Here is a 60948-nt window from a genome sequence, read left to right on the forward strand (position 1 = left end):
TAAGTTTTTACCTTTTCATACCTGAACTATCAACTAGCTGTATTTTAATATATAAATTGTGATAGTTCAAGTAGGAAAAAAAAGCAATTGATAATTGGGTATGAAAATCGTCAAAAAAAGTGATAGTTCAGACGTTTTTATGACCATTGTGTCTACTTTTATTCTCAATAAACAAAGACCATGCCAATAGATTATGAAAAAATTCTAGCTTTTGCTGAAAAAGACATGTAAAGTCTACTACTAGTTTCAGAGCCTGTTTAGATGGGCTTAAAATTTTTTTTTTTACTTATAAGTTATTTTTAACTTATAAGCTGCTTTAGATAAACTAAGTTAAACGGGCCCAATTATTTGTTTGAGCTTATTTTAAGCACAAAATGATTTTAAGTTGGCCAGTCAAATACTCAAAAAAGCTGAAAACAGCTTATAACCAACTTATAAATCATCCAAACGGGCTCTCAGTAGGAGTCATTTTAAAAAATAAAATTTTCTACACATGATTGCACTAATTATCTTCTTTTGAGAAAAATTTACCCATTTTAATCATTAGGACACAAAATAGTACTCCCCCCCCCCCCCCTAAAGAAAAAAAATTAGAGATAATGGTCAAAGTATCACTTTTTTCCGAGTTATCTACCTAAACTATCACTAACTATTTTTCAAAAAACCCACCTCGAAACTGATTAAACCAAGTGTTTGAATACAATCGCTAAAAGGCGCGTGACAGCTTAATTTGCCCATAAAATTTCGTCCACCTGGCAATGAACTCATTAATTTCGAGGTGTGTTTCGATAAATAGTTAGTGATAGTTCGGGTGGAAAACACAAAGACCCGAATTTAGAAAACTCACAAAAAAGTGATACTTCATGTTTATTTTTTTACCGTTGTCTCTTTTCGTAATGAGAATGTTTTATAGTTTTGCAAAAGTTATGGCCTCGTTTCTATCTTAGCAATTCCCTTTTCAGAGAATCAGTTCACTACCACGAATCCATTACAAAAAGAGTATATTATGTAAAAGGCCGAATACATATGTGGGCCCTTAAACTTGTCTATTTTTTACATTTAGACACTCGAATTAAAAAGTTTACCTATTGAACTCCTAAACTCAAACTATAATGTGCCTATTAGGCACACTATGCTGACATGGCACAGCATGTGTAGTACACTCTCCTTTCAGAGAGTGGAACACCCCAATCTTCACCACTGTGGGGACCCCTGGTGGGACCATGGCCCTGGTGGCCCATGAACATGCTGACATGACATGACATACTCAGGTATTGTACGTGAGAGGGTGCTTAGCCAGTTCGATATACGCTGCAGCGGCTGGTATCGAACCCGCGACCTTGCAGTCACCTTTACATTCCCCTGAGGGAATTGACTCTTACCAATTGAGCTGCAGCTCAACTGGTAAGAGGCGTCCCTCAAGGGAACAAAAGTGACTGCAAGGTCGCGGGTTCGAAGCTCTGCAGAGTGTGCGAACTGTCTAAGCACCCTTTCACATACAATGACCTAGTAGTCCATGCTCAGATGCATGTCAGCAGAGGGGGCAACCTACAGTGCAGATCATTGTGGATCCTCTGGTAAGAGTCGATTCCCTCAGGGGAATGTAAAGGTGACTGCAAGGTCGCGGGTTCGATCCCAACCGCTGCAGCGTATATCGAACTGGCTAAGCACCCTCTCACGTACAATACCTGAGTATGTCATGTCATGTTCAGCATGTTCATGGGGCCCATGTGCCCATAGGTTCGCAGACTCGCCAAGGGGGTCGGTTCCTTACAACCACCACCTCCAAAAAGAAAATAAATTTCCCTCAAAGTGTTTTTGCTTTTTCTTCTTTTTTTTTTCCACATTTATTCTCCTGTCGCAATATAAAAGTTGTCTCACTCCCATTTATCAAAATTGCAATGAATAATTAGAAAGCAGCACCATCAAAATTATCTCTTCATAATTTAATTAAGAAGCAGTCACCAAGGAAGAATGGATCTAATTAGCTTAATCATAGCCAACGAATTGGATCTAATTAGCTTAATCATAGCCAACGAATTCTCCTTTTGTATACGGTAAAAATCGCATACGCGTTAAACCGGTGAGACCAGGAACCAAAGGAAGAAGGGGACAAGAACATGCACGCGGACTTTCATTCTGAACCGGAGGAACGCTTGGACCGAGGCCAAAGAAGTACATCATTTGATCCGGTTTCTTTATGGCCGAGTTGCTCGTTGCCGTTGGTCCGTTTGATCGTGGCCGTTAGTCCATTTATTCGTGGCCGTTGGTCCGGGAGATCTGTTGCGCGATTGCCACGCGTCGATAACGTCCTGCCATGCTCAACTGCCAATCGTACGGGTGTCAGACCGTACGGTCAACCTAACCCAACCTAATCCAAGTCAGAGTTTTTCTTTATTTTTAGTTTTCTCTTATTGTATGGAGCCCATGAGGCAACACTATAAATAAGGGTCATTGCCCACTTTTAAGGGGTTGGCTTCCTCACAGAACTCTTGTAATAGCAAAAATTATATAAACTCTCTCTCAAATATCTGATTTCGGTTCACTCTTGTGTTCATCTCTTAAATTTATTTAATCAAGTAACACTCACATATTAGCAAATACATAAATCTATAGCAAACCACCGATTATCAATTGCTTCTTCATAGTATATTCATATATTTCTTTTCTCTATCAACTAGATTCAAGGCGCAACCACATATCCTATACCTCACTCACAAATTTAATTGATTATCCAAATTCGGGGTAAACAGTTTGGCGCCCACCGTGGGGCTAGGATAATAGTGGTCTTTTATCTTGATCTCTACCTTACCCATCAAAATCGAAAACATCTTCCGTTCGTCACTGAAAAAACGGACTAAATGGCTGACAGTGGGCAATCTGGTCACGTCAACAACAACGAGATCGTGGCTGAAAACGAAGGCAGCGCTCCACGAGGATTACCAAACCCCGCTGATCCTGACCCCATTAATTCGAGGGAGGGCCTCAACCATCAAAACACCGTGGACCAGGAGAATGCCGCCCAGCCGACCACTGACCCTTTAAATACACACAATTCGATTACTTTGTCCCGAACTCAGGGCCAGAAAGAACCGAATACCCCGAATGATAATGTTGACTTACGTTTAATCTTTGAAATGTTGCAGGAACAGAGAGCGGCGATTGCCGAACAGGGAATCACAATAGCCTGGTTGCAAAACGGAGGGGATAAAACGACCTCGGAGGAGGCAAAGGGTGTTGCTGAACCCAGAAGAGATGAGGCACAGATGGTTGAGAGCGATGGGTCCGGAGCTGGGTCCTCCACCGAGGTTCTGAGAATGCTCGAAACTTTGGCAAAACGAGTAGACTCGACCGAGAAGAGGGTGGAAACATACAACTCTCGGGTAGACCAAATCCCGGGGGCTCCGCCTTTACTGAAAGGGCCGGATTCGAAGAGGTACGTCCAAAGGCCTTTTCCTCCGAGTGCAGCTCTAAAACTAATCCCGAAGAGGTTCAAAATGTCGGATATCCAGAAATGTGACGGCACAACAGACCCACACGAACACGTGACCTCATACACATGCACTATAAAAGGCAATGATATAGAGGAGGATGAGATTGAATCGGTACTGCTGAAAAAGTTTTGGGAAACATTGTCAAAATGAGCATTGACATGGTACGACCATCTGCCCGAGCATTCAATCACTTCTTTCGAAATGCTCGCCGATGCCTTCATCAAAGCTCACGCCGGTGCCAAAAAGGTGCAGGCCCGTAAGGCCGACATTTTCCGTATAGCCCAAAGAGACGACTGTCACACCCCATTTTAACCGGGTCGATTTAGGAGTATGACGTATTGGTGATTCCTGTTTATTTATTTAAGGAGTCGCCACCTAATTAATTAAACGGTGAATTAGGACACCTAGAGATTAACTAAGGCGAAGTTAAAACTAAACCCCAATTAATAGTCTGCGTAACCAATATGATTCTAGGTAAGGGCTCTATATTATCCTAAAGGGAAGGGGTTAGGCATCCTTTAGAATCCGTTAACTTACGATTATCCGACCAAACTTAGGTTAATTAATTAAGATTAGATGTAATGCTTAAATCTTAAGAAAATAGGTTGTAAATGTTATTAAGGTTTTTAAAGGAAAACATAATAATGTTATTTAAACTAACTTGATGAAATACATAGTAGTCCACTTAAAAATAAAACTTATGAAGGTTGTTAAGCTTTAAATAATAATTTTATTTAAAAAACGAAAACTTGCAAAGTATAATGATTTGCATATAAATAGAAACTTTTAAATAAGACTTAACCGATTTAATCTTAGAACAAAATTATATTGTATAAATATAGTGGTGTAGAAAACCTAGACTTATTTTGAATAGGATGTAAAAAATAGATGAGTTTGCTTTCTCTTATACTAATTCTATTTGACTACATTTGGTTTAAAACATGTATGATTAAAAGAATCTTGGAACAAAGTTTATAAGATATACTTAAGTTGCTATTTAGTGACGTTTTGAAATTTTAAGATAGTAAGAATAAAATATGATTCCTTTTAACTTAACATGTATAGTCATGACATTTTGCGGATCAATTATTCCAAATAAATATTAGACCTTATAAATAGTTTTAACATGAAAGGAAGAGAATAACTTATGAAATTAATTATTAGTCCTCCTAACTACCCAACACTAAAACTAAACCTACTAATTCATCTGAGGTTCATCTAAATTAAGAAAATAAAAACAAAATAAAGAGTTAGTCATGCAATACAAATTAAATGCACAAAAATAAAATAGACGAGGCAAATAAGTTAAATGGGCTCAGCCCATTTAGGACTGCTGGACCCAGCTGCTGTTGGGAAGAATAGACTCGGCCCATTTGTAAACTATTGCGGTTTGCCTGGGCCAACAGCCCAATATTTTGTTTCCTTTGCTGCGGACACAACTGGATAGAAAAAGGGGGAAATGATGTTCTGTAGGACCTTGGCCCAACATCGAATGCGGAAGATGAATCCCTCGGATTCATATGCGAAAGCCATGCATAAGCGAAAGGAAAAGGATTAGCATCTGATCGACGAAGATATGAAAATACAAATTCAACATGTCGGAAAAAATATATATATATATTCAAACTGATCAGTAGGTTGTGTACAGTTTGTGTATATTTAATGCATTTCAATGAAGGTATACCAGTAATATACACGTGTATATATGATTCAAGCACGACAAGTCACAGTACAAGCGAGGCGATACTCGGACGTATACAAAATTTCAGACAGCCATGTATCGTGTGTGTCTTAATCTATATGAACATCTTCAATGTATCTAAATAACTGCCAGTTTTATAGCCTACGATAATACCTAAATCAACATTTCAGTTTCATTACTTATAGAGGTAAACAAGCAGAACACAACACATTTTTTATGCCATAGATAAGGAGACAGCAGTTACGGACAGACTGTTTTTTTTTCTTTCAAACTAGATCTTAACTAGTCTGCACCAGATAAAAAAAAGATATACCCAGAACTAAGAGTATGAGGATTATTTATCCTGAATCCTGGGACTGGCAGCTAAACAAACTATATTGAAACAATAATGAGTAAAGGGAAGAAGTCTCATAACAGGCATGTAATGGATAAGTATTCGACTTGGATCATGCTCAAAAGATGTGCTGGACTGATTTATTTTTTAAGATTTGGCTAAACTGATACTTTGTCAGTGGAGCTTCCTCTTTCACCTAATGCAGATTATAACAAAAGCAAATTCCCTTATCTTTAGCGTACTCCTCACTTTTACTGATTCAAATATAAGAAGATGGGGCATCTATTCATATCTTGAATATTTTAAAGGAAAAGGACAGAACCAAAGGGGTTTGAAGACACCAGTATTTGTCTAAATTCAAAGGTGAGTTGCTATTAGGTTGGTACTAAGCTGTTCCTCCAAGCACATCATATCCATGATTAGTTAAACAGTAAACTGATCCCTTATGGATGAATCTTAATCCTTATAGACACTATGTGAATGCAATTAATAGGTCTCGACATACACAAAGACTGAGTTCATCAAACTAAACTAGATTACTATATGGAGACTAAACCAATTAACCATACGCAGCCAACCAATCAACAGCCGAAAATAAGCTAACAATGGTGATTCTAACAGCAAGACCATTATTGATAATAACAACACTAGTTATTGCTAGCTAGGCTAATTCAGAACCAAGGCAGAAAACAATACTTCAAAGCTGGAGAGGACCTGGAAATTAACATGAAGGCGCACGACACAATAAATCTTTAATAAATTTGAACAGAATTGGAGCTAAATACCAAAACAAGTCAGCAATACCACAGGGCTAAAAATGACAACAGGTAAGGGAAGACTGCACCATGTTACTAACTGCAGAATCCTAACAGACTCACAATGTTCCCCTTTAAACACATAAAACTTGTGATCATATGAGAGGGAAAACAGGGGAGCCAAGTTCTTCAATTCCATAACTAGAAGTTGATCATTTAAATAGATATGTCATATTACATTAAAAGAGTGTATAGATAACACCAAGTTTTCTACTGATTAAAGTTCAAAACAAACAAACAAGATTCTTAACACTAATCATAAGTCTTGCTATATTTTAATCAAGCAGAAACAAAAACACAACTTAGTGTAACAGAACCAAAGGAAGAATACAGGCTAAGATGAAGAAAATGATATTACCTTCTTTGGGTGCAGCGAAGTGGGTGCGAGTCTTCGATTTACCCTCGAACACTACCAAATTAGAGATTGCGATGCTCGAATTTGCAACAACACCGAACAGAACGAAAAATCGTCTGAGTATTTTGATTCGATATTTTGCGAAATTGGGACAACTAAACAAAAATTTCACAGGGAATTTCTTGAATTGAAAGAGAATCGGCCCTCTCCCCCTTTTCTCAATCTAAAAAAAATCCCCCTTTTAATCACTCAAAATCCTCCTCTTTATGATGCTCAAAAAATGAGAAAAAAAAATCAAATAAAATAAAAGACGCGTGGGGAACAAGATGTGAAGGTGTGGTGCGGGTGTCAGTGATGTTGTGGAAGTCACAAGGGGATATGGGTGTGGTGGAGATGGTGGTCACGTGGTGCGACAGGGGTGTCGGTGATGTTGGGTGTCAGTCATGAAGTGGAAGTCACGTGGGGTATGGGATAGTGGAGCGTGGGGATAGTGGGGGTATGGGGTAGTGGAGGCGACGATGGTGGTTGGCGGAGGTGGCGACGGTGGGTGACGAAGATGACGACGGGGAAAGGGGAGGGGAGCGATGGAGGTGCGGCGGAGGTATGGAGGAAAGTGATGGGGAAACCCTAAAAGGGTTTCCTTATTCAGCTGAAAAATGAATTGGACCCGGTCCATTTGTGGACCGGGTCAAATTTTAGATTGGGTATTAAAAGAACGGACTAGTAAATTAAACATGGATTATTCTAAAAATTGAGATCAGAGATATGGGCTAGTCCAAAAATATTTAGGAGTTAATCGGACTTTGATTTGGGGTCCGGTAAGTCAAAATACGGACTAAGTACAAAAAATAGTTTGGCTTCTAAATTTAAATAAAAGACCAGTTTAAACAATTTGTGTTAAATATTGCTCAATATAAAATATGCGATCATTAATGCTCAGATAAAAATGGCGTCGTAATAGCCGTGTAATAATATTTCGAAAATCTACAGTAAAATAAATACCATTATTTAATTATGCAAAGATAAAATGCGATGTGTGTGCGTAAGCTGGCAAAAATGTCGAAAATGATAAAATTACGAATTATAATAATAATAATGATAATAAATGATGATGATGAAGGCTAGTAACTGTAACAGAATAATGAAACGCTGGTATTGATATGAGGCTAATAATTATAAAAAAATATAAATATTTTATTTTTATTTTCCAAAAATATTAGAAGCGCAAATAGGTATTTTGGCAGAGAGACGGGACAAAATTGGGTGTCAACAACTTGTCCCTCTTTGCCCGGTAATGATGAAAAGAGTTGTCGGGCAAAGACGTTGACTTAGTAGCCTATTTTGTCCCGGCTAAAGGAAACTTGAGAGGATTATGACCGGACCCCGGTCTCTGAGTTGCCTATATATCTCGGGCTTTACGAGAATCAGGTCGAGTGTAGTTCTGGGATACTTACGACACTTGAATGACTAATGAACCCCGATTGGCGCGAATCTTGCAAAACATTGCCCCAGTGTCGAATTATGATGACACTGGGTATTATGATAGAACTTGAAAATTGAATTACTGGAATGCAAAAGAATACTTGTGATTAGAGACGAGTGTTCGAGGTAGATCTTTGACCCGTGTCGAGAAGTCTGATTATCCTTCCCGACAAATTGCCCCAGTTCGCTGCCGAAGAAATAGTTCCACGATTTGATGTGTGATGCCAACTTTGATATTGTCAAAAGCCATCAGCTAAAAACAAATGTTAGCAATAAAGAAATATATGTAAATAAGGCAGGGTTGGAGAAGTTACACTTGCAACCCCTGCTTCGAAAGTTGAATCCATATTCGGAGGTGATGCCCGAACTGAAATATAAGATTCCCGCATTCGGAGGTGGGTGCCTGAACTTGAATATAAAATACCCGCATTCGGAGGTGGGTGCCTGAACTGAAATATAAGATACCCGCATTCGGAGGTGGGTGCCTGAACTTGAAATATAAGATACCCGCATTCGGAGGTGGGTGCCTGAACTTGAAATATAAGATACCCGCATTCGGAGGTGGGTGCCTGAATTGAAATTGACATACCCGCATTCTAAGGTGGGTGCCTAGATTGAAATTGACATACCCGCATTCTAAGGTGGGTGCCTAAATTGAATTTTGAAATACCCGCATTCTAAGGTGGGTGCCTAAATTGAAAATTGACATACCCGCATTCTAAGGTGGGTGCCTAATTTGAACATTGCAATACCCGCATTCTAAGGTGGGTGCCTGAATTGAACATTGAAATACCCGCATTCTAAGGTGGGTGCCTGAATTGAACATTGAAATACCCGCATTCTAAGGTGGGTGCCTGAATTGAACATTGAAATACCCGCATTCTAAGGTGGGTGCCTAAATTGAACATTGAAATACCCGCATTCTAAGGTGGGCGCCTAATTCGAACATTGAAATACCCGCATTCTAAGGTGGGTGCCTGAATTGAAAATTGACATACCCGCATTCTAAGGTGGGTGCCTAAATTAAATTTTGAAATACCCGCATTCTAAGGTGGGTGCCTAAATTAAAAATCGAAATACCCGCATTCTAAGGTGGGCGCCTAAATTAAAAATCGAAATACCCGCATTCTAAGGTGGGCGCCTATATTGAAAATTGACATACCCGCATTCTAAGGTGGGCGCCTAATCATGTCCACTTCCTATGGTGCAAAAATGTAAATCCATGCCCACTTTTCACGGTACAAAATATAAATCCACGTCGACTTTCACGCCTGTATTATACGGTACAAAATAAACCTATATCTACTTTCACATCCGTATTATACGGCGCAAAATAAATCCACTTTACTTTCGAAAACGTAAATCTGTATCCACTTTATACAATTGTAGGTATATTTTCCGTAATATAATTCTATTTTCACTTCCACAATGTAAATGTAAATCTACGTCCACTTTAGAGATAATATTGTAAAAAGATATCCACATCTTACTCGATGTCCCATTGTGACGGAGGTTAAATCTATAATTAACCCCACAATTTGATATACGATGCAATATTTCGATCTTGTTATCTTATTAACATACTTCATTCTAAAAGAATTTGATAATGATTTGAACATGTATGAAGTGATGACGAAATTGAGGAATTCTAACCAATAACAGGTGATCAAGGTCAGTGTCCATGATTATATGTATTCGATCCATCGATGAATGTCACGAGCTAAAACAACTGTTAGTGATAAGAATCAATAGCTGGGTCTAAAAGAATTATACTTACAGCCCTTGGTTGAGAAGATGAACTTGTGTCCACTGTTGCAATTGAAATTTCGTGATGAGTGGAACGACGCCCACCGTTCGGCATAAGCTACCTTTGCATCCACGCTGAAGAGTATTTGCATTTTGAAGAAAGTTAACTTTTTTATCACGCCCATAATTTAATACATGCACCGTGTTCATGTTAATTGGACCTGTCTCAACAAAGAAAAATTGTGAGTTTAAAAGAAAATTGGTTGACTTGTGCATGTCGGGGAACTTGGCCCTTGAATTGACTTTTGTCTCGGTCGCGTCCACGTTCTTCGATGTCTCACCACATATCTTGCTTCGCCGGGGAGTTTCAGTTATAAAAAAATGTATTTTGAAAATAAAAGTAATGAGATTTAGATGACTTTGAAAGGAAATACTTAGTGGCTCTAATATGTAACATGATTAAGAAGACTCGATTTTTGAATTTACTCACATTTTTAGAAATATGAATGGACTTTTATTTAAGACCACTTTTATGCTACTTCTAAAAATTTGTCCCAGTTTCAGTCCTAGAGATGCTTGATTCTAGACAATTTGAAAAGTAAAAACTTATAATGAAAGTTTTTGAAAGTGATTTGACCGACTTCAAAATTTGTCCCAGTTTCAAGTCCTGGAAACACTTGGTTCTAAACAATCGAAAAGTGAGAAAGTTGTAATGAAAAATTTTGAAAGTGATTTGACCGATTTCAAAAATTTGTCCTAGTTTCAAGATACTAAGACACATGAATTTAAGCGGTGGGGAAGACCAAGTTTTGTATAAAAATCCTTATGTATTTTATAGGAACCAAAATGTTTGGACAAACTGAAGATAAAAATTTTAAGATAGAAGGGCCGAACCCGCCTCGGGTTGCCTACGTATCCCAAAGGAATCAGGCCAGACGTAGTTCGTGATAAAAATAAAGACTTTTGAATTTTTGTTTTTTTTTTTTAATAAAGGGGGGGCCGAACCCGATATGGGTTGCCTACGTATCCAAAAGGAAATCAGGCCACACGTAGTTCCACCCATACAACAAAACACTGAAATATTTTGAAAAAGTGGCCGAACCCGATGTGGGCTGCCTACGTATCCAACAGGAAGTCAGGCCAAACGTAGTTCCAACCACAAAACAAAGACGTTGAAATAATTTGAAAAGAGTGGCCGAACCCGATGTGGGCTGCCTACGTATCCAACAGGAAGTCAGGCCAAACGTAGTTCGTTACAAACAAAATGACAGAATCTTAATTTAAAAAGGCCGTAACAAAACATAGAGACAACATGACAAAAGGAACTAAATGTTCTAGTTGATGCCTCCGGCCTACTACCAAAGGAAATTTAAACTTAAAATACTGAAACTCCCGGCGAACCGGGGCTAAGATAGAAGTCCAATTTTGCAATTCCGGTCCTGGCTCAGCAGCCTATAAAGTCAATATTTCAGCAAAGTCTTTGATTATCACCGCATGATCATCTTCATTTTCCACGAACAGGTTCTTGACTCCCTCCACGATATCATCATAGGCAACTTCAACAATCAGATCTGAAGGTTTTGAGAAAGTTTGATCAATGGTAGGAATGGGTTTTGGCAATGCAATCTCTTTCCCTTTATTCTTTCGTGCTTTCTTCACTTCTTCCTCAGTTGGCTCATATCCCAAACCGAATGTAAACTGTTGCGTAGGGAGAACGACTGGCTCAACCCGCCCATTTAGTGTTTTCCCTAGCCCAAAGCCAGGTTGGTACCCATTTCTCAGCATTTCTTTTGCAACCATAATTGCGGCACATGATCTTTTGAACTCTTGAGTTTGACACACTTCACTCTCCTTAGTGACATTCACAACCTCCCAAGCGTGATAAGCAGCTCCGTCGAACCCTCCTTCTGCCTCGATGAATGGGGTGGATTGCTCTAGATAGAAAGACGTGTCCCCTTCTCCATGTATACATATTTGTTGCTGATCCCACTCGAATTTGACAGTTTGGTGCAAAGTAGATGGTACGGCCCCAGCCAAATGGATCCACGGTCTACCTAACAGCATGTTGTATGTTGTGGAAATATCAAGTACTTGAAAATCCATAATGAATTCAACAGGGCCAATCAACACTTTCAACTCTATTTCCCCAATAGGGCGCCTTTGAGCCCCATCAAATGCTCGAATATTCATATCACTGGTCTTGAGCTCACTAACATTATATCCGATCTTCTTCAGACTTGCTAATGGACAGATGTTAAGTCCAGAACCCCCATCAATCAATACTTTAGCCACAAACATGTTACGACACTTGACAGTTATATAGAGTGCTTTGTTATGCATACATCCTTCTGGCGGCAGTTCTTCATTATCGAAGCTGATTCGATGGCTGTCAAGTACGCGCTCAATCATCCCAGCTAACGCCTCACTAGTTGTTTCGCTTGGAACATACGCTTCATTCAAGATCTTCAACAATGCATTCCTGTGCATATCTGAACTCAAAAGCAAAGAGAGAATAGGAATTTGAGCATTGGTCTTTTTCAACTGATCCACAACTGAGTACTCACTAGCCTTGATCTTCCTCAAAAATTCTTCTGCTTCGGTTTCAGTCACGACCCTTTTGGGAGGTACATTGGCTTCCTTAACTTGCCCCAATCTAACTAGCTCTTCTGGAGAATAGCATCTTCCAGACCTTGTCATTCCTGATGTCTTAACCTTGTCAGTGATCGTGTCCTTTCCTCGACATTCCATCACAGTTTGTTGATAATTCCATGGTACGGCTTTTGTATCGAGCACTGGTAACTGATTTGGTGCTTGAACTACTTCCACAGGCGTTGATGAAGCTCCTAATATCTCGACAGGCACACAACCCCTTATCACTACAACCGGAGAAGCAACGGCTACAAAATCATGATCCTCCACACGATCCACAGGCACTATAAATTCGGCTGGGTCGTCAACATTTTCATCTATTCCAATCATATTTATCGTGGCCCCATCATGGGTCGGGAGTGGATTGTTAACCACATTTGGTGTTGGTGGTTTGACCGTGATCTGTTTTGCTTCAATAAGATCCTCAACCTTATGCTTCAATGCGTAACAACGATCAGTGGAATGGCCTTTTACCCCTGAATGATATGCACATGTTTTAGTGGGATCAAAGCTTCTGGGTAATGGATCTGGAATTCTACCTTCCACGGGATATACTAAGCCTGAAGCTTGCAGTCTTTCGAAAACAACGCTCAGTGGTTCTCCCAATGGTGTGAAATTGCGGAACGGTTTATTTGGGCGAGGTGCGGATGCATTGTTTGGATGATGAGTTTGTGATGGTGGAGCTGGATATGTTGGTGGTCGTGGAGCTCGATATGCTGGTTGTGTGTTGTAAACAGGGTAGGATATTTGTGGTGATTGAGGTTGGTAATATGACAAAGCTTGGTCGTAGGGATGTGGAGAATATTGGAAATATTGTAAGTGGTGAGCGTTAGGCTGGTGTCGCGGTGGTCGTTGATGGCGGTATGATGTGTTTCCCAAGGCCATCACCGATGCTGCATCTTTCTCTTTTTTCTTTCCATTTCCGAGAGTACCAGTTTGTATAGCCCTACTGGTAGACTGCAAAGCTGCTAGACTTGTTATTCTCCCTGTCTTAATGCCATCTTCGATCATGTCCCCAGCTTTGATCACTTCTGCAAAAGTTTTTCCACTCATTGTCACCAAACGTTCATAGTATTCCGGTTCTAGTGCTTGAATGAAGAAAGTAACCATTTCTGTCTCCTCCATGGGTGGGTGTACCCTAGATGCTTCTTCCCTCCACCGTATAGCATATTCTCGAAATGATTCGGTGAACTTCTTCTTCAACTTTGTAATTGAGATTCTGTCAGGAGCGATCTCAACATGAAACTTGTAGTGATCCACAAAAGCATTTGCCAAATCATCCCAAGTACGCCATTTGGTTGTATCTTGCTTAGAATACCACTCCAAGGCTTTTCCACTCAAACTCTGATTGAATAGTTTGACTCTTATCCCTTCATTCTTCCCCACACCAATCAACTTTTCACAATAGACCTTCAAATGGAAGAAAGGGTTCCCCGACCCATCAAACTTCTCAAATTTTGGAATCTTGTAACCTGGTGGCAATTCTACCTCAGGAAATGCACATAATTCTTCATATCTCACGCTTTGGTTACTACCAAGTCCACGCAAACTTCTCATGGCATCTTCCAAACTTTTGAGCTTTCTATTTATCATTTCATCATTAACTGACCGTGCCTCATTTTCAACTTCGACATAATGATCAACATCTGTGCGACATTGTCCTTGAATCTGTGTCATGGGTGGAGCTGTGGTATAAGTATACACCGGCGGAACTTGATGTGTGTCATGTGCTGGCGGTATGAATTGAGCTTTTGAAGAGGTGGTTGTAAATAAAAAGGGAGCATTTTGAGTGAGGTGTTCGGAACGAACTGGCTGAGAAGTGGTGAAATAATTTGCTTGGTTAAATTCGTCCAAATTTGGGAATGGATGTGGCACAGGCAAAGTTTGACGAACTCCCTGGGGCGGAGTCATATGTGGCGGTGTTTGAGAAAATGACCGGTTATGAAGTACCATATGACTTAGTTCGGCAACTCGTCGCTCCAGACGAGCAATGGTCTCCAAATGTGTTTCTGGTTCATTAGAGGATGTGGGATCACTCGTGATTAGTAAACTAAGAGATGGCTCAGATGAAGTGGTTGCATTGATCAAACTTTGCTCCATTTTAGAACGAGTCCTTTTAGTTAACCAGGTGATTAGTGATGAGTCAGAATCTGATTTCTTGGCTTTAGACCGTGTGAAATATGGATGCTCCGCCAGTTCCCTTTTAGCACAAGTCAACCTTCTTTGTTTTGAAAATAAGTTTAAAAAGAAAAAAGATAAAAACAAGAAAAAGAAAAGGAAAATGAGTCAGTATACGGGAATGACATATTATTGCATATAAACACATTATTGCACATAATACATCGCGTTTTATAATGCAAGGGACCTCTTTATGCCAGAGGTAGGCCTAACGAATATTTGAAGGACAAAACATGTCTTTTATGTATCATTCCACAACTCGTTCTAAAAATAATTTACAAGAATAATAAAAATTATTACATGCCAATCAATAATACATCTCAAAATCAACCTAAGATATCTAATATTTCCACTCCACTAATTTCTTTTGGTTGTCTTCAACCTCCGGCATTAATTCGGATGCTCCACGACAACCTGCAACAAAAGGTCAGTTTTTCTTGAAATATTTATCTATAGAGTACTAGGTCCACATATTCCACGTATTTGTCCTTCAAATAATGCACATAAATAATAAATAGTGTCACTTAGAGTCATAGACTCATTTGGACATTTGGCAAGGTTGACTAATGAACTTAATACACCAAGGGTATTAAGCTTTCTAGGTTTAAAATGATGCATGTCCTTACAAGGTTTTGGTTTCGCTCTACCCTAGGTAGACTAAGAATGGTTTTCCTATGACACAAGGCTCCCCCAAGCGGACAACTTGGGAGTGGAAAGTCCGTGGCCGTCGACTGCACCGCCGATCGACTAAATCCACAAGACCGATCCAACTAAAAGGGTAATTTAGTAGTGCACGGGCGCAAACTGCGAAGCCGCTTTAAGTGTGTGAATATGTGTGAGTTTTCCAGGAGTGGAAGAAGTATGAACGGAATGCCAATTTAAGGAAAGCAATAACATACATATTACATAGAAATGCATATAAAGAATAAAACAATAATAAAACATTTAAAAACATATAAAGCAAAAATACAAGAAGAATAAAGCAAAACAAAACATCCATCAAATTATTTATTAACCTAAGTTGTTATGGTTAGAGCCTAAAGTTCCCCAGTGGAGTCGCCAAGCTGTCACACCCCATTTTAACCGGGTCGATTTAGGAGTATGACGTATTGGTGATTCCTGTTTATTTATTTAAGGAGTCGCCACCTAATTAATTAAACGGTGAATTAGGACACCTAGAGATTAACTAAGGCGAAGTTAAAACTAAACCCCAATTAATAGTCTGCGTAACCAATATGATTCTAGGTAAGGGCTCTATATTATCCTAAAGGGAAGGGGTTAGGCATCCTTTAGAATCCGTTAACTTACGATTATCCGACCAAACTTAGGTTAATTAATTAAGATTAGATGTAATGCTTAAATCTTAAGAAAATAGGTTGTAAATGTTATTAAGGTTTTTAAAGGAAAACATAATAATGTTATTTAAACTAACTTGATGAAATACATAGTAGTCCACTTAAAAATAAAACTTATGAAGGTTGTTAAGCTTTAAATAATAATTTTATTTAAAAAACGAAAACTTGCAAAGTATAATGATTTGCATATAAATAGAAACTTTTAAATAAGACTTAACCGATTTAATCTTAGAACAAAATTATATTGTATAAATATAGTGGTGTAGAAAACCTAGACTTATTTTGAATAGGATGTAAAAAATAGATGAGTTTGCTTTCTCTTATACTAATTCTATTTGACTACATTTGGTTTAAAACATGTATGATTAAAAGAATCTTGGAACAAAGTTTATAAGATATACTTAAGTTGCTATTTAGTGACGTTTTGAAATTTTAAGATAGTAAGAATAAAATATGATTCCTTTTAACTTAACATGTATAGTCATGACATTTTGCGGATCAATTATTCCAAATAAATATTAGACCTTATAAATAGTTTTAACATGAAAGGAAGAGAATAACTTATGAAATTAATTATTAGTCCTCCTAACTACCCAACACTAAAACTAAACCTACTAATTCATCTGAGGTTCATCTAAATTAAGAAAATAAAAACAAAATAAAGAGTTAGTCATGCAATACAAATTAAATGCACAAAAATAAAATAGACGAGGCAAATAAGTTAAATGGGCTCAGCCCATTTAGGACTGCTGGACCCAGCTGCTGTTGGGAAGAATAGACTCGGCCCATTTGTAAACTATTGCGGTTTGCCTGGGCCAACAGCCCAATATTTTGTTTCCTTTGCTGCGGACACAACTGGATAGAAAAAGGGGGAAATGATGTTCTGTAGGACCTTGGCCCAACATCGAATGCGGAAGATGAATCCCTCGGATTCATATGCGAAAGCCATGCATAAGCGAAAGGAAAAGGATTAGCATCTGATCGACGAAGATATGAAAATACAAATTCAACATGTCGGAAAAAATATATATATATATTCAAACTGATCAGTAGGTTGTGTACAGTTTGTGTATATTTAATGCATTTCAATGAAGGTATACCAGTAATATACACGTGTATATATGATTCAAGCACGACAAGTCACAGTACAAGCGAGGCGATACTCGGACGTATACAAAATTTCAGACAGCCATGTATCGTGTGTGTCTTAATCTATATGAACATCTTCAATGTATCTAAATAACTGCCAGTTTTATAGCCTACGATAATACCTAAATCAACATTTCAGTTTCATTACTTATAGAGGTAAACAAGCAGAACACAACACATTTTTTATGCCATAGATAAGGAGACAGCAGTTACGGACAGACTGTTTTTTTTTCTTTCAAACTAGATCTTAACTAGTCTGCACCAGATAAAAAAAAGATATACCCAGAACTAAGAGTATGAGGATTATTTATCCTGAATCCTGGGACTGGCAGCTAAACAAACTATATTGAAACAATAATGAGTAAAGGGAAGAAGTCTCATAACAGGCATGTAATGGATAAGTATTCGACTTGGATCATGCTCAAAAGATGTGCTGGACTGATTTATTTTTTAAGATTTGGCTAAACTGATACTTTGTCAGTGGAGCTTCCTCTTTCACCTAATGCAGATTATAACAAAAGCAAATTCCCTTATCTTTAGCGTACTCCTCACTTTTACTGATTCAAATATAAGAAGATGGGGCATCTATTCATATCTTGAATATTTTAAAGGAAAAGGACAGAACCAAAGGGGTTTGAAGACACCAGTATTTGTCTAAATTCAAAGGTGAGTTGCTATTAGGTTGGTACTAAGCTGTTCCTCCAAGCACATCATATCCATGATTAGTTAAACAGTAAACTGATCCCTTATGGATGAATCTTAATCCTTATAGACACTATGTGAATGCAATTAATAGGTCTCGACATACACAAAGACTGAGTTCATCAAACTAAACTAGATTACTATATGGAGACTAAACCAATTAACCATACGCAGCCAACCAATCAACAGCCGAAAATAAGCTAACAATGGTGATTCTAACAGCAAGACCATTATTGATAATAACAACACTAGTTATTGCTAGCTAGGCTAATTCAGAACCAAGGCAGAAAACAATACTTCAAAGCTGGAGAGGACCTGGAAATTAACATGAAGGCGCACGACACAATAAATCTTTAATAAATTTGAACAGAATTGGAGCTAAATACCAAAACAAGTCAGCAATACCACAGGGCTAAAAATGACAACAGGTAAGGGAAGACTGCACCATGTTACTAACTGCAGAATCCTAACAGACTCACAATGTTCCCCTTTAAACACATAAAACTTGTGATCATATGAGAGGGAAAACAGGGGAGCCAAGTTCTTCAATTCCATAACTAGAAGTTGATCATTTAAATAGATATGTCATATTACATTAAAAGAGTGTATAGATAACACCAAGTTTTCTACTGATTAAAGTTCAAAACAAACAAACAAGATTCTTAACACTAATCATAAGTCTTGCTATATTTTAATCAAGCAGAAACAAAAACACAACTTAGTGTAACAGAACCAAAGGAAGAATACAGGCTAAGATGAAGAAAATGATATTACCTTCTTTGGGTGCAGCGAAGTGGGTGCGAGTCTTCGATTTACCCTCGAACACTACCAAATTAGAGATTGCGATGCTCGAATTTGCAACAACACCGAACAGAACGAAAAATCGTCTGAGTATTTTGATTCGATATTTTGCGAAATTGGGACAACTAAACAAAAATTTCACAGGGAATTTCTTGAATTGAAAGAGAATCGGCCCTCTCCCCCTTTTCTCAATCTAAAAAAAATCCCCCTTTTAATCACTCAAAATCCTCCTCTTTATGATGCTCAAAAAATGAGAAAAAAAAATCAAATAAAATAAAAGACGCGTGGGGAACAAGATGTGAAGGTGTGGTGCGGGTGTCAGTGATGTTGTGGAAGTCACAAGGGGATATGGGTGTGGTGGAGATGGTGGTCACGTGGTGCGACAGGGGTGTCGGTGATGTTGGGTGTCAGTCATGAAGTGGAAGTCACGTGGGGTATGGGATAGTGGAGCGTGGGGATAGTGGGGGTATGGGGTAGTGGAGGCGACGATGGTGGTTGGCGGAGGTGGCGACGGTGGGTGACGAAGATGACGACGGGGAAAGGGGAGGGGAGCGATGGAGGTGCGGCGGAGGTATGGAGGAAAGTGATGGGGAAACCCTAAAAGGGTTTCCTTATTCAGCTGAAAAATGAATTGGACCCGGTCCATTTGTGGACCGGGTCAAATTTTAGATTGGGTATTAAAAGAACGGACTAGTAAATTAAACATGGATTATTCTAAAAATTGAGATCAGAGATATGGGCTAGTCCAAAAATATTTAGGAGTTAATCGGACTTTGATTTGGGGTCCGGTAAGTCAAAATACGGACTAAGTACAAAAAATAGTTTGGCTTCTAAATTTAAATAAAAGACCAGTTTAAACAATTTGTGTTAAATATTGCTCAATATAAAATATGCGATCATTAATGCTCAGATAAAAATGGCGTCGTAATAGCCGTGTAATAATATTTCGAAAATCTACAGTAAAATAAATACCATTATTTAATTATGCAAAGATAAAATGCGATGTGTGTGCGTAAGCTGGCAAAAATGTCGAAAATGATAAAATTACGAATTATAATAATAATAATGATAATAAATGATGATGATGAAGGCTAGTAACTGTAACAGAATAATGAAACGCTGGTATTGATATGAGGCTAATAATTATAAAAAAATATAAATATTTTATTTTTATTTTCCAAAAATATTAGAAGCGCAAATAGGTATTTTGGCAGAGAGACGGGACAAAATTGGGTGTCAACAACGACGAGTTACTGCGTGAATTTGTCAACCGATTCCAAAGGGAATGGATGGAACTCCCCCCGGTTCCAGAAGAATGGGCTGCACAAGCTTTCACAAAGGGGCTCAATGTTCAGAGCTCGACGGCTTCGTTCAAATTAAAGGAAAGCTTGCTGGAGTACAAGGTTGTGACATGGGATGATGTCCATAACCGATACGAGTCGAAGATACGGGTGGAGCATGATCAATTCGAGCTTCCCCCAGGGCCAATAAATATGAACAAAAGTTTTGAGAGACCAAGGAAAGGTTACGAAACGAAGGCCGAATCGTCGAGGGAAAGGTATCGGCCATACTCCCATTTGGAGAAGCCAAGCTTTAGGTCAGAGAAGTCAAGGGTTAGCCCAAGCCATTTCTCCGGTCGGGGTAATAAACGGGTCGAGCGCCCGTCGAACAGTCGGGGTCTCTCATTCAGGAGCGATGCCGGAAGCTCTGCCGGCAACAAGGATTTACCAAAGATATCGGAGTACAACTTCAACGACAGTACCTTGGGCCTCGTCTCGGCTATTTACCGTGTCCTGGATGTAAGATGGCCAAGACCTCTAAGGTTGGATTCGGGCCAGCGGGACCCGAGCATGGTGTGTGAGTACCATGGAACCCATGGTCACAGAACCGAGGATTTTTGCCAGCTAAGAGAGGAGGTAGCCTGGTTACTAAAGAATGGTCATCTCCGAGAATTGCTGAGTGAACGAGCCAAAAGTCACTACAAGGAAAGGGAGACTCATAAAAGGGCCGAGCCAGTAGAACCCCAGCATATAATCAACATGATAGTTGGAGGTACCGATGCCCCTCGAGGGCCGGTGATGAAACGGGCTAAGGTTTCTGTTGTTCGTAAAAAACGCGGCCGGGAGTATTTACCCGCGAGTTCTATCTCTTTTAGCAACGAGGATGCAGAAGGCATCATTCAACCCCACAATGATGCATTGGTAATTTCTGTACTTATCTTTAAAACTCAGGTCAAGCGTATTTTGATTGACCCAGGTAGCTCGGCCAACATCATCCGGTGGAGAGTGGTCGAACAACTAGGGCTGCTCGATCAGATCGTACCGATAGCCCGGGTACTCAGCGGGTTCAGCATGGCGAGCGAAACCACAAAGGGGGAGATCTCATTGCCGGTCAACATCGATGGCACTATTCAGCAAACAGAGTTCTATGTAATCGAAGGGGACATGAAGTACAATGTATTGCTGGGTAGACCTTGGACACATAAATGAGGGTTGTGCCCTCAACATTACATTGGCTGCTGAAATTTCCGACCTCGGAGGGAATAAAAACCATCCGAGGAGAACAACCCACTGCAAGGGAGATGTTCGCGGTCGAGGAGGAGACGCCTCAGCCCGAAAAATCGGATCACAAGGAAGGAGATCCAACCGGGGAACCGAACACCAAATAGCAATCAACGCACTTGGGATTGGATCCGGAGTACGAATAGGATGATTTCGACGTACCCAGATCATTCGTCATGCCGGATGAATCAGATGCAACCAAGTCGACAGTAGAGGAGCTGGAGCAGATCATCTTGTTCAAGTATCTACCAGACAGAAAGGTATACCTGGGCACGGGGTTAACCCCGGAGCTCAGGAATAAGTTAATTGAATTTCTCCGAGCTAACGCAGATTGCTTCGCATGGTCCCATATAGATATGACAGGTATATCGCCGGAGGTAGCAACTCACAAGCTCAACTTAGACGGGAAGTTTCCCCTGGTGAAGCAGAAGAGAAGGCCCATGGTGGAAGCAAAACACGCCTTCGTAAAAGACGAGGTAACAAAGCTTTTAAAAATAGGTTCTATCCGGGAGGTGAAGTACCCGGACTGGCTAGCCAACGTGGTAGTGGTGCCCAATAAAGGTAATAAATTTTGAATGTGTGTTGATTACAAGGATTTAAATAAAGCATGCCCGAAGGATTCATTTCTGTTGCCTCACATCGATAGAATGATTGATGCGATGGCCAGGCATGAGATGTTGAGTTTTCTTGATGCCTGCTCCGGGTATAACCAAATTCGGATGCACCCCGAGGATCAAGATAAAACATCCTTCATCACCCGATATGGGACTTACTGTTATAATGTCATGCCTTTTGGACTAAAAAATGCTGGTGCAACTTACCAACGCCTAGTTAATAGGATGTTCGAAGAACAAATAGGGAAAACAATATAATTTTACATTGACGACATGGTGGTGAAGTCCCTGGAAATAGAGGACCATTTAAAACATTTACAGGAAACCTTTAATGTGCTCCGCAAGTATAACATGAAGCTCAACCCGGAAAAATGTGCCTTCGGGGTCCGGTCTAGCAAATTCTTGGGTTTCATGGTATCAAACCGGGGGATCGAAATCAACCCGGATAAGATCAAGTCCATCAAGGATATCGAGGTGGTGAATAACGTCAAAGGAGTACAGAGGCTCACCGGAAGGATAGTGGCGTTGAGCCACTTCATATCGAGGTCCTCGGACAAGAGTCATCGTTTCTTCTCCTTACTAAGGAAGAAGAACGACTTCGTTTGGACACCGGAGTGCCAAAGAGCTTTACAAAAATTGAAGAGATATTTGTCTAGCCCCCCGCCGTTGCACACACCAAAGGCCGACGAGCCGCTTTTTCTCTACCTTGCTGTCTCCGAGGTAGCGGTAAGTGGTGTTTTGGTCTGAGAAGAATCAGGTACGTAATTCCCTATCTATTATGTAAGTAGAACTTTGGGGGATGCGGAGACCCGTTATCCCCACTTGGAAAAATTGGCATTGGCACTGGTAAGTGCTTCTAGAAAGCTCAAGCCCTACTTTCAATGCCATCCAATATGTGTAGTAACTACTTACCCCCTGAAAAACATCATGCATAAACCGGAATTATCGGGTAGACTAACTAAATGGGCCGTCGAAATTAGAGGATATGATATCGAGTACAAACCTCGAACGACCATCAAGTCCCAGATCTTGGCCGATTTTGTGGCAGATTTCACCCCGGCTATGGTCCCCGAGGTTGAGAAAGAGCTTCTGCTAACCTCGGGGGAAGCCTTGGGTATTTGGTCGCTACATACGGACGGAGCCTCGAACCTCAAAGGTTCCGGGCTAGGAATCATCCTTAGAACCCCGGCCGGGGATGTCGTTCGACAGTCTATTAGAACTACTAAATTGACTAACAATGAATCCGAGTATGAGGCTATGATTGCAGGTTTAGAATTGGCCCGAAGTATGAGGGCCAAAACAATCGAGGCAAAGTGCGATTCGCTCTTGGTCGTAAACCAGGTGAACGGCATCTTCGAGGTCAAGGACGAACGGATGCAGAGATATCTTGAAAAAATCCAAGTGATACTACATCGGTTTAAAGAATGGACCATGCAGCATATACCGAGTGAGCAGAACAGCGAGCCGATGCATTGGCAAATCTGGGATCCTCGGTCGAAGGGGAAGAAATCAACCCCGGGACTACGGTGCACTTGTTGAACACGACGATAGAAAACGGACATGCCGAGATAAACACAATGGGTTTAACTTGGGATTGGCACAACAAGTACATCGACTACTTGCGTGATGGAAAGCTCCCGAATGACCCAAAATAATCACGGTCATTAAGGACCAAAGCTGCGCGTTTCTGCTTAGTGGACGGCCAATTGTATCGACGATCTTTCTTCGGCCCCCTGGCTAATTGTTTGGGTCCCGGAGAGACGGAGTATGTGATGAGAGAGGTGCGTGAAGGAACCTGTGGCTGTGATGAGAGAGGTGCATGAAAGAACCTGTGGCAACCACTCCGGTGCTGAAGCTCTGGTCCGAAAGATCATCAAGGCCGGTTACTAGTGGAATCGGATGGACGAAGACTCGAAAATTTTTGTACGGAAATGTGACGGGTTTCAGAGACATGCTCCGATGATTCACCAGCTCGGGGAGTTGCTGCATTCAGTGGTTTCACCTTAGCCTTTCATGAAGTGGGGGATGGACATTGTCGGTCCATTACCATGGGCACCAGGTAAAGCGCGTTTCATTCGGTTTATGACTGATTATTTCTCTAAGTGGGTTGAAGCGCAGGCCTTTGAGAAAATAAGAGAGAAGGAAGTCATTGACTTCATATGGGACCACATCGTCTGTCACTTCGGCATCCCTGCTGAGATAACCTGTGATAACGGACCCCAGTTCGTGGGTGGCAAAGTCAACGATTTTCTCGAGGGATTGAAGATCAAGAAAATTGTATTAACCCCGTATCACCCATGTGCAAACGGACAGGCGGAATCCACGAACAAGACAATAATCCAAAATCTGAGGAAAATACTTGAAGCATCAAAGCACCACTGGAGGAAAATATTACCGGAGGTGTTGTGGGCTTAAAAAACCACATCGAAATCAAGCACGGGGGAAACTCCTTTCTCGTTAGTTTACGGGGATGAAGCCTTTATCCCTGTGGAAGTTGGTGAACCGACCCTCCGGTTCAGATATGCGACCGAGGAGTCGAACGAGGAGGCCATGGCCGTAAAACTCAACCTCACGGACGAACTTCGCGAAAACGCGTTAGTCCGCATTGCTGCCCAGAAACAGAGAGTGGAAAGGTACTACAATCGGAGAGCCAATTTTTGTCATTTCCAAATTGGGGACTTGGTGCTTCGAAAGGTTACCTTGAACACCAAAAACCCCAATGAAGGAAAACTGGGTCCGAACTGGGAAGGACCGTACAAGATAACCGAGGTAACGGGTAACGGATCGTACCAGCTGGAGTCCATGGACGGGGAATGGTTGCCCAATAACTGGAATGTGGCTCATCTGAAAAGATACTACTGCTAAGGTATGGACTCCCCGTGTTTTTTTTTTATTTTGACCTCTCTTTTTAGCAGGGAGTCAAGTACCGGGCAAAGAAAAGAATCTAAATCTGAAAACACGTGTTGCACTCTTTTCCTTAGTACGGTTTTGTCCCAAAATGAGTTTTCCGACAAGGTTTTTAATGAGGCAACAAGTACAACATGTTAATCGACGAAGATAAAGGACAAACGTCCGGATACCCGAGGCCGCACCCTACGAGTGGGGACTCAATAGCACTCATCCGATCTTGCAGATCGGATGAGCGTTAGGGGAATCTAATACCCACTTCGAAGTTTACCCCGATTAGTGGAAATCGGAGGAGCTCAACAAGCAAAATCGGACCTAAAATATCAGGTTTCGATGTAAGGACCAAAACGATCAGAATGAATCGTGTCCACGCAATATTTGCTACGGCAAAACCAAGAACCGGACCTTCTGCATTAGGTTCCGAGGTAAGGACCAAATGATCAGAATGAATCGTGTCTATTTAGTATTTGCTACGGCAAAGGCAGGAGGAAAAAGTTCATTCTCATGTATATAAATACTTGCAATGCAAAAATTATTGAAAGTTTGGATAACACTATCTCAAGATGTCTTACTGGTAAAGCACTTTACCCCGATGATTACTGCCGTATTTCGGCACTACTTCATTCATATACCCGATACCGGGCGCTACGGTCGAAATTCGACAAAGGCATCAAGGTCATAGTGATTCGAGCCAAAGTCATTAATCCCGCGAATGGGGACTTTTACATCAAAATCTAGCTAAGGCTGAGATTCAGGTGTCCGAAAAATACCGGCCCTAAAAGATAAAAATAGCCGAAAAATTCAAGCCCTAAAAATGCCCGTCGTGATTCGAAGACGTCCGAATTCACAAAGCATAAAATAAGTCGCACGGGCAAAAAGTCAATAAAACTCTTGGAAAAAATGTACCGGATGAAGTAAGAAGCTGATATTCAGACATAGTCAGAAATAATGATTCGTTAAAGCAGATCGGCAATTCGGTCGGAAGTCACAACAAACATTCAAACAAAGTAGAGAGTCAAGGAAAATACATGTTCTATTTATACAAAGGATTTTACATCGGAGACTCCTACAAAGGCAAAAACATAAAAAGGCTAAGTACAGGCCCTAGTCTATCCGAAATGGCTGGAGCTGGAGTGTTCAGACACCGTCCGCTCAGAGTCGTCGAAGTCATCCCCGAGGGCACCCTTAGCCTCTTCCTCGACTCTTTTAGCCTCGAGAATAAGGGCCGGAAGATCCGTAAAGCCATGCTCGTCTTGCTCAAGGGTGATCCTCCGAGACTTCCATTTTTCGTACTCGGCAGCGATAGTGGCATGAGCCTCGGTGGCCTCCACGCTCTTCAGAGCTTCTTCCAAATCGGCCTTGTCCTGGCCTAACTTTTCCGCCAGAACATCCCTTGCCTTTCCGAGGACATCTTGTATGTGGATGGCCGACTCGAGCTCGGCCTTGAGGGCGTCATTAGCATCGGCCGTCTCCTTAAGCTCGGTTTTCAGATCATCACATATCTGGGCCTTTTTCTACGCCTTCTCCTCGAGCACCCTCATAAGCTCTTTGTACCGGGCACTCTCAGATTCGAGCAGCCGATTCCTCTCGGCCAAGCTCGCAGCATCAGACTTCACCGAATCCAGCTCCCCCCGGAGTTGAGAGAGAGCGGTTTCGAGCTCACCAAGCCTCGAGGAAAATTGAGCGTTGTCTCGGCTAAGGCCGATCTTGTCCGCTTCGAGACTCCGGTTGTATTGAACCATCTCGGCCATCTCACCCTTCAATCGACGGTTTTCAGCCTTTGTTGCATCGAGCTCGGGTTGGAGGTTGGAAAGAGCAACTGCTTGGTTCAACTCTTCTTCCTTCTCCCGAAGAAGGTGCAGATATTTCTCCGTTTCCCGGCCTTGGGCATCCAGTTGGCCCTTGAGATCATCCACTTCTTGCTGGGCACAGACGAAGGCTTCGTTAACAAGCACCACACTCTGCAAAGAGAAGCAAGTCAAATACTTTTCATAAAACGAGACAAAAATTCTCAAGAAAAGCATGCAGGGACAGTTGACAAAACTCACCCGATTTCCCGCATGCATACCCTCATTGATGAGGCACTGCCAAGGGACCCCGTTCATCTTTCGTTTATCCGAGTCCGAGATAAGGGGCCTCAGGTAGCTCGCCACACCCACCGGGCGAGAGAGAAAGCTGCAATCCACGGGAACGGTGATCATAGCCGACCTCGTCCTCCTCGGTTCCATACTTGAGGCCGGAAAGTTTCGGACCAAGCTATCCCTAGCGTCGGACTCGATGGCCCGACCAACCGCCCTCGTGGCTCGAGGGATCTGGAGTTGTTCGAAACCCGCGGCTTCACCGGTTGCAGGAGGAGTGCTCGAGAACATGTCCTTAAACTCATCCGGCCTCGGAGCCGGAGGTGGAGAACTTGGAGCAGCCTCAGCAGCTTCAGCAAAGACAGGGGGCTCCGTAGTTGCAGTAGTCTCATAGTCGGGCAACAGGCCAGTGACTGTTGGAGCTTCGCTCTCGGGGGCCGGCTCGATTCTTTGATCAGCTTCGGCAGCAGCCGCCCCCCCAGATCTACTTGCCCTTTGCAGGGGGGTTTCTTCGGAAGAAGCTTCACCTGAAATGTCGACGAAATCAATCGACTTTAGAGGAGTCTAGTAAAGAATTCCTTCCGCACCTATGGGTAATATCGGAACCAAAGGTCCTTCCCCGGCTGAAGGAAGGGGTGAAGCGGTGATACCCTCCTCCGGAACAGGAGCCACGAAAGGGGTCGGACTGATACTCCGGAAGAGGAGCTCGGGCTCTGCTTCGTCCCGTAAAGTCCTAACGACGCTCCTCACCCTTTTCTTTGTTTTCTCCCTTTTGTCCGAGGGCCTTTTCCTCTTGGCGGAGGCAGCAAGGATACGAGATGCACCCGCCGAATCAAACTCGGTGCCGACATTGCGGGTTCGGCTGCAGACTCCGGCCTTGGGTCCACCGAGCCCTTAGGTAAACCTGAAAAGCGAAGGTGTTACAGAAGGATAGAAGATGCGACAAATACGGATGGAAGCGAAGTATTACCGTGGTTCTGGGCGACCCACCGGCCTCATGACAGGTGACCCCATGACCGGTCATCGTGGGCATGTTGGCTGAGGAGAGCAGTAACCCAGTCGTGGAGATTCCGGACGACCGGAGGAATCCAACCCACGGCTAATATAGATAAAAAGACAAGTAGTGAGAAAGTGGAACTGAAGTTTGACAAAACATACAGAGGCAATTATTAGAAGAGTTCACACTTACGCTTATTGTTTCACCTTTCCGGAAAAGGCATGTAATTGTCCAGAATGATGTCCGAGGTCCGCACCCGAACATATCGCTCCAACCAACCCCTGTCTCTATCTTCGTTGAGAAAAATGGATTCCGGCTACGCTTGGCAAGTTTTATTACGCCACCCCGGAACAACCTCGGGGAATATAAACGCATCAAGTGGGCCAACGTGAGCTCCTTCCTGGCATTATTGGCCAGTAGCCGGAGGCAAGCCACGACCCTCCAAACGATCGGACCAATCTGTGCCAAGGTTACGTTACAGGTCCGACACATGTCTAAGATGACCGAATCGACCGGGGGATCGAGCTTGAGAGTGAATGGGTAAGTGTAAACATACAAGAAACCTTCCCGGTGATCGGTGACTGATTCGCTTGGCCCGGGGGCAAAAGCTTGAACTGAACGGGTGTCCCACCCGCAGTCAGCTCGGACCAAGTCGTGTTTTTCCTCGGTAATAGACGAGGGATACCGTCTCACATCCAATCCTCTATCGGATACCGGAGAAGATTTTTCTACCTCAAAATCTTTGTTGAAATTGGGTTTGGCTGGTATAATGTCCGAGGCGGTGGGCTCGAAGGTGCTCTTTGCCTTAGGTGGAGAAGTAGGCTCGGTTCCTTAAGACGAAACCGAGGGAATATCATGGGAAGTGGTTTCAGACATTTGGAGATTACGAAGGAAAACTTGGCAAAATTCGAAAGAAAAGTTAAAAGGGTAAAGGAAACAGTCAGAAAATTCCAAAAGAGGGGTGAAGAACGAGAGGAAGAAACAGCAACGCAGAAGAGCAACTATTTGAAGAAGTTGGTAAAATCGTTTCCTTTTTTGCGTAGTACAAACAGCGAATCAACAAATAATGAGAGTTGAAAGATAAGAAGTGGAGAAGTGAAGAACTTCAGAAGAGAGAAAATGAATGGAAGAGTCGAAAATGTTTGAATGGAGAGGTGAAGAGCCTTATATAGGCATGGGAGCGGAACGGTTACCGATGCTAGCCAACCAGGGGGAGCCACGTGTCCCATAATTAATGAGGAATGACCTGAGGCGACGTGCGTTACAGCGGTTGTCAGAGTTGACCATCCGGAATAAGACACGTGGTCGATGAAAAGGGGACGTGACGCAACTGTTCCCGCCAAAATGAGAAGATAACAACGGACAAACGGAGTCGCCGATTTCTTGATTCATCCACTTCCCGTTACTCCGATAAATCTACAGTCCGGGAAGTGTGGGGACTAGCTGTATACGGTAAAAATCGGATACGCGTTAAGCCGGTGAGACCAGGAACCGAAGGAAGAAGGGGACATGAACATGCATGAGGACTTTCATTCTGAACTGGAGGAACGCTTGGACCGAGGCCAAGGAAGGGCATCATTTGATCCCGTTTCTTGAGGTGTGAAACTCGTGAAAAAAGTGATAGTTGAGCTGTGTTTTTTATCAGTAACCTTTTTTTTCTCAATAAACAATGACCATGGCAATGGATTGTGGAACTTCTCGAATCCTAATAAAAATCCTCCTTAACAATTAAATAAATTAAGAATAAAGTATTCCTTCATGCTACTTTGAATAGCATTAATTTATTTAATTGTTAAGGAGGATTTTTATATTTTTAAAAACAATTTTTATTGTATTTACACAAATATTATGGCATGTTTATATTTACAAATTTCAAAATTGTATAGTCATGCAAATATTATGACATATTATGGCTACAAATTTTAAAATCTTCTAATTTTTTTAAACCTCCTGCCAAATAAATTTAAAATAGAGGGAGTTTTACTTTCATTTGAGACAATGTTTTTCTTTTTTGTTGACGGTAATTAATGTTAAGGGATAATAGTATTTTTGGTCCTCCGCTTATTGCTGAATTCTAGTTTTGGTCCTCATGAATTATGATATTCGGTTAAGCACATTTAGTTTTTAATTAATTTAAACGTGTGATTTTGTTCCTTTTGTTGATTATTGAATCATGAACAAGAAATATAAGCAACTAGAGGAAGAAGATGATGAACAGTAGAGAGGGAGTAGTTGTTATTAACGATCACATTAGAGAGAGAAATACAATGCTTAACCTTAGAATGATTAAGTACATTCCTATTTATAGTTAGGACTTTAACTAACAACTAATAAGTGTAAAGACTAAACTACCCTTCTATTTATTTATTTATTTATTTATTTTCTATACTCCTCCTTTCTTCCATACTCCTCCTCAAGCTGGATGCCATGAATATATTCAGCAACCCAAGCTTGGACAATAAGTGCTCATGTTGAGTTTTGGTTAATCCTTTTGTTAGAACATCTGCAGGTTGTTCATTTGTTCTCATGTATTCTGTCTTGATCAAACCTTGTTGAATTTTATCCCTTATGAAATGGCAATCAGTCTCTAGATGTTTGGTTCTCTCGTGAAATACTGGGTTAGCAGCAATTTGTAATGCTGCTTTATTGTCACTGTAAAGAAGTACTGGCAGCTGAAGTTGAACTCTTAGATCCTTGATCACTCCTGTTAACTAGGTTAGCTCAGACACAGTTATGGCAATGCTTCTGTATTTAGCTTCTGCTGAACTCTTAGACACAGTAGATTGCTACTTTGATTTCCAAGAAACTAGAGAATCTCCTAGCTTGATTAAGAAGCTTGTCACATACTTTCTTGAAAATAAACAGGATGCCCAGTCAGCATCACAATAAGCTACCACTTCATTCTTGTTGTTGCTGGACAATATAACACTTAATCCTGGTTGATTCTTAATATATCTTACCACCCTCAATGATGCATCCATATGTGACTGTTTGGGATGTTGTAAAAACTGACTTAAATTCTGAACTGTATAAGCTATGTCTGGTCTTGTTACTGTGAGATATAAGAGATTCCTAATCAGTCTTTGATAGATACTTTGATCCTCTAGTAACCTGTCTTGTGTTCCGTTATGCTTGATCCCTTTTTCTTTATTTAGCTTTTTCACAGTTTCATCATATTCTATTATAGTGAGCTTGCAGTTTGCTTCCATATGAGTAATTGCAGGTTTGGAAGAACTTAAGCCTGATTCTGACACTAATTCTAATGCATACTTTCTTTGATGCATTAGAATCTTCTTTTCTGATCTTGCAAACTCTATCCCAAGGAAATATTTGAGTTCCCCCAAATCCTTCATCTTGAATGCTTTTTGTAAGAAATTCTTAGTTTCTGCTATCAGTTCCAGACTTTCACTTGTGAGTAGCATATCATCAACATAAATCAAAATAGCTATGAATCATTTGTCTGTCTTCTCAGTGTATAGAGAGTGATCATAGTGACTTTGTATAAACTGAAACTTAACCAGAGCTTCTGCAAGTTTTGTATTCCATTGCCTTGGAGCCTGTTTTAAACCATACAAGGATTTTGTGAGTCTACATACTTGTCTAGTGCCCCCTTGACTTTGAAATCCCTGAGGAAGATCCATATATATCTCATCATGTAATTCTCCCTGTAGGAAGGCATTATATACATCTATTTGATTTATATGCCATTTCCTAGATGCAGCAAGTGCAAGCACAGTTCTGACAGTTACCATTTTTACCACTGGACTGAAAGTATCTTGATAATCTATCCCTTCTTATTAACTATATCCCTTTGCAACCAGCCTTGCTTTGTATCTTTCTATTTCCCCATTTGCTTTGTATTTTATCTTGAATATCCATTTGCATCCAATGGGTGTTTTTCCTTCTGGTAAGTCCACTACTTGCCAAGTCTTATTTTGTTCAAGTGCATCTACTTCTGTCTTCATTGCCTCAATCCACTTAGGATCCTTAATTGTTGCTGCATATGTTGTAGGTTCAGTGATAGCAGTCATAGCAGATATGAAATCTTGATAGTTAGAAGACAGTTGCACATAGCTCAAATAATTAGATAGAGTATAAGGAGTGTTATTATAAGCATTAAGGGACACAAACTCCTTCATCCAACATGGTGGATGTTTTTGTCTAGCAGATTGTCTACTTGCTTGACTTCTTGGATGTACCACTTGTTGTGTTTGAGCCTCCACTGATGGATGCTATTGGTATTGTTCCTCAGGATTGTTTCTTTGTTTGTTGGATCCAATGAAATCTCTGCATTGTCATGACTAGCTGTAGCATGAGGGACAATCTCCTGCATATTTACGTTAGTGTGTGCTCTTTGCCCTACACTCTCAAAGTTGTTAGTAGTTACATGTATATCTGATATGCAACCATCATTAAGCTGGTGACCAATCAGGGTGCATGCTTTTGAACAAAACCGCAATGTCGCTTAGGTGGCGGCAAGAAATTTATATGCATGAGATGATGTAACATGTCGAATTTATATACTCCAAGAAGAAAGGCCAAGCATGTAGCGAGAATATTCAATCCAGGGCCGATTATACCAAGCTTTAGTGTGCCTGGACTTACAAAGTTTGAGACCACAGAGGAAAATTATGCTACAGATGGTGCATTTTTAAACCCCATCTCTGTTCCTTTGAAATGGATCCCCGCCTTAGCCGTGGAGGATGAGTTTATGCAGGCTTTTATCTTTTCTTCTTCAGCATAACCCAAATTAGTTGCTGGAAGGACGTTAGCAACTTCAAAAGTGATATCGCGGAGGACTTTTGAAATGACACGAATCACGGCGACTCCACCCCTCATCCTTTACCGCTTGGCCTTGATAAATTGCAGGCCCTTTATCATCATCACAAACCACAATCTTGCCTTTAATAGCAGTGATTTCCAGTGATTGTGGTTCACATTGTGCCGTCTTTTGATTTTACATGATAAAGTATACCAAGGGAAATAAGGTACAAGGGAAGTCTTTAAGTTGGACAGGTGAATCGCCATCATACACTTTGCCATTTTTTAGTAAGGGCGTTGCTATTTTTTCATTTTCTTATAAATAAATTTTATCGACACTGGTTGTGTTGTACTACACAACAAGCTTCTAAAATATGCATAGAGACAATTATTTGTTTATTTAAATAATAAATGGAAAATTTATTTAAATAATAAATGATAAAAATTGTGTCTCTATGCATATTTTAGAAGCTAGTTGTGTAGGACACACACAACCCGTGTCGATAAAATTTATTTACAAGAAAATGAAAAAATAGCAACGCCCGTGCTAAAAAATGGAAAAGTGTATGATGACGATCCACTTGTCCAACTTAAAGGCTTCCCTTGTACCTTATTTCCCTTGGTATACCTTATTTGTTGGGGGAATTAAAGTATCGAGCAAATATGAGAGAAAAATACTTCTATTACTTTCAAGAATAGAAAGAAGAGACATACAAGCTCTAACAAAAAAAACTCTAAAAAGACACCTCACAAATCTCTCAAGGATATTACACAACTCTTCTTGGTTGTGCTGTGATGATCTAATATCTGATGATAGAAAACTTTACAAGCTTCTCTATTTATAGGACCAAAACTAGGTAGGAGGAAGCTAGGAGGAAGGTGTGAGGAAGCTTGGAGGAAGCTTCAATGGTGGGTGAGAGGAAGGTGACTCCTAGGTGTGAGGAAGCATCCCTTGTCATTCATAGATTTGGAGGAAGCTTCATAGAAAGTGCTAGGGCAAAGTGTGGATTTAATATATCGATCTCAGAACAAAACGTCCAGAAATTTCACATGTTCGGTTGCAGGATATCATATATTTGGCTTGTTGGTTCATCTTGGTGAAGGCAATCTTCATAGGCTCAACCACCGTATGAACTCCTAGAATTAATTTGAGTGATGCTAATAGCATAAGTGGAGTTTGCATCACCAACATTTTTAACTATCCTTGTATATTTTTATTCTCTGATCCAAGTATAATGGAGAAAGAAGATAGTGCAGCTCCACCTCATATATGCTCGATAGTAACGCGCAATTGACAATTGACACTTTGATGTACAATGCACGCAATCTCCTTTTTCGTGTAGCCATGGCGACACAAGTATTTGATAAGCCATGCTATCTTGTGTTTTGGTGTTTTGGTGTTTTGATGACGTGAAACCTACTTGAGGAACCAGTTACGCTGGTAAAAGACCAGGTCTCCTGAAGTGTTCTACAGTTAACTTTACAGTTGTAAAGCTGCTGCCACTGTAGCAGTACAACAGAGCAGCGAATAGCAGCAGAGTTGCTGTATGGGTTGTCATCTTCACTCTTTCTCATATTCAAACATCTTGCTAAAGTGAAGATATGATTCTTGCAAAATCCAAAAATTGTTCAGATCTAAAAGTGCAAGTCTTCACACATCAAGGTGTGTTCAAGATCAAAGCTTCAACAAATCCAAGGACCTATTCTTCCACTGTGTTAAGTCCTAGGAAGTGTTAAATTTCTGTTCTTTTGTTCTTAAACTTGTAAACCTACTCTTCTCTAAAGGAAGCTATTTGTAGGTTTCTCAAAGTCTCAAAAGTTGCTTGTAGGAAGTTCATTTCCTCAAGCTTTTGAGTGGTACACTAGGCTAGAGTTAGTCTAAGTGTATTAGTGTGTGAGTGGCTAGAGTTAGTCACGGTATTGAATTCTCAAAGGGTGCCTTTGAGTGGTACACTAGGCTAGAGTTAGTTTAGGTGTATAGTTCGCTTGGCCAGAGATAGTCAAGAGTTGCTTGCAATAGGGTGTATTATAAGAGTTAATTCCTAGATTGCAAGAGTTGTAATTTGAAGTTGCTCGGTGTAGTGGAGTTGAAATCCTACGTGGTAGGTCGTGATTTTTAATCCCTTGAGCAAGGAGTTTTCCATGATAATATCCTGTTATCTACTACCGCACTACGTCAGGGAACGGGTATACAACCAGGTCCCTCATATATTGTTTGGTGGACGCACCGTCTCTATCAGTATTGACTGTAGTTTACATACGTGTTGGATATCATAAATAAGCCCCAAATTTCTTGGTGTTGATGGATTTACAGGCCAAGACCAAATACAACAGGAAGTTTCCTTTCATCAAGGATGGGCTGACCCTTGCGGTTCTTGAAGGGTACCACGAAGTTATGTCTTTGCTACGGAGGAGCTGATCTAGTCTTAGAAGGCTATACAGATGCTGATATGGCCGGAGATATTGATAGTAGAAAATCTACTTCAGGATATATCTACACTTTTGCAGGGGGAGCTGTTTCTTGGCAATCAAGATTGCAGAAGTGTGTCGCTTTATCTACAACAGAAGCAGAATACATTGCTGCCCCTGAAGCTGGTAAAGAAATGTTGTGGCTAAAGCGCTATCTCCAAGAACTTGGAAAAGAGCAGAAAGAGTACAAGATACATTGTGACAGTCAGAGTGCTCTAGACTTGAGCAAGAACTCCATGTACCATTCCCGCACAAAACATATTGATGTTCGGTATCACTGGATACGCGAGACAATTGATCAACAACTGTTGAGACTAGTGAAGATCAACACAAAGGAGAATCCATCAGATATGCTGACAAAGGTGGTGACACGAGATAAGCTAGAGCTATGCAGAGACATAGTCGGGATGCTTGTTCTGAATATGCCTGGAAGGGGAGAATTGAAGATCCATTTGACTGCCTCCCAATGCTCCTTCCCGGGGTTAGAGAGAAAATGACTCACTGTACCCACTGCATGAGCGATATCTGGTCGTGTGCATACCATGGCATACATCAGACTTCCAACTGCTGAATAATAGAGCACCGCTGACATCTCCCCGATCTCTTCCTTGGATGTGAGACACGTTATTTTGCTCAACTTGAAGTGACTCGCAAGTGGAACACTAACTGTTTTGGTATTATTCATGTTGAATCTCTCAAGTACCCGTTCAATGTACTTCTCTTGAGATAGCCATAACTTGCGATTCTTTCTGTCTCGAGTGATCTGCATCCTAAGAATCTGTTGAGCCGGTCCTAAGTCTGTCATATCAAAATACTTAGAGAGTTCTTTCTTCAGTTGTTTTATCTTCATTTGATCTTTCCCAACGATCAACATGTCGTCTACATATAGTAGAAGAGCAATGAAGGTACCGTCTGGAAGTCTCTTGATGTATACACACTCATCCGCAATAGTCTTCTTGTAGCCTTGACTCTTCATGCATGAGTCAAACTTCTTATTCCACTTCCTTGGTGCCTGCTTCAAACCATACAAGCTTTTAGATAGCTTGCACATGAGATTATCACTTGAAACCTCAAAACCTTCTGGTTGCTGCATATAGATTTCTTCTTTCAAATCTCCTTGAAGAAATGCTGTCTTCACATCCATCTGTTCAAGCTCCAAGTTCATACTTGCTGCCAAGCCAAGTATAGCTCGGATTGAGGTCATCTTGACAACTGGCGCAAAGATCTCATCAAATTCAATTCCTTTCTTCTGCTGGAACCCTTTGACAACCAACCGAGCTTTGTGTTTCACCACTTGTCCACTTGCATCTTTCTTTAACTTGAACACCCATTTGTTTCTCAGTGCCTTCTTCTCTTTAGGAAGTTCTACGATCTCATAAGTTTGAGTTTTCTGTAGAGATTCTAACTCATCCTGTATTGCTATCAGCCATTTTGCTTTATCCTTATAAGACATAGCTTCTTGAAAACTCTCCGGTTCTCCATCTTCAGTAAGCAAAAGGTATTCAGATGATGAGTACCTTTTTGATGGTATATGGCCTAGTTCAGATCTACGAGCAGTTGGAACCATCTGAGAAGAACTACCATCATCTGTGTCGTGTGATGGTTCTGGTGAGGTGGGTTGTGGCTCCCCTTGCTCAGCACTCTCTTCTGTCTCCTCATCTTCTTCTGCTTCTGAATTTTCTTCTGGCACTTTGTCATTATTTCTCAAGAACAATTCTGGTGCTTCATTTGAAACTTGAGCACCCTCATTTGACTTCTGAGACATTGTGGATTTTTCAATGTCTTCTATTGTCAAATTTTCGTGAAACACAACGTCCCTGCTTCTGATCACTTTTTTCTCCTTAGGATCCCATAACCTGTATCCAAACTCTTCATTTTCGTAGCCAATGAAAATGCATGGTATAGTTCTCGCATCAAGCTTCTGCCTGAGCTCTTTGGATACATGTGCATATGATGAACAACCAAATACTCTAAGATGTGAGTATGTAGGATCCTTACCTGTCCATAGCCTCTCTAGAACTTCAAAGTTGAGTGGTACTGAAGGTGATCGGTTGATGAGATAACATGTGGTATTGACTGCTTCTCCCAAAAATGGCTTTGGAAGTTTAGCCATGTTCAGCATGCTCCATGATAGTCCGGTTCATTCTTTCAGCAACACTATTGTGCTGAGGGGTGCGTGGTACTGACTTCTCATGTTGAATGCCATATGCTTTGCAATATGCATCGAACGCCTTGGAAGTATACTCGCCTCCATTATCAGAACGGAGACATTTTAGCTTCTTTCTCGTTTCACGTTCTACCAAGACGTGAAATGACTTGAAGCACTCGAACACCTGGTCCTTCGTCTTCAGGAAATACACCCACATTTTCCGAGAAGCATCATCGATAAAAGTCAGAAAATATCTGCTTCCACCGAGTGATTCAACCTCCATAGGACCGCAGACATCAGAGTGTACCAAACTTAACAACTCTGATCTTCTTGTTGAAGTGAAATTAAATGAGACTCTGTGTTGCTTACCGAATAAACAATGATTGCAAGGACACAGTGTAGCGTTCTTGTCAACATTGATAAGATTCTTCTTCATCAAGGTAGTCAACCCTTTCTCGCTCATGTGGCCGAGTCTCTGGTGCTATAAATCCTGAGAAGCCTCCTCTGCAATGTTGAGGCTGTCTGTACAAATTCTCAAATGTGTTTTGTACAATGTGCCACAAACATGTCCTCGAGCGATTGTAAAAACGCCTTTTGACATTTTCCATATGCCTCTGCTAAAATGGTTTTCATACCCTTGTTTGTCAAGAGATACCACTGACAGGAGATTGAGCCGAAGATCTGGCACATGTCTGACATCCTTAAAAGTGATTGTGCTCCCGGTACCTGTCTTTATATGTACATCACCAATTTCGGCTTTTCCAGAGGAACTGGAATTACCCATCTTCACCGCTCTAAAGTCTCTAGCTTTGTATGTTGTGAAGTAGTACCTGTGGGGAGTTACGTGGTAGGATGCTGCAGTATCTACCACCCATTACGTGTATTCTCTTGAGACGTGAAGGCATGTCTCATCATGGGTAGTACAATACGCTACATCATCTGAGATTGTGATGAGCGCTTCACCACCCTTGTTTTTCGGTTGAGAACTGCTCTTGCCTCGCTCCTCTAGACATTTTTAGCAATTCTTCTTTATGTGACCCTCTATACCTCAATGGTGGTAGGTATAAGAAGGTTTCCGGCCATCCGATGATCTCCCCAAACTTTTGCCTCTACTTTGCCATTTCCCTCTACTGTTTCTTTGTTGTTTTCCTTGTGATTTTCCTCGATTCTCCGTCACAAAGGCATGAGTCTGATCTGTGCTCATGTTTTTCCTTCTTGCCTCTTCATTGAACAATTCATCCTTGACCACAGACATGGTAAGTTTGCCATCTGGGGCTGAGTTGCTGAGAGTAACAACTAGGGTTTCCCAACTATCAGGAAGGGAACTAAGAAGTAGTAGAGATTGCATTTCGTCTCCAAGTGACATTTCTACACAAGATAATTGATTTACCAGACTCTGGAACTCACTGGTATGTTTGGCAACAGAAGTTCCACTTTTGAGCTTCATATTGACCAGGCGCCTCATCAGAAGGGCCTTGTTCCGAGCGATCTTGGCCTGGTACATGTCTTCCAACTTCTTCCAAAGGGCATAAGCGTCGGTTTTGTTACATCCCGCATTTTCACAAGTTGGAAGGCGTACGAGTTCAATGACATTAGTAACGGAATAAGTTTGATGAATTTTGAAACTGTTATATATGGTCTTGATATGGTATTTTTTTTTTTTTAAGTAAACCTCTTTTAGTAAATATTTGATAAGTATGATTTTCTATAGTTATTACTGTTACTACTTCTGGGATACATTTTTAATTATGTGTGCGGTATGAGGACATTTAGAAATGAGATTTTATTTGTTATGGGTACATAAATTATTTTCTCTTATAAAAATCTATCTTTTTCTATTATGAGAATTATTGAAGAATACGTATGATAGATATTTATATATGCACCATTGCTATATTATTACCGTATGAATACTATGTTACCAATTAGATATAGTGATTACTAGATGAAAATATAGAAGGAAGCATATGGTGCTTTTTGTTTACAAGTGTAACATATAGAAAGTCCTTTTAGTTGGAAAATATGTATTATATATTAAATGCTAAGTGGGACAGCAAGGATGGAATAGCTACTATTAAAAGGTGTAGTGACTACGTGGATTAATGGTAGGCATTAATTTTAGTAAATATAAGGAACATTACATTGATAGGATAAGTGTTTCGTACTATTAGTGCGTGAATTTGTTAAAATTCCACATTTTTGTGCATTGGATTTGTCATAAGTTAATTGACATAAGTTCAAGGACAATATTACTTATGACGTTATAAGTATTTATGCTATGTTTAACAAGTGATAAGTAAGTGTCGTGGAGGTTAAACGAATCGGAGAAAATAAGTTTTGTCAAAGTTTAGAAATTGAACAAGTTATAACGAACTATATGGAATTTTAGTCACATTCAAGTATGCAAATAAAGAGATCATGGTATAAAAGTTTGAGGTTCCGAAATTATTTAAGACTCGAAAGTGAATGACGGTGATTGGAAATAATATTTTGTGTGTACAAAAAGGGACTGTGGACTACTGCTATGTCACATGATCATGACAATGACTATGGAGTGTATTAAAAATGATTAATTTATAAATGAATTGAGATTAAGAAATTAATTACTTGGGTAATTTATTAAATTAGTTTTAGTGGGAACAATTAATGAACTAGTGGCTTAATGTGGTAGCACTAGTCCACGTGGGTGCATGGGCTGAAGAGAAAGTGATGACTATTACCACCTATATGTATCTATCTAGACTTGTTGCAAAACACAAGGACTAATTGGGTGGGCCCCACTGCCATAAAGGTAAGTTTACTCACCTATTTTTCTTATATATCCTACTGAAGGTAAAGGAAGTTTCAGATTTCAATTTTTAGGGAGGAGCAACGTACAGTGCATTTTCTTTCTTTCTAAAGAATAAAGCAAAACATTATTTCTCTTTTGGAAAGAAAAATCATATGGAATTGGGGCAGCAACCTTCTTGCACGAGATTCATTCTCATATGAAATTACATATTCACATGGAGTATTTTAAACCAGCAACGTGAATTCTTTTGGCAAGCATCAACATGTTTTATTCTATTTTAGGCAGATTGGGGAAAAAGGAAAATTTGAGGTGTGAAATTGTTGTAACATTCAAGTGATTAGCAAGGTTAAGAAGCCAAGTTGATTAAGGTAATGTTTGATCTCTTTTATACACATTTTGGAGGCAATTTTAACATGTATAAGTTTATGGATATATGATGGAAATAAAAAGTTATGGATGTTGATGTTGAAAGATGAAATGAGCCGTGTAGGGGCTGCTCTAATTAGGCACGAAAAATTTATTTTAAGTTGTTGTTATCATGGATTATATGGCGAAAGGATTAGAAAGTTAAAGTTAAAATTTTGTTGATATGAACACGTTGTTGTTCGTGTTGAGTTGAAGGAATTGAAAATGTAATTGTATCCATATGTTGTTGTTGGTATTTCTGTGTCAACAGGAGAGCAATTGGAAATTTTGGACAGGTGAATATATAGGGGAAGTGCTGCCGGATTTTCGCTAAATTTTAGATAATAGAAAATCTTAAAAGAGAATATGTATAAGCTAGAATATAGGTTCGATAAGAAATAGGCTATGGATTTGTAAACTAGATAATATAGTTACTAACAATAACGTTACTTTTATATAAATAGGCTAAAAGAGCGACGAGACGAACGGATTACGAATAGCCGCTAACAGGTATGTAAAGCGCAACCCTTCTTTCTTTTGGCATGCCTTAGTTTTCAATAGACTATATCACGAGCCTCGAGGAAATTCTAAATTCGAAATCCGAGTACGTTATGATCCTTATATATATTCTTGGCATTCTTATGTATGATGTGATGAAATATGAACCATTATGTCTTCCAAAGCATTGATTTCCAAACTTTGTACAAAAAGTTGTTTTAAAGAATTCCGTAACTACGAAATGCCATATCTTTTGCATCAAGGCTCGGATTGCTCCAATATTTTTATAGGAGTTTGCATGATGTATAATGAGTATGTTTTCCATAGGCGGGCCCGACTCGGGTCAATGCCCGTCCGTGGGTCCCGCGACTTTCCTTTATGTAATTCGGACGACTTTTGAAAGGATTTGGTATGATTATCATTTCGAATTTCAAGTATGGTCATTTACTTATATTTGAGTCTATGATAATGATTTTATGCATATGGTTACTCATGACTCTGCTCGTGCATTCTGTTATATCTTTCGCCGGTTCTGTTGTCGTGCGCACTTTGATATACTCCGGAGTTATGCTGTGTTTATGGTTCACCGAGCTACTCGCAAAAGAGGGTCGGGTTCCACATATATTTGGTGTTATGCTGTGTATGGCGTTATGTTGTGATGTGATATGTGACTGGGATACGGAGATTTGAAACATTCTGGTGTTATGCTGTGTTATGGCGCCATCGACGGGCGGGCGACCATATTCTTCTGTACCTTATGCATGACTTATATTTTGAAAGTAAACATTTTGATATGTTGGATTTATACTTATGTTCTGTACTAATATTTCGTTTATGCCTCAGATTTGTTCCTGTATTTTCTGTTTTGCATACTCAGTACATATTTCGTACTGACCCCTTTTCTTCGGGGGGCTGCGTTTCATGCCCGCAGGTACAGACGCACAGTTTGGTGATCCACCAGTTTAGGACACCCTCTTCTGCTGTTTGGAGCGCTCCTCTTATTCCGGAGCCTACATTTTGGTATATATACTTGTTTGATGCATATGTATATATTTGTTCAGGGGTATGGCGGGGCCCTGTTCTGCCATATGTTTCTGTTGGTCTGTTTAGAGGTCTGTAGACGTATTTGTGGGTGTGTGTGCCTACTCCTGTACGGGTGTGTTTGGTATGATCCCATTCGTTATGGCAGCCTTGTCGGCGTGCATTCGTATATGTGTTTTGGGCCGTTGTGCCATTTGATAGCCTTGTCAGCTTTTGATACATTTGATAGCCTTGTCGGCTTTTGGTACATTTGATAGCCTTGTCGGCTTTTGATACATTTGACAGCCTTGCCGGCTTTTTGATATCTGTATATGCATATGGTTGCGTTTGAAATATGTCTAAGACAGTTTGATATAATTTGAGGCAGCGTGTGATATTTGTGCCTATATACGTTATATGTATGTGATTAGATTTGGATAAGTGTGTTACGATTTGATATGTTTGTCTGTCTGGGTGTCCAAGTAGGGCAGCAGTCGCGGCCCACGGGGTTGGGTCGTGACAGGTTTCTTGTGCAACGTGGTGGAAGACACTATGATCAATCCATTGTCGGATTTGACCAATAGTTTTTCTATTAATTTTCTTCCACTCTATTGACTTGGGCGGGTTAGGATTAATACCCTTCAGCTCTATTGGATCAAAAAGGTCTTTACAACTGAGGAAATCTTCCATCCGAGGTTTCCACAGCGTGTAGTTGGTAGCCGTGAGCATAATCATAGCTCCGGAAGATGAAGTTGACTCGTCAATGGTCATTTTCACCTTCTAAATAATTTTGATTTTCTGTTTGAGAAAAATTGGAGCAGAATTTTGAAAAACGGGCAGCACCGTTGTGTCCGGAACGGCCGAAATTGGTAGAGTAGACTCTTTCGGGGTCAAAATACAGTTTTTGAAAAATTATAGGAGAAAGTATAATTTTTCAAAAATTGAGGGACCAAACTGCAATTTTTTTTAAATTACAAAACTGACCAGTGACGTGGCAGGTGACGTGGAAGCTGATGCAGGAGCACAGCAGGCTGCTGACGCAGTCTGGCGTGGCGCTGACGTTCTGCCGACGTCAGCGATGACACAACTCGTCTTCCTCCCCTGATTGGCACGTGCGGCGTGTATGCCTTTCCGCCGGCGCGTGCATGGCGCGTGCGGTGGCTTCCGGTGGCCGGTTGGTCGCCGGAAAATACCCGTTTGCTCCTCTCGACGAGACGAATCCAATGGTATAATCAGATTGCAATTCCGAGCAAAATTGAAAAACACGATTTTTCAGACAGTAGCTTTTTTTTCTGAAAAAAAAATCTGAAAAAAATATATCAAAAGCTCAACCAGGCTCTGATACCACTTGTTGGGGGAATTAAAGTATCGAGCAAATATGAGAGAAAAATACTTCTATTACTTTCAAGAATAGAAAGAAGAGACATACAAGCTCTAACAAAAAAACTCTCAAAAGACACCTCACAAATCTCTCAAGGATATTACACAACTCTTCTTGGTTGTGCTGTGATGATCTAATATCTGATGATAGAAAGCTTTACAAGCTTCTCTATTTATAGGACCAAAACTAGGTAGGAGGAAGCTAGGAGGAAGGTGTGAGGAAGCTTCAATGATGGGTGAGAGGAAGGTGACTCCTGGGTGTGAGGAAGCATCCCTTGTCATTCATAGATTTGGAGGAAATTTATAAAAAGTGCTAGGAATTGAATTCTTCAATTTGCTTATAACTGAATATGTCCTGGAAATTGAATTCTTCATTATCATGTAGCGCGTGCATCTTCTTTTAATCATGCATTCATTTTAAAATAATTTGTAAGTGCTCACCTCTGCGTACGCCACTGATACTGTACACATAATGAATGCATGATTAAAAGAACATGCAAGTAGGAGTGTACAAAGTAAACCGACAAACCGCACCAAACCGATAAACCGAGTCAAACCGAGAAAAAAATCCGACTAGTGGTTTGGTTTGACTTGGTTTGGTGTTGGAGAAAAAAACCCGACCATAATTGGTTTGGTTTGGTTTTAACTAAAAAAAGTCAAACCGAACCAAACCAACCCGACATTACATGTATTCAATTTTTAAAATATTTTATACATAAAAATATTTATTTGTAAAGTAATTTATAAATATTTCTTAATTTTTTCGTAATTTTTTATCTATTATCATATTATTCAAGCTTGAACTTAGAATTTTGAATGTCAATAAGTTTTATATCCTATGGATGTTAGTAACTCAAATAAAGTCCAAACCAAAACCAACTCAACACTAATCCTAACAAAAGAAATTCAATTTACCACTAGAAATGACAATAATGTTGGATATCTATTTTTTAGTTTTGCATAATTGATTTAGAGAGTAAAATACATAATTTAAGTTTTTTTTCTTTGTCATATAATTAATACTTATTTTCGTATGACTTCGTATTTTTAGATTATGGTCATTTTCTTTTATGGCTTGTTAATTAGCAATATTTATTTTAACCGATTATATTAGCTTTTGTTGAATATTTTAATACAATGTCATCACTCTTCCCACATTTTGTGTTATTTTCTTAAGAAACACCTTAATTATATAATTGTATCTTACTAGGACTAAAGAAATATTTAAAGTAAAAGTTAAAAGTTTTGTATCAAGACTATTCCGAAAAAAACCCGAAAAATCCGAGAAAACCGAACAACCCGAGAAAATCCGAGGTTGAAAAACCCGAATTTTATTGGTTTGGTTTGGTGTATAAATTTTAAAACCCGACGCAATTGGTTTGGTTTGGTGTTTAAAATATCCGAACCAACCCGGTCCATGTACACCCCTACATGCAAGCGCTATGCGCGGATGTACCTTTAGATTAGCTATTACCTATTATTCTCTCTCTCACTCACTCACTCACTAATAAACTGAACTTTAATTTTCCTCTTATTTATCTGTTCAAGAATTTAGTACTAACACTAAAAACAATTGTGCGAAAACAAGACTAACCCTAACGATGCATTCGGATGAAAAAATGCACGTGACTTGCACATTTGGTTTCCTCCCACTTTGAATAATAATTTCAACAGTATTTGCTAAATTAGTATTTTTATATACTTGATTCAGTTGTTTGAAAGTTGAAAAATTAGTTGCTTTGCTAGCTGCCAAATATATTGTAGTCATTGCCTCTCCTAAACAGTGTGCTAGAGCAATACATATTATTGGTTGTAGGGGTGTATACGGACCGGATTGGTTCGGATTTTTAAACACCAAACCAAACCAATTGTGTCGGGTTTTTTAATTTATACACCAAACCCAATCAATAAAATTCGGGTTTTTCGACCTCGGGTTTTCTCGGGTTATTCGGTTTTCTTGGATTTTTCGTTTTTTTTCTTTTTTCGGAATAGTCTTGATACAATACATATAACTTTTACTTCAAATATTTCTGTCCTAGTAAGATACAACTATATAATTAAGGTGTTTCTTAAGAAAATAACACAAAATGTGAGAAGAGTGATAACATAGTATTAAAATATTCAACAAAAACTAATAAAATCGATTAAAATAAATATTGCTAATTAACAAGCCATAAAGAAAATGGTCATAATCTAAAAATACTAAGACATGCTAAAATAAGCACGGCTAATAAGTATTAGTTACATGAAAAAGAAAAAATACTTAAGTTATGTATTTTCACTCTCTAAACTAATTATGCAAAACTAAAGAATAGATATCCAACATTATTGTCATTCCTAGTGTAAATTTCTTTTGTTAGCGTTAGTGTTGAGATGGTTTTGGTTTGAACTTTATTTGAGTTACAAATATCCATAGAATATAAAACTTATTGACATTCAAAATTCTAAGTTCAAGCTTGAATAATATGATAATAGATAAAAAATACCTACGAAAAAATAAAAGAAATATCTATAAATTCCATTACAAATAAATATTTTTATGTATAAAATATTTTAAAAATTAAACATGTAATATCGGGTTGGTTTGGTTCGGTTTGACTTTTTTAAGTTAAAACCAAACCAACCCAATTATGATCGGATTTTTTTTCTCAACACCAAACCAAGTCAAACCAAACCACTAGTCGGGATTTTTTCTCGATTTGACTCGGTTTATCAGTTTGGTGCGGTTTGTCGGTTTACTTTGTACACCCCTAGTTAGGGTTTGTCGGTTTACTTTGTACACCCCTAGTTGATTGTACAGCAAAAGATGTTTTTATAAATTTTGTATCTTGATGTGCTCCATTCCATATTTTTGCCCTGCTAGAGTGTTGGCTTTTACTTACGATAAAAATTTCGAATTTGTTTTTGATTCCTAATGAAATTCAAATTTGTGCATCATTTTAAATTATTAAAATCAAAAGTTGAAAGGTAAATTGATTTGGAACCTTTAATTATGAGAATTTGAAAACATGGAGCTTATTGTGCGGGAACACCTATTATGGCAATGGTGATACAATGCAAATTTGGTAACTACAAAAGTCCAAATTTGGTAACTACAAAGGTATAAATGGACTTAAGAATACAGTGAAAAATAAAATCTGGCAACTTCAAATAATACATAGACAAATTTAACTGATTGAGTTGTTTAGGTGGTGGAATAAGATGGCTTTGATGCCCCTTTCCTAGTTGAAATTCAAAGTTCTTTATCTGCTTTATTTCGCATGTTTTAATTTAATTAATTAGACACGATTTTTTTTAAAAAAAAAGTGGAATTTTTGAATTTATAATGTTAACACAAAATAATTTATAATATATCAGAATATTTTTTAAATCTTATAACGTACCGCTTAAATGTTAAAAATCAATATATAATATAAAGTTTGACATAAACAAGGTGATGTGACACATCTCTATGATCATCATTCTTATTTATCTTTTTATCTCCTCTTTTTTTACCTTTTTTATATTTTCCCCTCATTTTTTTAATTAAATAAATAACTATAATCTACCTTATTTAGTGAGTTTCATTAAATTCTGCCATATTAATTCATTGTGTATTAATTAGTTATTGTTGTATGCGATTGGTTTTCTTCAACAGTATGATCGTTAACCCAAGAAGATTCTATAAGTTATGAGGGACTCTGTGTATTGTTTTCTCAAGATTGAAGGTGGACTGATAATACATAAATAACCAAACCCTGCATAAAATAATACATAAATTTCCTCATAACTAATCCTTGTATTACTAAATACCTGCATAACTCTAACCAGCTACCAATCAACCCCGGGCTCGTTTGATACAAGGGATAAGAGATAAATAATCTCGAGATTAAATTTGAGATAAGTTTATCCCATGTTTGGTTGGAATAAAATTACGGTATAACTAATCCCGGAATTAGTTATTCCGGGATTGTTGTGTTATTTTATTCCTTTGAGAGGATAGGATAACTAATCTCAGGATAAGTAATTCTGGGATAACTTTTTTCCAACCAAACGACAGTATTTACCAAATATGTAGGTAAGTTAAAAAGTGTTTGTAAGCTAGTTTAACCGGCTTATAAACTTAGTCAAACATCCTCAAATCATGTGTAAAGTCTGTTAAAATTACAATAAATAATAGATAGGAACCATAATTTTTAAAGAACCTTAAAGGTTGAATTTATAGAGTTTAAATTTTGGATCCGCATCTGCAGTACCTGCTCCAATATATATACTTTACAGAGAATCAGTTCACTCCCACAATCCACTACTAAAAAAGGGCATATTTTTTGTAAAATTACAGCAACTCGTGACTTGCGTGGAAGCTGTTCGATGAAATGACTGAGAGAAAACTCAATAAACAAAGAATTCGACAGGGATATTGCCTTCTTTCTCTTATTCTCAATAAACAATGACCACGACAATGAATGGCGAATTTATCACCTTTTGATTAAATCAACACACTATCAATACTATTAAAGTGAGCAATTCCTGATTTGTGTGGAAGCTGTTTGATGAAATGACTGAGACAAAACCCAATATAGAAAAGACCATCGCAATAGAACGGAGATATTATTACTCCCTCCGTCTTAAAATAAGTGTCGTTTTAGCAAAAAAAAAAAATTGTCTCAAAATTAGTGTCGCTTTAGAAATGCAAGACAAAAAAGTAATTGTTTCCAAATACTTCCTCTATCCTAATTTATATGAAACACTTTCCTTTTTAGTTTGTCCCAAAAAAAATGTCACATTTTTATAGTTAGAAACAATTTAACTGCAACCACCCAATTATATAAAGCTTGTTTCGGATTACAAATTTCAAAAGTCATTCCTTTCTTTCTTAAACTTTGTGTCAAGTCAAATGATGCAATATAAATTGGGACGGAGGGAGTATTCAAGAACTAATTCGTCTAACTAATGCTCAATTCTCAAGAATCATCTAACAAATAGGGGTAGCTCAATAAACTATACGCTATATATATTATTTTCTTAATGGGCGTCAAAGGAGCTAAAGAGACTTATAGCCTATTTGGCCAAACTTATTTTCCCCCCAAAATACTTATTATTTCAATAAGTGCTTATTTGAAAAAGTGAGGTGTTTGGCTAAGCTTTTTGGGAGAAAATAAGTGTTTCCGAAAAATAGCAGAAGCTAAAGATATAACTTTTGTCAAAAAATACTTTTGAGAAAAATACACATAGAAACACTTTTTAGAAGTTTGGTCAAACACTAATTGTTGCTCAAAAGTGCTTTTTAAATTAATTGGTCAAACACAAATTGCTTTCGCTAAAAGTACTTTTTTGAAAAGTACTTTAAAAAAATATTTTTTAAAATAAGCTGATTTTAAAATCTTGACCAAATATGCTATTATTTTGAGACAGCGGGGCTACTGGCTTTCACTTATTCTCAATAACCATAGACCTAACAATGGATTGTGAACAGAATATTCACCTTTGAAACGAAAGCACTAATAATTAATAAAGCAAGCAACTCATGAATTGCGTGAAAGATGTTTGATGAAATGACTGAAACAAAACTCAATAAACAAAGACCATAGCAAATATTACCTTTTTATTTTTTGTTTTTTCACAATAAACAAAGACCATGGCAATGGATTGTGAAAATTTGTCTACCTTAAGCTGAGGCACCAATACTTAATAAAGTGAGTAACTCCTATTTGCATGTAAGGTGTTTGATGAAATGATTGAAATAGAGCTCAATAAAAAAAGGTTTGGGGGGGGGGGGGGGGTCGGAGGAATTTAAAAAATATAGATATAGCCCAACATAAATTATTACGCCACGTAACTATATTTTCAGTTTATACAATATTATTTACTAACATTATATCTGGAGAAATGTATTATACATATATATCAACCTTATATAAAAATCTATACATAAATAATGACTAAACCGTGTAACAAACTCAAAATATGAACCACTTGACATAAATATTTTTCATGTAGGGTGTTTGATGAATGACTGAGACAAAACTCAAAAGAAAAAGACCATAGCAACAAAACGGGAATATTACCTACTTTGTTTTCTCAATAAACAAAGACCACAGCAATGGATTGTGAACTTTTTTCACCTTTAGTTGAAATTAAAGCACTAATACTAATAAAGTGAGCAACCCTTGTTTGGGGTGGGAGTGGGGGTGGGGTGGGGGGAGCGGCATGATTTGATAAAAAAATCACTTCTGGCTGAAAAGGACATGTAAATTCCACTCCTTTCTCACCATTTAACTAGGCTGGGAATTTAAGAAAAAATAATTTTTTTTTAAATTTATGACCTAAAATAAGTATTAGATATTTGTGTGGTTGTAAATAGTTAAGAAAGAAATAATTAGAATTCCTTTCTTGGTGGAAAAGGTTTTCTGGGTGAAAAGGATCTCTTCCATATTTGACTAATACTTTCTTGGAGAAATTTTTTGTATTTTTATAAATTGAGGATTCTTCTTTCACACAAAACAACACAGTAGTATTCACAATATAGTCCTCGAATGAAGTCTTGTTTAAGGTGAGATTTTTTTTTCAATAGTTTTATGAATTTCTTTCATATTAGTTTTCATATGTAGGTCAATTAACCAACCCCATATCATATTATCAAAGTCTTTTTTTTTTTTTTTATAGTTTTTCATTGTTGCTTGATTCATTATCATTCAAGATTTGTAATTATTAGCTTTCACATAACGTCATGTTATTTCGATCCCAACACTTAGTAGGACACTTTTCCTGATGGAATCTACACGACGTGTGTCCGAATTTAGTAGGGCTCCGAGTGGAAACCAAAAAAAAAAATGAAATCTCCATATGATTGCACTAACAATCTTATTTTTATAGAAATTTTACCTATGTTAGCTACCACAAGAGTAATTCTCCCTCCTTTTTGCTTTTCTAAATTATGGCAATTGCAACAATGCATATCTGAACTAGAAGAAGGTGAGGGTCAAGCAAAACTTGTTCTGTGAATTTACTTGAATCAATTTTATTTTAGTGGCGTTTGGACATAGAAATTGTGAAATTTCAAAAAAGTAATACTCTCTGTACTAATTTATTCGATATTAGTTTTAGCGTACGTGCATTGCACATGTCAATAAATTATAAATTCTACACAAAATGAAAAATTATTGTAAAATAGCTATGAATGTCAAGATAGATGCCACTTATATGACAAAATAGTGTTATTACATTGACCCAAATATTGTGTTTGATACATCTAACTAAATATCTATTTATAGCTATAATTTAAATTGATTTTGTTTTAAGTAAAAGATAACATTTTAAAAATTCAAAGCGTAAATAAAATAGACTTAATACCTAGATAGCCCCTTAAACTTGACACGTTTTGTAAGATAGACATTTAAACTTTATTAGTGATCAGATGGACCCGTAAACTTGACAAAAGTGTATCTCTTAGGCATCTCACGATGACATGACAAATGCATGTTTTGCACCCACAACTGAGCGATTGAATAACTCAAATTATGCTTTCTCTTATTTACTCAAATTACTTTACATATGTAATTGACTTTTTACATTTTCCAAAAACAATTCCATGTGGGTTTCGTAACTCCTCCACTGATATCCTCATATTCTTGTCCTTCACCATTAGCTTCATGTTCTCCATAGCTACAATGACCTTTTTTTGGTTATTAAATTATTAATATATCACCAGAAAATATAATTTTATAGAAGAAAACCCAATAAGATACAATTATACAAATAAATCTTTTGATGTTTCTAATGCGCTTACTATGAAAATGAAGCATTAAACCCAACACATGGATATTTCTAAACATCAAATCTTGTACTCAAGAAATGGGTATTCTTGGGTGTGGTTTATGGCGTCAAAACTGGGAGAAAGTCTGAAGGTGAAGTCTAATTCTAAGCAAAGTTTTTTAACTTATATGACCAAATTGAGTGAGTGTTTTGAAGGGCCGGAGTTTTTTTGGGAAGAAGATGGACAATTGGTTTGGTGTGGGGAGGTGGTGGGGAGTAAAGGGGTAGTGGGTGGGAGGGGTTTGTTTTTCTTTTTTGGTATTATATTTCTTTAACATCTGTACTTTTCAAATTTTTAATAGATAATTTAGTTATATTTTTATAAACTTTTTAAAATATTACATGTGTTATTCAATAATTGGTCCACTCAACACATCATAAGCAAGTGTATTTCACACACTTGATCTTATGTACACGAGTGTTTAAAAGATACACTTTTGCTAAGTTTAAATGTCTATCTGGTCGCTAACTAAATTTAAGTTTCTATCTTATAAATATGTTAAGTTTAAGGGGCTATCTAGGTATTAAGCCAATAAAATAAAATTAAAAACACTTCTATTATATATAAGCATGAAAGAGGTACAGACACTGCTATCAATTATTGTACTAGGAGTAATGTCAATTGTACTATAAACATGGACCAATCTCATTGGTCATTGAATTTGTTATGCCTCTTTATACACACGTGTACTGTATTTCTATTTCTATTTCAACACAATACCTGTACACATTCACAAATCATGTTTCCTTCAATTTGCCACATAATACCTCTTCCCTTGATTTCTAGGGTTTTCTTCAGCAAATACTTCCTTGTACACGTCTGTAAGTGTCTTACTTTTTTTTTTTGGTTTGTCCTAAAAAGAGCGTCTCTTTCTATGCTTAGTAAGTTGACAATTCAAACATCCTAAATGACAAGTTTATAACCACAAGATTCAAATGATATTTTAGTACATTAGACACATCTTTATTTTAAGATCACAAATTTAAAAGTTTTTTGTTATTTCTTAAACTCCGTGCCGAGTCAAACTAAGACACTTAAAATGAGACGGAGGGAGTATTTATTATTTATGCACAAGATGTAATTTAAAGAAGTGTATTAGTGGCATGAAAGGACTTATTATTGCAGGTATTATGATGTTTAATCGGCATATAATTAACCACCAAAGCAATTCACAAGGTCCCAAGCTAAGGTTCTAAAAGACTTGCAAATGCTTATCATGAACCTTGGAGGAGGCGCTGGGAAGCCTAACAAAGTGTACAACTTATCCGGCCATGAAAAATCATGAATTACGTGTTGGAGGCTTTGGAACCATAAAAGAAGAAGATGGGCCAAGTTTGTCTTCCCAGTTCAGGAGTTGGAGGCCTCCAATCAACAAAATACCTCCACATTTTGAAGTTAGATTATGGTATCTAATAATTTCGGATATTTTCCTTTTTTTAAGCCTAGTTAAGGAATTTTAAGCCATCGGTATGTAATAATAGAACTAGTATAAATACTTCTTTTCAATAGTACAAAAGGGACTTGCCTCTTTAATGATTCGGTATATACTCTAAAGACGCTATCAGTAGACGATCTTATAAAGATGAAATTTAAGTGAGATATTGAACTTGTGAAAATTGAGATCTCTCTTCTTTGTGTCAAGATAATTCAAAAGTGTTTTCAAGGGGATTACCATCCACTTGAGGGTTTCATATAGGTTTAATTATACTTGTTAGCTAATTAGGGTATAATGAATATCTTATTTTTTGCTTTTAATTTGGGGTTTATCTTAATTCCCTTGTTGCTTTCTTTCCTATCTTATTCTACATCATATCCGAATCCGATGATTCAAAGTTTAAATAAGTAAGGAATTAATTTGAAGTAGAAAAACAATTAATAAAAAAGTTAACAATAAAATTTTACTGTGAAAAATATAAAAGAAGGAAAGTGGAGTAATATTTGAAACGACAAAATAAGTATAGTATAAAGCTGTTTGTACAAGGAATAAGAATAATAGTCTCGAATAAAATTTGGAATTAACTTATCCATGTTTGGTTTGGGGTATCAGCTAATCCTGATATTATTTCATCCCGCCGTTTCTAATAAATGATGGAATATATTACTTTACTATCCCATATAAAAGGTGGATAAAATATAAATATCATTAGATATCTCAACTCATGGAATATGTTTGGTTATATAATCTCGCATACCAAACTAATTGTGTTGCATAAACTAAAACCTTGGAAACGTATGCATATAAAAATTTCTTCAGTACAAAATCTTCTTTTCAAATGGGTTTATAGGGACTAACACCGACACCGTATATCATGCATAAACAGAGTCTATAAATATCTTGTTATCCTGCCTCATTTTATTAACCAATTTTTTTTTTTTTTTTTTTTTGAAGAATCTGATAGAGGAAGATGGATACTGAGAAGAGACTCTATGAAGCTGCAGTTGAAGGAGATGTGAGAGCTTTACAAGAATTACTTCAACAAGATGCTTTGATTCTTGATAGACTGACCTTAACTTGCTTCAATGAAACTCCTTTGCACATAGCAGCGATGCGCGGGCATATTGAGTTTGTGAGGTTAATTCTTGCTCACAATCCTCATCTTGCTGCTGAATTAGATTCGCGAAAGTCATCTGCTCTTCACTTAGCTTCAGCCAAAGGGCACCTGCAAATTGTCAAGATGTTGTTGGTGGTGAATCCTGAAATGTGCCTGGCTTGTGATCGCGATGGTAGAAATCCTCTACATCTTGCAGCAATCAAAGGTCGAGTTGAAGTCATCAAAGAACTAATACATATCAGGCCTCATGCAGCTCTAGGAACGACGATCAATGGAGAAAACGTCTTGCATTTATGTGTGAAGCATAATCAGCTGGAGGTTCTCAAGGTGCTAATGGAGATTGGATGGGACCATGAGTTCTTGAATGCAAAGGATGGTGATGGCCACGCCATTTTGCTTTTGGCTGTTGCTGATAAGCAAATTGAGGTAAGACTTTGTTCCTTAGAAAAGAAGTGGCGGAATACATCGACAACCCCTTAAACCTATCGACATTCGAACTACGTCATGTTTCGATTAAGCACATGAACATTTGATAGATTTTTCCTATTAGACACCTCCAACTCAAAATTCTGAAAAAACTTTTGCGTGCATTCTCAAGCATCTATTAAGTAGACAGATTAACTAATTAAAATAGTCGCCTTTAATCAAATACATTAATCTCAATGAGACATAAAATCTCATGCATTTTCCATTGATGTTGATGTGTATAATTAAAGGATGAGACATATTTTATGTGATTAGTTAATACATGTAATTGGTGCTTGTGAATACTCGGAGAAACCTTTCCAAAATATGAATCAGAAGTGTCTAAAGAGCTATTGGTATATTCAGCCAAAAGTATTGATTTCATTTTCTTATAATAGTAACTAAACCACTTCTCTACCCTTCAAGGTGGGAGTTAGGTCTGCGTACACTTCACCCTCCGCAGACCCCACATGGTGGGATTCTACTGGGCTTGTTGTTGTTGTTGTAGTAACTAAACCATTTACCAATCTTGCAGACTGCCAAGTACTTACTAAAAAACAATCAAATAGATGTGAATGCAATGGATGCTAATGGGAATACAGCATTAGATATTTTAGCACAGAGTCGGAGGGACATGAATGATCTATCCATTGGAGAGTGTCTTAGAGAAGCTGGAGGCTTAAGGGCAAAGGATATTTCAGTATCCATCATTCAAAATAGTACCAAAATTTCCAATGACACTGGTGGAAATAACCATTCTCAAGTATCTTCAACACCAGCATATTTAGGAGAAAATCAGGCCAAAAAACCCCCATCAAAAGGCGATTGGCTTTCCAAGAAACGTGAAACAATAATGGTGGTGGCCTCACTTATTGCAACTATGGCATTCCAAGCTGGAGTGAACCCTCCAGGAGGTGTTTGGCAAGAAAATGGAAAATTGAATGATCAGGGAATACCCTCACATAAAGCAGGGGAAGCAGTAATGGCTTATAATCATGCCAAAGCGTATCGATGTTTCCTTCGTGCCAACACCATTGCCTTTGTCTCTTCTCTCAGCACAATCTTGCTGTTGATAAGTGGATTGCCCTTCAGGCTCAGGCTTTTCATGTGGGGTTTGATGGCTATCATGTGGTTAACAGTAACCTCAGCAGCACTCACTTATGGCATATCCATTTACATCCTCACACCTAAGAAGGACAGTGTAGCACTTGGTGAGGTCATTGAAATTGGAATTACGGTATGGTGTGGCTTAATGGCACTACTTCTACTCGGAAACACAATACGTTTGTTGCGTATATGGCAGAAAAAGAAGCATGGGATAAGATCATCATCATCACTAAAATCTGCAAATTCAATTAATTATGTCAACGTTTGATATGTTTCATTAATATATAGGACTCAAGCCATTACAAGAAGTATTCATGCTTATTTTGGGTATCTCATTTCATTGTCACATGTTAAAAGAGTTCAAAAGCATAGACAAGTCCAAACAAAATAATTGGTATCCTTTCTCAGCTTTCGCCATGTTAGCTTTCTAATTGGGAAAAAAGAAAAAGCTAATCAAACAGAGCTTCTTCCTAACTTCTTAGCTTCATTGTGCATATAGTTAATACATTCACTTTGAATACATGGTCTATTGGGATTATAATTCAAGAAGTTCTCTTTTCTAGTCATTATCTATTTATTCAATCACAAAAATGAAACCAGACAGTATTGACAAATTAACAACAGGGGCGGCTTAACGAATTTGGTGGCTTAAAGCCAAAATATATTACTTCCTCCGTCCCAAAAAGATTGTTTTAATTTTCTTATTAGTTTGTTTCAAAAAGATTGACGCATTTCTATATTTACAAACAATTTAACTTTGTGAGATGATTTACGGTCCCAAAAATATCTAAGACTTGTTTTGGACCACACATTTTAAAATCTTTCTTTATTTCTTAAACTCCGTGTCAAGTCAAACTAAGATAATTTTTTTGGGATGGAGGGAATAAAAGGCCTTCAACTTTTTAAATAAAAGCTTATAATAATGAGATGAGAAAGAAGTCCACATGACCTCGATCTAGTTGCAAGAACGCAAAGTGTGGTGTATAGGCATACGTCACGTTTCAAAATCTCTCATATACAAACGCATCGTATTTAAGTGGAAAAGAACAAATGGGTGAGCATGATTTCCCAAATTTCGAACTTTACTTCACTTGCGGTAGGAGATTCTTAGTTAAAAATATGCAACATAAAATAACTTGTGTTTCTGGGCATGTATGAATCAATCCAATATTGACAAAAAGAAATAACTAATTCAAAGGAACTAAGATGAAATTAGAATGTGACATCGTCAAAAACATGAAAAACAAGAGTACATAGAGAAAGAAAAATTAGAATTGATGAGAAAGCAGAAAAAACTATTTAATTTAATGAGGGAAAAATTTATAATTATATAATCGTTCAACCATGCAACCTCAACTCAATTAAAAAATATTAAAATTTGAATTTTCTTATTAATAATAAATATATAAATCATATATATAATAATATAGTAATTTCTATTTTTTGGGGCCCTTAATAATTGGGGCCTAAGGCAAAGGCCTTAGTTGCCTTACCTTAGAGCCGCTCCTGATCAACAATACACATAATAACACAACAGAGAAATTTCTCTGCATCAAACCTTCTCCTCTTACCAACCAACAAGGGAAAAAACTTCTAAATATGGAGGAAAAGAAAAGAGAAGAGGAAGGAATTCAAAAAGATCTACAAATATGGTTAATTTCAATATTTGAGAAGTCCAATATCTAGGCTCTGTAGCATAATCGTCTAGAAAATACAATGTAATGTTTTGGATTTATGACTTACATTTGTTAAATATCCTTTTAGACTAAGACAATGCGAATTCATAAGGAAAGTAAATCAGTGTACGATCAAACACATAAATTCTCTTGTTCATTTTTTAATGGCAGAATGGTCTAGTTAGGTCTTCCTGAACTTGTCGATTTTTATTCAGTGTACATCTAAATTTTACGTTGGCCTAATTACCCCCCTCAACTTGAAAATATGATAGCTTGGATCCCCCTAGATGTTGATGTGACAAAGAGTGTGGATACACTCTCTTTTAGGCGCGTGAAAGGGTGAAAAATTAAAAAATCATCTTCCAAATGAGGTATTTTTCAACTATTAATTGTCACATAATCAGTATAATGATTTTATTTGATCCAATTTTATTTTCATTGGTTTTTATTAATATCCATTGCATATTTTATCCGAATTGTGTTTTTTTCTTTTTCGATATGATGATTATTTATTTCAGCTATATATTTTTTTTTCTTTTTTCGGATCCAAATCTAAATAACTTAGTTAAAAGTTTCAACTTCAAATTCCATTTATTTTCTTCAAATAAAAATAAGGTTTAGAAAAAGTAATGAAGTTTAGACGGTGTATTTTTTTAAAAAATATTGTGTATTTTTCTTTTCATTCAAGTACTATTTATTTCAACTGTGCATTATTTTTTTCGGGTCAAATTCATAAAATATTTTGTTAATATTTTATTTTATTTCTTTTTTAGATTCAATGATTATTTGTTCTTACTATGTATTTCTTCTTTTCCTGGCCAAATATATTAAATAACTTGATTAGAATATCATTATCTTTAGGCAAATAAAAAAATTATAGTCAAAATATTTTCAAGTTCTTTTTTTATAGATTTTGCCCGAAAAAGATGATTCAAATAATTGTTGAACTTAAAAAGTAAAAAAAAAATATTTTATCCTTTAAAAAATGTCACATGCATAAAAAAATCCATGTGGCAGCGCGTGTTGACCACCTCCATGGGTTGTTAGTGTCCAGGGGGGTCGTGCCTACCATATTTTCAAGTTTAGGGAGGTAATTATGTGTAACATCCCGTAAATCCATATAGAGTGCGAAAGCATTGTATGAGTCCTTTGTGTTATATCCCGTATTTTTGAACGTCAGATTATTTGCAAGCTGAGGTGGGGCCCACACGACAAGATTTTTTATTTGGAACATGTGACAAGTTATATGAATCACATATGTAAAGTTAAACACAACTCATGAAGGACCCTTGGGCCAAATCAAAGTGGAAGCCCTCCAAACGAATATTTTTAAGAAAACGTTTTCAGGTGACCTGACTTCGAGGGGCAGAAACGGTATTATAAGCTTGGAATTTGAAAAAATACTAAGAAATAGAAGTTGTAGATAATTGAATTAGTTTTCCAACCATAGGTCGTGGGTTCCCAGGTGACGTCGGTACAAGGAGATATGGACATTTTAAGGTCGAAAGGTCAGTGGGCTAGACCCAACTCGGGACCAACCGGGTTATGCCAAAAAAAAAGAAGAGAAAATTTAGGCCCAATAGAGAGGGGTGGCCGGCCATACATGGTCCAAGCCCACAAAATTAATTAATTCCCATGTGATAAATTATTAAAAAGGGGCCATAATTCTTCCATCTTCAAGAAAGTTCAAGAAACAAAATAGAAGAAGAAAATGAGAAGGGCCATACGGCCATGACCAAGGAAATCTAGCCCCTTAAAATCTTGCTCCAAAAAATATTTTCTTGTGGTATTCCTACTAATTTGAGGGTCCTCTACAACTTGGTGTAGTTATTTTGGAAGAAAGGGCACCTGTTTCATCAATTTGACAACTTGGTCAAGTGAAGAAAATTGGAGAAAAAGATAAGAATTAGTCCCTTTTTATTATGCTATGAAGGTTTGTTTATGTTGTAGTATGTAGAAATGAGTAGAATTTATGGAAATATGGAAGTTTGCAAAGTGGGTGTGCATATATGTTGTTGACACCCAATTTTGTCCCTCCTTTATTCAATTTTATTTACTCGGGCTTCTAAATTTATTGACAAACTAAATACTTTATTTTCACTACTATTATTTTCACTACTCTTATTTTTAAACATTACGAGCGTTACTTTATCACAAATTTTTAATGTTCGTCATCGTTTCATTTTTAGGGTTTGGAATCGTTAAATTAATTACAAGACAGCACTTTACAAAGTATTTATTTCTTCTACATATTAATTATTTATTGTCTTTACATAATATATATTATACCAGTTATTAAATTAGAAGCCCAAAAATAATTAAAATAGCGGAGGAAGGACCAACAATTTTCAGCCAAATTAATGGCCCAAAATACCAATACAATATCATTCCCCCACTCAAATAAACAACCCATATTTTAATACCCAACCCACATTTATGTCAGCCCATATTTGAATTAATAGACCGGCCCAAACGAATTATTGACCAGCCCATTACCCGACCCGGTCCAGCCCATCCTTTTCTCCTTTACCCTAATCCCTCTTCTCCTTTTTCTCCTTCTCACCCGCCTCCTTCGTCCTCTCTCTCTCTCTCTCTCTCTCTCTCTCTCTCTCTCTCTCTCACCCTAACTCATTCTTTCTCCCATCGCCGCCGCACTTCCACCTTTCCCTTCCACTGTCGCTTCGCCTCCCTCGCCTTCCTCTCATCGCCACCCCCCCACTTCCGTCGCACTCCTCTTCTCCTCTCCTCTTCTTCTCTTTTCCCCCACCTGCTCTGACTTCATCCACTCCTCCATGTTTCCTTTCTGACCACCCACGTTCTCTCCACTCTCCTCTCTCCCATACTCCTTTTGCACGCGTCTGACACACCCCCTTTCCTCTCTTGCCATCCCTGCACCTCCACTCACAGTTGTCCCCCATGCGTCTGTCGCCTTTGTTTCCCCACGCCGATCATCTCTCCCACGCTCCTCTCTTTTCTTAAACCAAACGAAACCCTATAAATTCGGGGTGAATTGTTCTGTTAAAGGGGGGGACGGATAGAAAAACAAAGGATCTAGAACCAAAAATTCCCTACAAAACCCAAGTTTAATCATCAAATATAGGAGATTCCAAGAAAGCAGCCAACGATTACTCTATCTGTTTGGTTGAAAACTTTAGTTTCTTTAATCGATTTTGAGGTTCGCTCCTGTTCGAGTCTATTCATAACGAGAGTGTAGATTCGACGACTTCGACGCCTCACTTCACTGCACCACAAACAGGTAAACTTCGATATAATTGTCACTCGTGATCTGTAATTTCTGTGTGTTTAGGATTTTAGTTTACTCTGCTGTCTGTTCAGTGGTTATGTTAATTTTGCTGTCGTCATGTTGTTTGTTTGATGTTTGGAGCTGTTAGGATAGAACATTAGTTGCTAAATGAACTTGGAAGATGTATGCTGTAATTTGGTTGCTAGACCGAATTTCCAGGATTCAGAATCTATTTTAAGTTGAATATACATAGGATATACAATGGGTTAACAAGATAAGAAGAAGATATACATTCGATATACAACAGATATACACACCCTGATATGTATATTTTAGGCATATTGCATATATGTTTAAAACAGTTCTGAACTATCCCTCTTTACTCTATTTGTTCTAAGTAGTGTGCCCGCGACGAGTGTAATCTGCTTAGATTTAAATGCGGTAAAGTGATTATACAACATGCCGATGTTGGTTGCTGAATTCTGTTTGGTCCTGTTATTTTTCATCATTTTTTAGTTGGTGGTTGTATTTGAGTAGCATACAAACTATGAACCATTCAGATTCCTCCTTTCCCTCGTTTTTTTTATTTTGATGATTGCCCTCGATTAGACCACTATGAAATGTGCCTATTTGTTGTAATTTAAGTATTTGAATTGATTAAGGCTTTTCATGCTCATTAAATAAATTTGAAACTCTGTATGGCCTGCTTAATAAGAT

At 38.4% G+C, this 60948-nt stretch overlaps 1 protein-coding gene and 1 long non-coding RNA gene across 4 annotated transcripts; both read left to right on the forward strand.

The window, feature by feature from the left end:
• The first annotated feature begins 39937 nt into the window (after positions 1 to 39937).
• Positions 39938 to 42379, forward strand: LOC132617942 (uncharacterized). The gene is made up of 3 exons (XR_009573900.1): positions 39938 to 40457; positions 40959 to 41004; positions 41924 to 42379. It is a non-coding gene; the product is annotated as an uncharacterized LOC132617942 (long non-coding RNA).
• A 10912-nt stretch (positions 42380 to 53291) lies between these two features.
• Positions 53292 to 55837, forward strand: LOC132619296 (ankyrin repeat-containing protein ITN1-like). 3 transcript variants are annotated; one of them, XM_060334243.1, is made up of 3 exons: positions 53292 to 53911; positions 53993 to 54165; positions 54740 to 55837. In XM_060334243.1, the coding sequence occupies exons 1-3, from the start codon at positions 53593 to 53595 to the stop codon at positions 55577 to 55579; spliced, it is 1332 nt and encodes a 443-aa protein (XP_060190226.1). In that variant the 5' UTR covers positions 53292 to 53592; the 3' UTR covers positions 55580 to 55837. The 3 variants fall into 3 exon arrangements, with proteins under 3 accessions (XP_060190226.1, XP_060190224.1, XP_060190225.1); XM_060334241.1 differs by having other exon boundaries at positions 53294 to 53489; positions 53577 to 54165; positions 54740 to 55835; XM_060334242.1 differs by having other exon boundaries at positions 53334 to 53417; positions 53577 to 54165; positions 54740 to 55835.
• The last annotated feature ends 5111 nt before the right edge of the window (positions 55838 to 60948 follow it).

This window comes from Lycium barbarum, chromosome 11 (genome assembly GCF_019175385.1).
Source record: "Lycium barbarum isolate Lr01 chromosome 11, ASM1917538v2, whole genome shotgun sequence".
Classification (NCBI taxonomy): Eukaryota; Viridiplantae; Streptophyta; class Magnoliopsida; order Solanales; family Solanaceae; genus Lycium; species Lycium barbarum.

What these genes read in the sequence shown, in the direction of transcription:
- LOC132619296 (XM_060334241.1), top strand. Translation starts at nt 53,593, where the DNA reads ATGGATACTGAGAAGAGACTCTATGAAGCTGCAGTTGAAGGAGATGTG. An exon ending in TTGCTGATAAGCAAATTGAG is followed by an intron (nt 54,166 to 54,739) that starts GTAAGACTTTGT and finishes CCAATCTTGCAG; the next exon opens with ACTGCCAAGTACTTACTAAA.